Source organism: Ranitomeya imitator, chromosome 1 (assembly GCF_032444005.1).
Source record: "Ranitomeya imitator isolate aRanImi1 chromosome 1, aRanImi1.pri, whole genome shotgun sequence".
Lineage (NCBI taxonomy): Eukaryota > Metazoa > Chordata > Amphibia > Anura > Dendrobatidae > Ranitomeya > Ranitomeya imitator.
Window position 1 is genome coordinate 90,227,232 of NC_091282.1, and position 72,089 is coordinate 90,299,320.

At 44.6% G+C, this 72,089-nt stretch overlaps 1 long non-coding RNA gene across 1 annotated transcript; it reads right to left on the reverse strand.

Annotated features, from left to right (window-relative positions):
* Positions 1 to 27,036: 27,036 nt before the first annotated feature.
* Positions 27,037 to 50,708, reverse strand: LOC138662784 (uncharacterized). The gene is made up of 3 exons (XR_011318072.1): positions 50,638 to 50,708; positions 27,939 to 28,109; positions 27,037 to 27,524 (listed from the first exon to the last, which is right to left on the reverse strand). It is a non-coding gene; the product is annotated as an uncharacterized lncRNA (long non-coding RNA).
* Between the last annotated feature and the right edge of the window lie 21,381 nt (positions 50,709 to 72,089).

The following is a 72,089-nucleotide window of genomic DNA, read 5'->3' on the forward strand; positions in this document are numbered from 1 at the left end:
CGGTTCTGAAGATCCTGATTATATGGATTAGGCTCATTTTCATTTCTATATTATTTTGCGGCATCATATTATAACATCTCGTATTCTGCTCTACACCAGGTTTGTATTTGCCTCAATAATGAGACCTTCTCCATATCTCTGCCTTTTATTATTTATAACACACAATTAATAATTTACAGTCTGTAGATTTAAGTCATGCTTTTGCTTTTATACGTGCAATGAGTTAATTTTCTATCTATTTTCTTTGGTATCGCTGCCATAATCTATGTATAAAAATGAATAAACACAATAAAGTACAACACAGACTAATTTCCAGACACGTTTAGACACATTCTCTATTTGGTGCCCTTATATCTTTGTGTCACCATCACAATAAGTAAAATATGCAAGAATTTGGATAAATTAATGTTTGTGCTCGCATAGATTCTGATTCTATCTGTAGACTCATTTTTGTCTTCATTACATGGATTTGGACAATGTCCTCATACTTGTTGCTTTTCCCCAATTGTGCAATGAACATCTTGCAGGATACATAGGTTCTCAAGAGTTTTTCTATAGGATCTAGCAGTGATTTTTTTTTTCCTTACAATTCTAGATCTTCATCTCCTGTGTACAGCGCCGACTTTAAGTCAACCCACAGATTTCCATAGGGTTCAAGTCTGGGCTCTGACTCAGCCATTCCAAAACAGTGATCTTCTTTTGTTGAAGCCGTTCTTTTGTTGATTTGAAAAATGCTTAGGGTTGTTGTTGTGCTGTAAGGTGAAATTAATCTTCAGCTTTTTAGCAGAGGCCTGAAAGTTTTGTTTAAAAATTGGCTGATCTTTGGAACTGTTCATAATTCCTCCCCCCCCCCCCCCCCCCCATCCTTGACTAAAGCTCCTGTTACAACTGCAGAAAAACAGCCCAAAAGCATAATGTTGCCTCTAGGGTTGAGTGAAACAGATCGGCACTTTTCAAAAGTCGCCGACTTTTAGCAAAGTCGGGTTTCGGGTCGGCGGTCGGCGATCTCTAATTAAAAGTCGGGTTTCGTTATATATAATATATAATATATATATATATATATATATATATATACAGTGGGGCAAAAAAGTATTTAGTCAGTCAGCAATAGTGCAAGTTCCACCACTTAAAAAGATGAGAGGCGTCTGCAATTTACATCATAGGTAAACCTCAACTATGGGAGACAAACTGAGGAAAAAAAATCCAGAAAATCACATTGTCTGTTTTTTTATCATTTTTTTTGCATATTATGATGGAAAATAAGTATTTGGTCAGAAACAAACAATCAAGATTTCTGGCTCTCACAGACCTGTAACTTCTTCTTTAAGAGTCTCCTCTTTCCTCCACTCATTACCTGTAGTAATGGCACCTGTTTAAACTTGTTATCAGTATAAAAAGACACCTGTGCACACCCTCAAACAGTCTGACTCCAAACTCCACTATGGTGAAGACCAAAGAGCTGTCAAAGGACACCAGAAACAAAATTGTAGCCCTGCACCAGGCTGGGAAGACTGAATCTGCAATAGCCAACCAGCTTGGAGTGAAGAAATCAACAGTGGGAGCAATAATTAGAAAATGGAAGACATACAAGACCACTGATAATCTCCCTCGATCTGGGGCTCCACGCAAAATCCCACCCCGTGGGGTCAGAATGATCACAAGAACGGTGAGCAAAAATCCCAGCACCACGCGGGGGGACCTAGTGAATGAACTGCAGAGAGCTGGGACCAATGTAACAAGGCCTACCATAAGTAACACACTACGCCACCATGGACTCAGATCCTGCAGTGCCAGACGTGTCCCACTGCTTAAGCTAGTACATGTCCGGGCCCGTCTGAAGTTTGCTAGAGAGCATTTGGATGATCCAGAGGAGTTTTGGGAGAATGTCCTATGGTCTGATGAAACCAAACTGGAACTGTTTGGTAGAAACACAACTTGTCGTGTTTGGGGGAAAAAAAATACTGAGTTGCATCCATCAAACACCATACCTACTGTAAAGCATGGTGGTGGAAACATCTTGCTTTGGGGCTGTTTCTCTGCAAAGGGGCCAGGATGACTGATCCGGGTACATGAAAGAATGAATGGAGCCATGTATCGTGAGATTTTGAGTGCAAACCTCCTTCCATCAGCAAGGGCATTGAAGATGAAACGTGGCTGGGTCTTTCAACATGACAATGATCCAAAGCACACCGCCAGGGCAACGAAGGAGTGGCTTCATAAGAAGCATTTCAAGGTCCTGGAGTGGCCTAGCCAGTCTCCAGATCTCAACCCTATAGAAAACCTTTGGAGGGAGTTGAAAGTCCATGTTGCTAAGCACAGTGGCGTAGGAAGGGGGGTGCGGGGGGGGGCGGTCCGCCCCGGGCGGCACAATGCTGGGGGCGGCCGGCGCTGCAGGAGAAGAAGATAAAAAAAAAAAAAAAGACGCCCCTTTAAATCTTCGGGCGGCGCCGTCCGCCGCCACGACCAGGGCCAGCTCCCCCCACCCCCGGGTCCCGCCCCCCGCTCTAATACTCACCTCTCCTGGTTCCTGCGGCTTCAGCGTCCTCTGACTCTGCGACGTCTCAGAGCAGAGGGCGCGATGACGTCACTACTGTGCGCGCCGCTCTGCCTCTCTGTCCTGAGCGTCGCAGAGCCGGAGAGACGCTGACTGCACCGGACCTGCGCTGGGAACGGGAGAGGTGAGGATTTTACTTTTTTTTTTTTTTTTCTTTATGTCTGACTGTCTGGGGCTGGGGCAATGCTGGAGACCATGGGGCAGATTGCTGGACACACTGGGGCAGTACTGGAGACCATGGGGCAGAATGCTGGACACACTGGGGCAATACAGGAGACCATGGGGCAGATTGCTGGACACACTGGGGCAATACAGGAGACCATGGGGCAGATTGCTGGACACACTGGGGCAATACAGGAGACTATGGGGCAGATTGCTGGACACACTGGGGCAATACTGGAGACCATGGGGCAGAATGCTGGACACACTGGGGCAATACTGGAGACCATGGGGCAGAATGCTGGACACACTGGGGCAATACTGGAGACCATGGGGCAGAATGCTGGACACACTGGGGCAATACAGGAGACCATGGGGCAGATTGCTGGACACACTGGGGCAATACAGGAGACTATGGGGCAGATTGCTGGACACACTGGGGCAATACAGGAGACCATGGGGCAGATTGCTGGACACACTGGGGCAATACAGGAGACCATGGGGCAGATTGCTGGACACACTGGGGCAATACAGGAGACTATGGGGCAGATTGCTGGACACACTGGGGCAATACTGGAGACCATGGGGCAGAATGCTGGACACACTGGGGCAATACTGGAGACCATGGGGCAGAATGCTGGACACACTGGGGCAATACTGGAGACCATGGGGCAGAATGCTGGACACACTGGGGCAATACTGGAGACCATGGGGCAGAATGCTGGACATACTGGGGCAATACTGGAGACCATGGGGCAGATTGCTGGACACACCGGGGCAATACTGGAGACCATGGGGCAGAATGCTGGACACACTGGGGCAATACAGGAGACCATGGGGCAGATTGCTGGACACACTGGGGCAATACTGGAGACCATGGGGCAGAATGCTGGACACACTGGGGCAGTACAGGAGACTATGGGGCAGAATGCTGGACACACTGAATACTGGAGACCATGGGGCAGATTTCAGGACACATTGAGGCAATGCTGGAGACCCTGGGGCAGACTTCTGGACATACTGGGGCAATACTGGAGACCATGGGGCAGATTGCTGGACACACCGGGGCAATACTGGAGACCATGGGGCAGAATGCTGGACACACTGGGGCAATACAGGAGACCATGGGGTAGATTGCTGGACACACTGGGGCAATACTGGAGACCCTGGGGCAGATTGCTGGACACACTGGGGCAATACTGGAGACCCTGGGGCAGATTTCTGGACACATTGAGGCAATGCTGGAGACCCTGGGGCAGACTTCTGGACACACTGGGGCAATGCTGGACACTGGGGCAGATTGCTGGACACACTGGGGGTAATATACTGGACACACTGGGGCAATGCTGGACACTGGGGGTAATATGCTGGACACACTGGGGCAGACTGCTGGACACACTGGGGAAAGGCTGGACACTGGGGCAGATTGCTGGACACACTGAGGGCAGATTGCTGGACACACTGGGGGTAATATGCTGGACATACTGGGGCAGATTGCTGGACACACTGGGGGTAATATGCTGGACACACTGGGGCAGATTGCTGGACAACATGGGGGTAATATGCTGGACACACTGGGGCAGATTGCTGGACAACATGGGGGTAATATGCTGGACACACTGGGGGCAGGACTTGAGGCATGGGCAGAATGTAGATACGGGGCATGATTGGAGACACGGGGCAGGATTGGATCATGGGGCAGGACGGATACGATGGAGGCTGGTGGGGCAGGATGGGGAGATCATATGGGGTAGAATGGATACTCATGAGGGCAGGATACGACAACATATGGCTGGAGCCAGGAATGAGATAAACGGGGCCAGGGTGGGGAATATTATTACCATAGGGGATAATTAAGGGATATTGTTACTGCAGTGATGTATTTATTTTATTTTTTGAGTATACTGTTTTAAATGGGGGGGCGGTCCTGTTACTGTGCAGAGTGACACTATCACCTTTTTTTCTTCATGTGTAATGTAGAAGTTGTGAAAAATTAAGTAATGTGTTCTGCAAGCGGAGCTCGAGATAACTGTGTTATTTCCTGCAGAAACGAGTCCTGGCTGGAAGGAATGATGGCGGTCTGTGCTGGATGAAAGATGAAGGACTTCACCTAGAGACGTCACTGGTGAGTCAGTGTTACCTATACACTGACACTATACACTGTATACTATATAGAGGTCCTGTGTATAATGTCACCAGTGATCTCTGTATTACCTCTACACAGACACTGCATACTAAGTACAGATCTCCTGTGAATACTGGCACTTATGGTGATAGTATTGTGGGTTTTTTTTTATTACTGATCAGTATTGTAGTATTCAGTCACTATGTGGTGATAATATGTGGTCTGGAAATGGTGCGGTGGTATTTGTCCCTTGTATGTAGTATTATTCGGTCACTATGTGGCCTGGTCATGGTGTGGTGGTATTAAGTCACAGGTGTGGCATGTGGGGGTGACACCATTAGGCCCAGTTTAAGTTCTACAAAACAGGAAAACCATTTTTGGTAACCTTTGTGTGTATTGAGCTGGGGGGAAGGATGGGGGGGGGCCCAAACTCGGGATCAGCCCCGGGCGGCAAAAGCTCTAGCTACGCCTCTGGCTAAGCAAAAAGCCAAAAACATCACTGCTCTAGAGGAGATCTGCATGGAGGAATGGGCCAACATACCAACAACAGTGTGTGGCAACCTTGTGAAGACTTACAGAAAACGTTTGACCTCTGTCATTGCCAACAAAGGATATATTACAAAGTATTGAGATGAAATTTTGTTTCTGACCAAATACTTATTTTCCACCATAATATGCAAATAAAATGATAAAAAAACAGACTGTGATTTTCTGGATTTTTTTTTCTCAGTTTGTCTCCCATAGTTGAGGTCTATCTATGATGTAAATTACAGACGCCTCTCATCTTTTTAAGTGGTGGAACTTGCACTATTGCTGACTGACTAAATACTTTTTTGCCCCACTGTATATATATATATACAGTGTATATACATATATATGTATATGTCATTCAGACACATATATATATATATATATATATATATATATAATATTTACTTCAGCGCGATATAGCAGAAAAGCCGGTAATTCAATTACCGGCTTTTAATTTCTCCTGCCAAAACCCGACATGATTTGAGACATGATTTACATACAGTAAACCATGTCATAGCCCCCTTTTTTTTGCATCTTCCACACTACTAATGTTAGTAGTGTGTATGTGCAAAATTTCAGCGCTCTAGCACTTAAATTTAAGGGTTGAATCGCGGAAAAAATTGGCGTGGGCTCCCGTGCAATTTTCTCCGCCAGAGTAGTAAAGCCAGTGACTGAGGGCAGATATTAATAGCCTAGAGAGGGTCCACGGTTTTTGGCTCCCCCCCGGCTAAAAACACCTGCCCCCAGCCACCCCAGAAAAGGCACATCTGGAAGATGCGCCTATTCTGGCACTTGGCCACTCTCTTCCCATTCCCGTGTAGCGGTGGGATATGGGGTAATGAAGGGTTAATGTCACCTTACTATTGTAAGGTGACATTAAGCCAGATTAATAATGGAGAGGCGTCAATTCTGACACCTATCCATTATTTATCCATTTGCATTAAATGGTTAAAAAAACACACACACATTATTAAAAAGTATTTTAATTAAATAAAAACACAGGTTGTTTTAATATTTTATTGTACGCTCAATCCACTCGCTGAAGACCCTCGCTCTGTAACAAATAAAAAATAATAAACCAACAATATCCATACCTTCCATAGATCTGTAACGTCCCACGTTGTAAATCCATCTGAAGGGGTTAAAATATTTTACAGCCACAAGCTCTGCTAATGCAGCTGTGCTTGTGGCTGGAAACCCCAGCGAATGAAGGTAATGTAGGTCAATGACCTATAGTTACCTTCATTCGCAGTGATGCGCCCCCTGCTGGATGTCCTCATGTGACCTCGAGCCTGGGAACTTTTCCCACGCTCCAGGGACATCCAGCAGGGGGCGCATCACCGCGAATGAAGGTAACTACAGGTCATTGACCTACATTACCTTCATTCGCTGGGGTTTACAGCCACGAGCAGCGCTGCATTAGCAGAGCTCCTGGCTGTAAAATATTTTAACCCCTTCAGATGGATTTACAACGTGGGACGTTACAGATCTACGGAAGGTATGTATATTGTTGGTTTATTATTTTTTATTTGTTACAGAGCGAGGGTCTTCAGCGAGTGGATTGAGCGTACAATAAATTATTACAACAAATGGTGTGTTTATTTCATTAAAATACTTTTTAATATTGTGTGTGTGTTTATTTTTAACTCTTTCATACAATTGGATTAATAATGGATAGGTGTCATAATTGACGCCTTTCCATTATTAATCTGGCTTAATGTCACCTTACAATAGCAAGGTGGCATTAACCCTCCATTACCCCATATCCCACCGCTACACGGGAATGGGAAGAGAGTGGCCAAGTGCCAGAATAGGCGCATCTTACAGATGTGCCTTTTCTGGGGTGGCTGGGGGCAGATGTTTTTAGCAAGGGGGGGGGGGAGGCAAAAACCGTGGACCCTCTCCAGGCTATTAATATCTGCCCTCAGTCACTGGCTTTACTACTCTGGCGGAGAAAATTGCGCGGCAGCCCACGCCATTTTTTCCCGCGATTTAACCCTTAAATTTAAGCTAGAGCGCCGAAATTTTGCATATACACACTACTAACATTATTAGTGTGGAATATGCAAAAAAAGGGGGCTATGACATGGTTTACTGTATGTAAACCATGTTTCATATCATGTTGGGTTTTGGCAGGAGAAATGAAAAGCCGGTAATTGAATTACCGGCTTTTCTGCTATATCGCCCTGAAGGAAATGTTAAAAAAAAAAACCATAGACTTACATTGGGTTTCGAGTTTCGGCCAATCCCCGACCCCGACTTTTCAATAGGATCGGCCGATTTCACTCGACCCGACTTTTGAGAAAGTCGGGTTTCGTGAAACCCGACTCGACCCTGAAAAACTAAGTCGCTCAACCCTAGTTGCCTCCACTATGCTTCCCTGTGGGTATGGTGCTCTTTTGGTGATGCACAGTGTTGGCTTTGTACCAAGCATACCTTTTGGAATTATGGTCAAAAAGTTCAAACTTGGTCTCATCAGATCATAATATGTTTTCCCACATGTTTTTTGAAGACCTGATGTAGATTCTGACAAAACATAGCTGGGCTTGGATGTTTTTTTTTTTGTTTGTTTTTTAAAGAGGCTTCTGTCTTGCCACCCTGTCCCAAAATTCAGACATCTGACGAATGCAGGAAATTGTTGTCACATGCAGTAAACAACCAGTTCTTGCCATAAATTCCTGCACCTCCTTTAATGTTGCTGTGTGCCCACTGATAGCATTCTGGACCATTTTTCTTCTTGTTCTAGGTAATGTCACTGTTGTGCCAAAATTGTCACTTTTTTTTATGAACATCTTCACAGTTTTCCATTGTATATTTAATGGCTTGGAAATTTTTTGTTTCCTACTCCTGATTGATAACTTTAAACAGTGAGATACCTTTGCTGTGTTGTAAGCTGTTTATGGCTTTTGTTGTAAAATACAAGTAAGATATGTCCGGAAAATCCTCCTAGAACAGCTAAACTTTATATGGGGATTAATCAGAATGGCTGTAAATCATGGCAGCTGTGCACTGTAATACAATGTAATAGAATACCTTGACTTCAGGAAAGCTTTTGACAAAGTTTCTCACACCATCCTTATTGAAAAAATGACTAAGAATGGAATGGATAAGGCAACTGTTAGGTGGATTCATAACTTGCTTAGTGATCGGACCCAAAGAATGGTCGGAAATGGCTGCACATCCAGTTGGAAGAATGTCTCAAGTGGGGTACCCCAGGGCTCTGTCCTGGGCCCTGTATTGTTCAACATCTTTATGAATGATTTAGATAAAGGAATTGAGGGTAAACTGATTAAATTTGCTGATGACACAAAGCTAGGAGGGATAGCTAATACTAGAGAAGAGAGAGAGGATTCAAAAAGATATAAAGAAACTGGAGCAGTTTGCAGCAACTAACAGAATGGTTTTTAACAAGGAAAAATGCAAAGTACTACATCTGGGCAATAAAAATGAAAAAAGCATATACAGAATGGGAGGAATAGGGCTAAGCAACAGCACATGTGAAAAAGACTTGGGTATACAAATAGATCATAAATTGAACATGAGTCAACAGTGGGATGCAGCAGCAAAAGGAGCAAATACAATTCTGGGATGTATTAACAGAAGCATACAGTCTAGATCACGTGAAGTCATTATTTCCCTCTACTCCTCTTTGGTCAGACCTCATCTGGAATACTGTGTCCAGTTTTGGGCACCACATTTTAAAGAAGACATCAACAAACGAGCAAGTTCAGAGAAGAGCGACCAGAATGGTGACCGGTCTGCAAACCATGTACTATGAGAAGCGGTCACAGGATTTGGGAATGTTTAGCTTGCAAAAAAGAAGACTGAGAAAAGATTTAATAGCTGTCTACAAATATCTCAAGGGCTGTCACATTGTAGAAGGATCATCTTTATTCTCATTTGCACAAGGAAAGACTAGAGGCAATGGGATTATTATTATCATTTATTTATATAGCACCATTAATTCCATGGTGCTGTATATGAGACGGGGTTACATCAAAATACAAATATCACTTACAGTAAACTAACAATGGCAGACTGATACAGAGGGAAGAGGACCCTGCCCTTGCGGGCTTACATTCTACAGGATTATGTGGAAGGAGACAGTAGGTCAGGGGTTGCAGTAGCTCCGATGGTGTTGAGGTGGCCGTGTGGTCATTACAGGTTGTAAGCTTCTTTGAAGATAGGGGTTTTCAGGTTCTGTTTGAAGGATCCAAATGTGGATAACCAGATGTAATGGGGCACAGATTTCCAGAGGAAGGGGGATATTCGGGAGAAGTCTTGGAGACGATTGGGTGAGGAGCGAATAAGCATGGAGGAAAGGAGGAGGTCTTGGGAGGACCGGAGATTACGTGAGGGAAGATATTGAGAGATTAGTGTGGAAATATACGGAGGAGAAAGGTTATGGATGGCCTTGTTGGTCAGTATTGGTAGTTTAAACTGGATATGCTGGGAAATTGGGAGCCACGGAAGGGATTTTCAAGGAGGGGAAGCAGGAGTGTAGCGAGGAGAGAAATTAATTGGTCGGGCAGCAGAATTAAGGACGGACTGGAGGGGTGTGAGAGTGTTAGAAGGTAGGCCACAGAGGAGGATGTTGCAGTAGTCGAGGCGAGAGATGATTAGGGCATGCACAAGAATTTTGGTAGAGTGAGGGTTGAGGAAAGGACGGATTCTGGAAATATTTTTGAGCTGGAGGCGACAGGAGGTGGCGAGAGCTTGGATGTGCGGTTTAAAGGACAGAGCAGAGTCCAGGGTTACTCCGAGGCAGCGGATTACCTGGACGGGGGAAAGTGTGAATTCATTTATTGTAATAGATCAGGTAGGGAAGATGTGCAAGATGGAGGAAAGATAATTACCGTACATACTCGAGTATAAGCTGAGATTTCCAGCCCATTTTTTGGGCTGAAAGTGCCCCTCTCAGCTTATACTCAAGTCATTGTCCCAGGGGGTCGGCGGGGGAGGGGGAGTGGCAGCTGTCAAATCATACTTACCTGCTGCCAGCGCGTCTCTGCACGTTCCTGCTTTTTCGGCGCCCACAGCTTCTTCCTGTGTTCAGCGGTCACGTGGTACCGCTCATTAAAGTAATGAATATGGACGCATATTCATTACTTTAATGAGCGGTACGATGTGACCGCTGAACACAGGAAGAAGCTGCGGGCGCCGAAGATCACCTGTCAGTGAGAAGCTGCCAGGGACCACGCCGGGAGCAGGTGAGTATAACGGGGACTGGAGGGTGAGTATTGCACAATATTCACCTGTCCCACGTTCCACCGCTGGGCGCTGCTGTGTCTTCTGCGTCCTCTGCCTGTGACATTCAGGTCAGAGGGTGCGATGACGCGATTAGTGTGTGCGCCGCCCTCTGCCTGAACAGTCACTGCGGAGGATGCGGAAGACACAGCGGCACCCAGTGGTGGAACGCGGACAGGTGAATATTGCAAGTGTCGGGGGCCTGCTCAGGACAAGAGGTATGTGATTTATTTTTTTTTTTTTTATTTGCAGCAGCCGGCTATGGGGCAAATGTTTCTATGGAGCATCTTATGGGGCCATAATCAACCTATGCAGCATTGTATGGGGCATATTTTCTATGAAGCATCTTATGGAGCCCATCATAAACTTTATGGAGCATTTTATGGGGCATATTTTATTATGGAGGATCTTATGGGGCCACCATGAACCGTATGGAGCATTATATGAGGCTCCTGATTCAATATGGACATTCAAAAACACTTAACCTACTGATGTCTCAATTAATTTTACTTTTATTGGTATCTATTTTTACTTTTGAAATTTACCTGTAGCTGCTGCATTTCCCACCCTAGGCTTATACTCGAGTCATTAAGTTTTCCCAGTTTTTTGTGGCAAAATTAGGGGTGTCAGCTTATACTCGGGTCGGCTTATACTCGAGTACATACGGTAGAGTTCGGTTTTGTCCACATTGAGTGTGAGGAAGCGAGAGGAGAAGAAGGAGGATATGACTGATAGACACTCTTGGATTCTGGACAGCAGAGAGGTGACATCTGGGCCAGAGAAGTAGATCTGATTGTCATCGACATAGAGATGATACTGGAAGCCATAGGACTTTGAGTTGTCCCAGGCCAAGGGTATAGATTGAGAAGAGAAGAGGTTCTAGGACAGAGCCTTGAGGGACACCAACAGAGAGAGGGCGAGATGAAGAGGTTGTATGGGAGTGGGAAACACTAAATGTGCGGTTGGTAAGGTATGAGGAGATCCAGGATAGTGCGAGGTCTTTGACACCAAAGGAAGAGAGGATCTGTAGTAGGAGGCAGTGGTCAACTGTGTCGAAGCCAGTGGACAGGTCTAGAGGAAGCAGTATAGAGAATTGTCTGTTAGCTTTGGCTGTAAGTAAGTCGTTCATAAGTTTGGTCAGGGCAGGGGATGAAACTGAATGGTAGAAGATCCAGATTAGATATTAGAAAAACTTTTTGACAGGGTGATCAATGAGTGGAACAGGCTGCCACGAGAGGTGGTGAGTTCTCCTTTAATGGAAGTCTTCAAACAGAGGCTGGACAGACATCTGTCTGAGATGGGCTGGTTAATCCTGCTTTGAGCAGGTGGTTGGACACGATGACCCAGGAGGTCCCTTCCAACTCTATCATTCTATGATTCTAGTATAAATGTAATTGGCTAATTATGAACACAACTACATCTCTAATTAAAAGAGGCTGTTCGCACTTCTGCAAATACATTTTTTAGTTTTGTTATTTTTATTTTCTCTCTATAAAAGACTTCAGTTTTAGTCTTATTGCTTCTGTACAGAATCTGGGTGACTTTAAAGGTTGAAACCATTCTGAAATTATTCTTATTTGTATTATTTTCTTACATGGTAAAAACCAGACATTTTAACGGGTGTGTAGACTTCTTTATATCCACTGTACAAACAGTCATGTGACTGCTCACCCACAAGAGGAATACAGGGGAATTGTGACTTTCACGACTTTACACAAAGTGTAACTATGGCTTTAATTTTGTTTTTCATAAGTAAATAGAACATGTGAAAATAAGAAACTATGCAATATATTTTATTAGAGAAATATTCATCTTTCACCTCCTGAGCATAGTATAGGTATATATATACTAGATGCATGTAAAGAAGCTGCGGAGACACCATCACGTGTTTCTCGACGCAAGCAGTGAATAGCCAGGCCTTTCCCCGGGAAGGAACAACCACGGGAAGGGCAGCATCCTATGAAGGAAAGCCACCTATGCCAAGCATGGTATCCATCCACAGACAGCTGTTTCGGGGTTTTTGCCCCTCATCAGTGTGGAGTAGGAATCTGGCTATTAGGAGCAGTGCCTAGTAAAAAGGCTATAAAGGCACAGATGATTGGCCTCGGGGAGACCAAAACATCCAACACCGCGGAGACACCATCACGTGTTTCTCAACGCAGTGATTCCAGAACACTGCCCCCATCCCTTATGGGAAATATGCAGATGCATGTAAAGAAGCTGCGGAGACACCATCACGTGTTTCTCGACGCAAGCAGTGAATAGCCAGGCCTTTCCCCGGGAAGGAACAACAACGGGAAGGGCAGCATCCTATGAAGGAAAGCCACCTATGCCAAGCATGGTATCCATCCACAGACAGCTGTTTCGGGGTTTTTGCCCCTCATCAGTGTGGAGTAGGAATCTGGCTATTAGGAGCAGTGCCTAGTAAAAAGGCTATAAAGGCACAGATGATTGGCCTCGGGGAGACCAAAACATCCAACACCGCGGAGACACCATCACGTGTTTCTCAACGCAGTGATTCCAGAACACTGCCCCCATCCCTTATGGGAAATAATTGTGCCAATCATCTGTGCCTTTATAGCCTTTTTACTAGGCACTGCTCCTAATAGCCAGATTCCTACTCCACACTGATGAGGGGCAAAAACCCCGAAACAGCTGTCTGTGGATGGATACCATGCTTGGCATAGGTGGCTTTCCTTCATAGGATGCTGCCCTTCCCGTGGTTGTTCCTTCCCGGGGAAAGGCCTGGCTATTCACTGCTTGCGTCGAGAAACACGTGATGGTGTCTCCGCAGCTTCTTTACATGCATCTGCATATTTCCCATAAGGGATGGGGGCAGTGTTCTGGAATCACTGCGTTGAGAAACACGTGATGGTGTCTCCGCGGTGTTGGATGTTTTGGTCTCCCCGAGGCCAATCATCTGTGTCTTTATAGCCTTTTTACTAGGCACTGCTCCTAATAGCCAGATTCCTACTCCACACTGATGAGGGGCAAAAACCCCGAAACAGCTGTCTGTGGATGGATACCATGTTTGGCATAGGTGGCTTTCCTTCATAGGATGCTGCCCTTCCCGTGGTTGTTCCTTCCCGGGGAAAGGCCTGGCTATTCACTGCTTGCGTCGAGAAACACGTGATGGTGTCTCCGCAGCTTCTTTACATGCATCTGCATATTTCCCATAAGGGATTGGGGCAGTGTTCTGGAATCACTGCGTTGAGAAACACGTGATGGTGTCTCCGCAGTGTTGGATGTTTTGGTCTCCCCGAGGCCAATCATCCTGTGCCTTTATAGCCTTTTTACTAGGCACTGCTCCTAATAGCCAGATTCCTACTCCACACTGATGAGGGGCAAAAACCCCGAAACAGCTGTCTGTGGATGGATACCATGCTTGGCATAGGTGGCTTTCCTTCATAGGATGCTGCCCTTCCCGTGGTTGTTCCTTCCCGGGGAAAGGCCTGGCTATTCACTGCTTGCGTCGAGAAACACGTGATGGTGTCTCCGCAGCTTCTTTACATGCATCTGCATATTTCCCATAAGGGATGGGGGCAGTGTTCTGGAATCACTGCGTTGAGAAACACGTGATGGTGTCTCCGCGGTGTTGGATGTTTTGGTCTCCCCGAGGCCAATCATCTGTGCCTTTATATATACTAGATGGTGGCCCGATTCTAACGCATCGGGTATTCTAGAATATGCATGTCCACGTAGTATATTGCCCAGCCACGTAGTATATTGCCCAGCCATGTAGTATATTGCCCAGCCACGTAGTATATTGCCCAGCCACGTAGTATATTGCCCAGTGATGTACTATATTGCCCAGTGACGTAGTATATTGCCCAGCCACGTATGTCACAGGTTAAAAAATAAAAAATAAACATATACTCTCCTTCCGAGGGCCCCTTGTAGTTCGGTTACATGACCGTGACGTCATGGCAGGTCCTTCTCACGCAGGCGCGCAGGACCTGTGATGACGTCGTGGTCACATGACCGTGATGTCATGGCAGGTCCTTCTCCCATACCATCCTTGGCACCGGAACCTGCCGCTTGCGTAGAGCGGTCACCGGAGCATCGTGAAAGATGAGTATATAATTATTTTTATTTTTTTAAATTATTTTTAACATTAGATGTTTTTACTATTGACACTGCATAGGCAGCATTAATAGTGAACACGTGGTCACACAGGGTTAATAGCGGCGGTAACGGAGTGAGTTACCCGCAGCATAACGCGGTCCATTACCGCTGGCATTAACCCTGTGTGAGCCGTGACTGCAGGGAGTATGGAGCGGGTGCCGGGCGCTGACTGCAGGGGAGGGACTAATCGGACTGTGGCCGTCGCTGATTGGTCGCGGCAGTCATGACAGGCAGCTGGCGAGACCAATCAGCGACTTGGACTCCATGACAGACAGAGGCCGCGACCAATGAATATCCGTGACAGAAGGACAGACAGATGGAAGTGACCCTTATACAATTATATAGTAGATATAACTCGTGTGTGTATATATATATATATATTTGAGGATCTGTTTATACCAAGGAAGGTGACGGGCACAAGGGGGCATTCTTTGCGTCTGGAGGAGAGAAGGTTTTTCCACCAACATAGAAGAGGATTCTTTACTGTTAGGGCAGTGAAAATCTGGAATTGCTTGCCTGAGGAGGTGGTGATGGCGAACTCAGTCGAGGGGTTCAAGAGAGGCCTGGATGTCTTCCTGGAGCAGAACAATATTGTATCATACAATTAGGTTCTGTAGAAGGACGCAGATCTGGGGATTTATTATGATGGAATATAGGCTGAACTGGATGGACAAATGTCTTTTTTCGGCCGTACTAACTATGTTACTATGTTACTATGTATTTAGACTGTATATATGTTTTTACTAATATTTGAGGCCATGGATCCATTCTATGTCCGTTTTGCAAGCCGGTGAGAAAATCTCGCCGTACGGATGTCACACGGAGGACACACGGATAATTTGATGCGAGGAAATCGCATCCTCGCACTGCACACGGATCACTGTTTTGTAAACATTTGTGCGATTCTCGTCCATGTAAAACGGACCGTATTGTTATACGTTGTGTGTGTCCCCAGCCTTAACCTGCAGGTTAACCCGATATCTGCAGGTTAATGGTTTTTTTTCTTCTGGTAACAAGGTTCCCTTTAAGAGATACAGGATAGTGCAATCTATCCCCAGCAGAGGGCAATGTAACTTTTTTTTTTCATTTGTATAGAAGTTTAGTGATTCTTTTTTAGTTATCCAAGGTGGATAATAATGGTTACATAATCCTGAATACCTGATCATTTCCCTCCATTTTGGGGTGAATATGACAAGTTATTAATCAACTTTTATTCACCATTTCAGAAGAGAGCTAAATCCACCAATGATTTTTGCTCCTGAAGTTTTGCAGTGTTCATTGTGTGCTATATTCAGCAGATTACCATTATTCTACCGGTGTGATTGCAGCAATCCCACATGTGTATAATTATTTATCTTTTACTACTTTTACAAGAAATAATTTGCATTTATGTCACCACAGTACAAGAGCCATAACTTTTTTTTCTGATGATTTGTACCCAGAAAAGGGCTTTTATGGGGGAACAAATTATATTTTTGGATGGAACATTTTTGGGATATACACCATGTTCCAAATTATTCTGAAAATAAGATTTTCCTAAATGGTCGGTGCAAATGACAGTGAGTCTAATAAAAGTCATCACCCGTTAGAGTATAAATCGAATTTTATTGAAGAAACCTCCCAATGATAACAGTATAATCTCCAAAATGAATGAAAACTCAGAATGCACTGTTCCAAATTATTAGGCACAGTAGAATTTTTAAACATTTGATATAAAGAACTGAAAATGCTCATTTGTGGAATTTGCAGCATTAGGAGGTCACATTCACTGAACAGAAAAGCTATTTAACTCCAAAACATCCTAACAGGCCAAGTTACATGTTAACATAGGACCCTTCTTTGATATCACTTTCACAATTCTTGCATCCATTGAACTTGTGAGTTTTTGGAGAGTTTCTGCTTGTATTTCTTTGCATGAAGTCAGAATAGCCTCCCAGAGCCGCTGTTTTGATGTGAACTGCCTCCCACCCTGTAGCGTAGCCAACGGGGGGGAGGCAAGGGGGGCCATCGCTCCAGCCCCGTGCTCTGAGGGGGCCCATCGGGAGCTACGCTATTGTAACTGCATCGGCGCGCACAATTGCATGATTCTGCGGCAGAGCAGGGAGAATCGATCGAGAACCGGTGCCAGCAGTGGGCCCCCGCCTGTCATCCCATGGTGAGCTGTATCGGCATCTAGACGATACAACCCACCGCAGTGATGAGGGAAGGAGCGCTGCGCTCCTCCCATCATCCCCCACACCGTCTGACAACGGGCGCGATGACGTCACCGCCCAGCGCCCGCTGTCAGATGAGCGGGAGCAGGAAGCACCGCTGGAACAAGGAGGAAGAGAGGTATTTATTTGCTGTGTTTTTATGGAGGCTGCCTTATTCTACAGTATCTGCCTATAATAATAATCTTTATTTTTATATAGCGCTAACATATTCCGCAGCGCTTTACAGGTTGCACACATTATCATAAAGGGGAGGGAGTGCTGCCTTATATACAGGATCTGCTTATGGGGGGGGAGTGCTGCCTTATATACAGGATCTGCCTATAGGGGAGTGCTGCCTTATTCTAGAGGATCTGCCTATAGGAAAGGGAATGCTGCCTTATATACAGGATCTACCTATAGGAAAGGGAATGCTGCCTTATATACAGGATCTGCCTATAGGAGAGGGAGTGCTGCCTTATATACAGGATCTGCCTATGGGGGGGAGTGCTGCCTTATATACAGGATCTGCCTATGGGGGGAGTGTGTTGTGAATTCTGTGGCCAAGCTCCCTCCTGTGGTCGAGAGTGGTACTGCGGCTTCTGAGTTTCCTTCCTCAGGTGATGAGGTTAAGTCGTTAGGTGCTGCTCTATTTAACTCCACCTGGTGCTTTGATCCTGGCCTCCAGTCAATGTTCTAGTATTGGTCTTGCTTCCTCCTGGATCGTTCCTGTGGCCTGTCTATCCTGCATAAGCTAAGTTTTGCTTGTGTTATTTTTTGTTTGCTATTTTTTCTGTCCAGCTTGCTATATTGGTTTTTCTTGCTTGCTGGAAGCTCTGAGACACAGAGGGAGCACCTCCGTACCGTTAGTCGGTGCGGAGGGTCTTTTTGCCCCTCTGCGTGGTTGTTTGTAGGTTTTTGTGTTGACCACAAAGCTATCTTTCCTATCCTCGGTCTATTCAGTAAGTCGGGCCTCACTTTGCTAAATCTATTTCATCTCTGTGTTTGTATTTTCATCTTACTCAGAGTCATTATATGTGGGGGGTTGCCTTTTCCTTTGGGGAATTTCTCTGAGGCAAGGTAGGCTTATTTTTCTATCTTCAGGGCTAGTTAGTTTCTCAGGCTGTGCCGAGTTGCATAGGGAGCGTTAGGCGCAATCCACGGCTACCTCTAGTGTGGTGTGTTAGGATTAGGGATTGCGGTCAGCAGAGTTCCCACGTCTCAGAGCTCGTCATTTGTTTTTGGTAATTGTCAGGTCACTTTGTGTGCTCTGTACTTCTATGTCCATTGTGGTTCTGAATTACCTGTTCATAACAGTACTGGAGGCCCAAAGTACTAATGCTTCTCAATAGAGGGAAAAGAGAAGTTCAGAGACCATTTTTTTTTCTTTGCACTGTGTTCTGTCTTTCTTTTCCCCTTTACATCAGGGTGGTCCAGAACACAGGTGTGGACATGGACATTCAAGGTCTGTTCTCTTTGATGGATAATCTCGCTATAAATGTACAGAATATTCAAGATTTAGTGGTTCAGAATCCTATGTTAGAACTTAAGATTCCTATTCCTGAGTTGTTTTCTGGCGATAGAGCAAAGTTTTTGAATTTTAAAAATAATTGTAAACTATTTCTGGCTCTGAAACCCCACTCCTCTGGTGACCCAGTTCAACAAGTTAAGATCATTATTTCTTTATTACGTGGCGACCCTCAAGACTGGGCATTTTCCCTTGCGCCAGGAGATCCTGCATTATGTAATATTGATGCGTTTTTTCTGGCGCTCGGATTGCTGTACGACGAACCCAATTCAGTGGATCAGGCAGAGAAAAATTTGCTGGCTCTGTGTCAGGGTCAGGATGAGATAGAGATTTATTGTCAGAAGTTTAGAAAGTGGTCCGTGCTCACTCAATGGAATGAATGTGCACTGGCAGCTATTTTCAGAAAGGGTCTCTCTGAAGCCCTTAAGGATGTCATGGTGGGATTTCCTATGCCTGCTGGTCTGAATGAGTCTATGTCTTTGGCCATTCAGATCGGTCGACGCTTGCGCGAGCGTAAATCTGTGCACCATTTGGCGGTATTATCTGAGCATGAACCTGAGCCTATGCAGTGCGATAGGACTTTGACCAGAGCTGAAAGGCAAGAACACAGACGTCAGAATGGGCTGTGTTTCTACTGTGGTGATTCCACTCATGCTATCTCCGATTGTCCTAAGCGCACTAAGCGGTTCGCTAGGTCTGCCACCATTGGTACGGTACAGTCGAAATTTCTTTTGTCCGTTACTTTGATCTGCTCTTTGTCTTCCTATTCTGTCATGGCATTTGTGGATTCAGGCGCTGCCCTGAATTTGATGGACTTGGAGTATGCTAGGCGCTGTGGGTTTGTCTTGGAGCCCTTGCAGTGTCCTATTCCATTGAGAGGAATTGATGCTACGCCTTTGCCCAAGAATAAGCCTCAGTATTGGACCCAGCTGACCATGTGCATGGCTCCTGCGCACCAGGAGGATATTCGCTTTCTGGTGTTGCATAATCTGCATGATGTGGTCGTGTTGGGGTTGCCATGGCTACAAGTCCATAACCCAGTATTAGATTGGAAATCAATGTCTGTGTCCAGCTGGGGTTGTCAGGGGGTACATGGTGATGTTCCATTTCTGTCTATCTCATCATCCACCCCTTCTGAGGTCCCAGAGTTCTTGTCTGATTACCGGGATGTATTCGATGAGCCCAAGTCCAATGCCCTACCTCCACATAGGGATTGTGATTGTGCTATCGATTTGATTCCTGGTAGTAAGTTTCCTAAGGGTCGACTGTTTAATTTATCTGTACCTGAGCACGCCGCTATGCGGAGTTACGTGAAGGAGTCTTTGGAGAAGGGTCATATTCGCCCGTCATCGTCGCCATTGGGAGCGGGGTTCTTTTTAGTGGCCAAGAAGGATGGTTCGCTGAGACCTTGTATTGATTACCGCCTTCTAAATAAAATTACGGTCAAATTTCAGTACCCCTTGCCGCTGCTGTCTGATTTGTTTGCTCGGATTAAGGGGGCTAGTTGGTTCACCAAGATAGATCTTCATGGTGCGTATAATCTTGTGCGTATTAAACGGGGCGATGAATGGAAAACAGCATTTAATACGCCCGAAGGCCATTTTGAGTACCTGGTTATGCCATTCGGACTTTCTAATGCTCCATCAGTGTTTCAGTCCTTTATGCATGACATCTTCCGAGAGTACCTGGATAAATTCCTGATTGTATACTTGGATGATATTTTGGTCTTCTCGGATGATTGGGAGTCTCATGTGAAGCAGGTCAGAATGGTGTTCCAGGTCCTGCGTGCTAATTCTTTGTTTGTGAAGGGGTCAAAGTGTCTCTTTGGTATTCAGAAGATTTCATTTTTGGGGTTCATTTTTTCTCCTTCTACTATCGAGATGGACCCTGTTAAAGTTCAGGCCATTTATGATTGGACTCAGCCAACATCTCTGAAGAGTCTGCAGAAGTTCCTGGGCTTTGCTAATTTTTATCGTCGCTTCATCGCTAATTTTTCTAGCATTGCTAAACCGTTGACTGATTTAACCAAGAAGGGTGCTGATGTGGCCAATTGGTCTTCTGCTGCTGTGGAAGCTTTTCAGGAGTAGAAGCGTCGTTTTTCTTCTGCCCCTGTGTTGTGCCAACCAGATGTTTCGCTTCCGTTCCAGGTCGAGGTTGATGCTTCCGAAATTGGAGCAGGGGCTGTTTTGTCGCAGAGAAGTTCTGATTGCTCGGTGATGAAACCATGCGCCTTCTTTTCCAGGAAATTTTCGCCTGCTGAGCGAAATTATGATGTTGGCAATCGAGAGTTGCTAGCCATGAAGTGGGCATTCGAGGAGTGGCGTCATTGGCTTGAAGGAGCTAAGCATCGCGTGGTGGTCTTGACTGATCACAAAAACTTGACTTCTCGAGTCTGCCAAACGGTTGAATCCTAGACAGGCTCGTTGGTCGCTGTTTTTCTCCCGTTTTGACTTTGTGGTTTCGTACCTTCCGGGCTCTAAAAATGTGAAGGCGGATGCCCTGTCTAGGAGTTTTGTGCCCGATTCTCCGGGTTTGCCTGAGCCGGCGGGTATTCTCAAAGAGGGGGTAATTTTGTCTGCTATCTCCCCTGATTTGCGGCGGGTGCTGCAAAAGTTTCAGGCTAATAAACCTGACCGTTGCCCAGCGGAGAAACTGTTTGTCCCTGATAGGTGGACGAATAAAGTTATCTCTGAGATTCATTGTTCGGTGTTGGCTGGTCATCCTGGAATCTTTGGTACCAGAGATTTGGTGGCTAGATCCTTTTGGTGGCCATCTCTGTCGCGGGATGTGCGTTCTTTTGTGCAGTCCTGTGGGATTGGTGCTCGGGCTAAGCCCTGCTGTTCTCGTGCCAGTGGGTTGCTTTTGCCCTTGCCGGTCCCGAAGAGGCCTTGGACACATATCTCTATGGATTTTATTTCGGATCTCCCCGTCTCTCAAAGAATGTCGGTCATTTGGGTGGTTTGTGATCGCTTCTCTAAGATGGTCCATTTGGTGCCCTTGTCTAAATTGCCTTCCTCCTCTGATTTGGTGCCGTTGTTTTTCCAGCATGTGGTTCGTTTACATGGCATTCCAGAGAACATCGTTTCTGACAGAGGTTCCCAGTTTGTTTCGAGGTTTTGGCGAGCCTTTTGTGCTAGGATGGGCATTGATTTGTCTTTTTCCTCGGCTTTCCATCCTCAGACAAATGGCCAGACTGAACGAACCAATCAGACCTTGGAAACATATCTGAGATGTTTTGTTTCTGCTGATCAGGATGATTGGGTGTCCTTTTTGCCTTTGGCTGAGTTCGCCCTTAATAATCGGGCCAACTCGGCTACTTTGGTTTCGCCGTTTTTCTGCAATTCTGGGTTCCACCCTCGTTTCTCTTCAGGGCAGGTTGAGTCTTCGGACTGTCCTGGTGTGGAAACTGTGGTGGATAGGTTTCAGCAGATTTGGACTCATGTAGTGGACAATCTGACTTTGTCCCAGGAGAAGGCTCAACGTTTTGCTAACCGCAGGCGCTGTGTGGGTCCCCGACTTCGTGTTGGGGATTTGGTTTGGTTGTCATCTCGTTATAGTCCTATGAAGGTTTCCTCTCCTAAATTTAAGCCTCGTTTCATTGGTCCATATAGGATTTCTGAGGTTCTTAATCCTGTGTCTTTTCGTTTGACTCTTCCAGCTTCTTTTTCCATCCATAACGTGTTCCATAGGTCATTGTTGCGGAGATATGTGGCACCTGTGGTTCCATCTATTGATCCTCCTGCTCCGGTTTTGGTTGAAGGGGAATTGGAGTATATAGTGGAGAAGATTTTGGATTCTCGTGTTTCGAGACGGAAACTCCAGTATCTGGTTAAGTGGAAGGGTTATGGTCAGGAGGATAATTCCTGGGTCTTTGCCTCTGATGTCCATGCTGCCAATCTGGTTCGTGCCTTTCATGTGGCTCATCCTGGTCGGCCTGGGGGCTCTGGTGAGGGTTCGGTGACCCCTCCTCAAGGGGGGGGGGGTACTGTTGTGAATTCTGTGGCCAAGCTCCCTCCTGTGGTCGAGAGTGGTACTGCGGCTTCTGAGTTTCCTTCCTCAGGTGATGAGGTTAAGTCGTTAGGTGCTGCTCTATTTAACTCCACCTGGTGCTTTGATCCTGGCCTCCAGTCAATGTTCTAGTATTGGTCTTGCTTCCTCCTGGATCGTTCCTGTGGCCTGTCTATCCTGCATAAGCTAAGTTTTGCTTGTGTTATTTTTTGTTTGCTATTTTTTCTGTCCAGCTTGCTATATTGGTTTTTCTTGCTTGCTGGAAGCTCTGAGACACAGAGGGAGCACCTCCGTACCGTTAGTCGGTGCGGAGGGTCTTTTTGCCCCTCTGCGTGGTTGTTTGTAGGTTTTTGTGTTGACCACAAAGCTATCTTTCCTATCCTCGGTCTATTCAGTAAGTCGGGCCTCACTTTGCTAAATCTATTTCATCTCTGTGTTTGTATTTTCATCTTACTCAGAGTCATTATATGTGGGGGGTTGCCTTTTCCTTTGGGGAATTTCTCTGAGGCAAGGTAGGCTTATTTTTCTATCTTCAGGGCTAGTTAGTTTCTCAGGCTGTGCCGAGTTGCATAGGGAGCGTTAGGCGCAATCCACGGCTACCTCTAGTGTGGTGTGTTAGGATTAGGGATTGCGGTCAGCAGAGTTCCCACGTCTCAGAGCTCGTCCTTTGTTTTTGGTAATTGTCAGGTCACTTTGTGTGCTCTGTACTTCTATGTCCATTGTGGTTCTGAATTACCTGTTCATAACAGGAGTGCTACCTTATTCTACAGGATCTGCCTATGGGTGGAGTGCTGCCTTATTCTACAGTATCTGCCTATAGGGAAGGGAGTGCTGCCTTATATACAGGATCTGCCTATAGGAGAGGGAGTGCTGCCTTATATACAGGATCTGCCTATGGGGGGGAGTGCTGCCTTATATACAGGATCTGCCTATGGGGGGAGTGCTGCCTTATTCTACAGGATCTGCCTATAGGGGAGTGCTGCCTTATTCTACAGTATCTGCCTATAGGGGAGGGAGTGCTGCCTTATATACAGGATCTGCCTATGGGGGGGAGTGCTGCCTTATATACAGGATCTGCCTATGGGGGGAGTGCTGCCTTATTCTACAGGATCTGCCTATAGGGGAGTGCTGCCTTATTCTACAGTATCTGCCTATAGGGGAGGGAGTGCTGCCTTATATACAGGATCTGCCTATAGGAGAGGGAGTGCTGTCTTATATACAGGATCTGCCTATAGGGGGGAGTGCTGCCTTATATACAGGATCTGCCTATGGGGGGAGTGCTGCCTTATTCTACAGGATCTGCCTATGGGGGGAGTGCTGCCTTATTCTACAGTATCTGCCTATAGGGGAGGGAGTGCTGCCTTATATACAGGATCTGCCTATAGGGGAGGGAGTGCTGCCTCATATACAGGATCTGCCTATAAGAGAGGGAGTGCTGCCTTATTCTACAGGATCTGCCTATAGGGGAGGGAGTTCTGCCTTATATACAGGATCTGGATATGGGGGGAGTGCTGCCTTATATACAGGATCTGCCTATAGGGGGGAGTGCTGCCTTATATACAGGATCTGCCAATGGGGGGGAGTGCTGCCTTATATACATGATCTGCCTATAGGGGGGAGTGCTGCCTTATATAGAGGATCTGCCTATAGGGGGGAGTGCTGCCTTATATACAGGATCTGCCTATAGGAGAGGGAGTGCTGCCTTATATACAGGATCTGCCTATCGGGGGGATTGCTGCCTTATATACAGGATCTGCCTATGGGGGGAGTGCTGCCTTATTCTACAGGATCTGCCTATGTGGGAGTGCTGCCTTATTCTACAGGATCTGCCAATGGGGGGGAGTGCTGCCTTATATACAGGATCTGCCTATAGGGGGGAGTGCTGCCTTATTCTACAGGATCTGCTTATGGGGGGGGAGTGCTGCCTTATTCTACAGGATCTGCCTATGGGGGGGTGCTGCCTTATACTACAGGGTCTGCCTATGGGGGGTTCTTTAAACTTCAGGGTCTGCCTATAGGGGTGCTGCCTTGTGCTATATTGAGGACTATCTGGCACAATATACTATATGGTGGTTATCTATGGGGCCATCATACAGTGTGGGAATTACAGTGTTGGAGCCATCAAACAGTTTGAAGGCTTATAAGGGGTCAGTATACTGTGTGGGTGGTATTATACAGTTAGGGGGCATTATACTGTGTATAGGGGAGCTGTACGGGGGGGAGACTCAGGACATTATTAAATTTAAAGTGGGCACTTATTGTAATAGGGGAACTCAGGTTACTGTGACTATCAAAGGGGCACACAGAGGGCATTATTTCTTTCTAGGGCGCAAAATGTGGGCTCTGTTTTCTAGGGCACTTGCACCCGGCATTACTATATTATAGAGGGGTGCTTTAGAATTTAGAGGGTACAGAGAACCACAGAGTAGGTGCAGTAATAGGGACACATACGGCAGCAGAGGCTCAGTATTGGGGTATCAGGTGCAGTAATAGGGTCAGATACGGCAGCAGTGGCTCAGTATTGGGGTATCAGGGGCAGTAATAGGGACACATACGGCAGCGGCTCAGTATTGGGGTATCGGGTGCAGTAATAGGGACATACGGCAGCAGCGGCTCAGTATTGGGATATCAGGTGCAGTAATAGGGACACATACGGCAGCGGCTCAGTATTGGGGTATCAGGTGGAGTAATAGGGACACATACGGCAGCAGCGGCTCAGCATTGGGATATCAGGTGCAGTAATAGGGACACATACGGCAGCAGTGTCCCTAAACCCTAGCTACGCCTCTGCTCCCACCCTCATAGATCTTTTGCTTGATAATACTCCAAAGGTTCTCTATAGGGTTGAGGTCAGGGGAAGATGGTGGCCACACCATGAGTTTATCTCCTTTTAAACCCATAGCAGCCAATGACTCAGAGATATTCTTTGCAGCATGACATGGTGCATTGTCATGCATGAAGATGATTTTGCTCCTGAAGGCACGTTTCTGCTTTTCATACCATGGAAGAAAGTTGTCAGTCAGAAACTCTATATACTTTGCAGAGGTCATTTTCACACCTTCAGGAACCTTAAAAGGCCCTACCAACATCACTCCTCCACCTCCTTGCTAATGTCGCAGCCTTGTTGGGACATGGTGACCATCCACCAACCATACACTACTCCATTCATCTGGACCATCCAGGGTTGCTCGACACTCCTCAGTAAACAAGACTGTTTGAAAATAAAGGTACCGTCACACATAACGATATCGTTAACGATATCGTTGCTTTTTGTGACGTAGTAACGATATCGTTAAGGAAATCGTTATGTGTGACAGCGACCAACGATCAGGCCCCTGCTGGGAGATCGTTGGTCGCTGAGGAAAGTCCAGAACTTTATTTCGTCGCTGGACCTCCCGCAGACATCGCTGGATCGGCGTGTGTGACACTGATCCAGCGATGTCTTCACTGGTAACCAGGGTAAACATCGGGTTACTAAGCTCAGGGCCGCGCTTAGTAACCCGATGTTTACCCTGGTTACCAGCGTAAACGTTAAAAAAACAAACACTACATACTTACCTTCAGCTGTCTGTCCCCGGTGCTCTGCTTCTCTGCACTCCTCCTGCATCCTGTGTCAGCACCGGCCAGCCAGAAAGCACAGCGGTAACGTCACCGCTCTGCTTTCCGGCTGACCGGCGCTGACAGTGCAGAGGAAAGCAGAGCGCCGGAGGACAGACAGCTGAAGGTAAGTATGTAGTGTTTGTTTTTTTAACGTTTACGCTGGTAACCAGGGTAAACATCGGGTTACTAAGCGCGGCCCTGCGCATAGTAACCCGATGTTTACCCTGGTTACCGGGGACCTCGGGATCGTTGGTCGCTGGAGAGCTGTCGGTGTGACAGCTCTCCAGCGACCAAACAACGACGCTGCAGCGATCGCCATCGTTGTCGGTATCGCTGCAGCGTCACTTAGTGTGACGGTACCTTTAGTCTTCATGTATGTCTGGGCCCACTTCAACCGTTTCTGCTTGTGGACACTTTAGGGGTGGCCGAATAGTAGGTTTATGCACCACAGCAAGCCTTTCAAGGATCCTACACCTTGAGGTTCTAGGGAATCCAGAGGCACCAGCAGCTTCAAATAACTGTTTGCTGGTTTGTAATGGTATTTTATCAGCTGCTCTCTTAATCCAATAAACTTGCGGCAGAAACCATCCTTATTCTGCCTTTATCAGCACGAACACGTCTGAGCTCAGAATCAGCCTCAAATCTCTTCACAGTACGATGATCATGCTTAAGTTTTCGGGAAATATCTATTGTTTTCATCCCTTGACCAAGGCATTGCACTATTTGATGCTTTTCAGCAGCAGAGAGATCCTTTTTCTTTCCCATGTTACTTGAAACCTGTGGCCTGCTTAATAATGTGGAACATCAGTTTAGTTTTCCTTTAATTAGAATCACCTGGAAAATTAATTATCACATGTGTTTAAGATTGATCTCAGTGATCCATTGAGCCCTGAGACACAATACCATCCATGAGTTTATTTGAAAAACAAAACAATTAAATCTTTATGACACTTAAATCCAATTTGCACAATAATTTGGAACACGGTGTACAGCTCTGGCAAAAATGAAGACACAACTGCAAAATGTTAAGTTTGTCTGAAAAAAAGAAAAGTGGTAAAAAAAACCCTCAGTGCTTTCAGACCTGAAAAAATGCAAAGAAAACAAGTTCATAATCATTTAGAAACAACAATACTAATGTCTTAACTCAGGAAGAGTTCAGAAATCAATATTTTGTGGAATAATCATGATTTTTAATCACAGCTTTCATGCGTCTTGGCATGCTTTCCACCAGTCTTTCACACTACTTTTGGGTGACTTTATGCCACTTCTGGTGCAAAATTGAAGCAGTTCTTCTTTGTTTGATGGCTTGTGACTATCCATCTTCCTCTTGATTACATTCCAGAGATTTTCAATGGAGTTCAGGTCTGGAGATTGGGCTGGCCATGACAGGGATTTGATGTGGTGGTCCTTCATCCACACCTAGATTGACCAAGCTGTGTGGCATGGCGCATTGTCCTGCTGGAAAAACCAGCCCTCAGAGTTGGGAAACATTGCCTGAGCAGAAGGAATCAACTGTTTTTCCAGGATAACCTTGTATGTGGCTGGATTCATATGTCCTTCGCAAAGATTAACCTGCCCAATTCCAGCCTTGCTGAAGAATCCCCAGATCAACACCTGGTCGTCTAATGGTTAGATGGAGACTTGGAGAGGTGTACAAGCCACAGTGTCTTGCACCGACTGTGAAATTTTGTGGAGGAACGGTGATGATCTGGGGATGCTTTAGAAAGGCTGGAATTGGGCAGGTTGTTCTTTGCGAAGGACGTATGAATCAAGCCGCATACAAGATTATCAGACTGGAGACCATCGAGTTGGGAAGAGAATTTTGAGAGTTACACCACCAGGATGTAAAGTTGACTCTATTGTAGATATTACCTTTTCCAAGAAGCCCTGAGATCTTAGATCTTCACGCTGAGTCCCCAGACTGTTCAGTGTACCTTGACCAGGTTCAGATGGAGAAATTTGCCTTGAGACAGGAGGTTTTGGTGCAGACGGAGCTTCCATAATCTTCCTGTAGACAGTGTTATCATGAGCCAAAACCAGGCCCTGCAAGACCAAAATGGTGAACTCATTATGGTTTCTGCCTCCTTGTTCTTCATCTTGTTGACTACTCTCCAAACTAAAGGGGGGAACCAGACATACTAATATGCTCTTTTATCTTATGGAGCGCCTGTCTACCACCCAAGGATGGCTGATCTCCTGCAGTTAGCAAAATTTGGGAAATTTCTTATTACTTCTGGAGTACATAACTTTCACATCTGGCATGCCCATTTTGAGCCTGATGAGGTTGAAACATTTTGATTCAGTGTCCATTCCCCTAATTAAATGACATTGCCACTGAGCCAGACTTCTCCTAGGTTCAAAGTCCTATGTGTCTCCCAGTGTTTGCATGGGTACTACAGTTTCCACACACAAAGACATATGGCACTAAATAAAAAAGCATAATAAAGTACAGAAGTAAGTATGGCTTGTGTTTGTCCCCTGTTCTACAGATGTAGAGAGACAGAGGTAACTATTTTATGTTCCCTTCCCAAGAATTTATCACGTGGCCGACCCCAAAAGTTCACATTCCCCAAAATGGCGCCAATAGGCAATAAGTACCAATTTTCCTCCAAAAAAGTAAAAGCCCTCTTATCAATAAATTAAGTGATCTGTAATGACATAAGAATAGGAAAAAGTGTCCTTGAGATGATAATAAAGTATTAGATAACAGCTAGATTAAAGGGAACTTGTCCAAAAGAAAAAGAATGGACTAAACAAGGCCTGCACAACCGTATAATATGCAAAATATATAACATCATTTTATTAAACACCACAAGAAAAAGACATAAAAACACTTAAAATACAACAGTGTGTAGAACACCCCTATATATCCAAAAATACATGCAGCAGATAATATAGAAAAAACACACCTATAGGCTACTATGGGTGTATATATATACCACACCTACTAACAAATATATATATATGCCCCTGAAAAATACGTGCTATATACAAAAGGTAGAGACTCTAAGAATGTAAATACAGTTCCAAGATCACCTAATGGTGAGTCAATATGTCTAGATGGCACAAGAAGCATATATGCTGCAAAAACTATTGACACCTCAGTGTCTGAATGAAACTGAGGGTACCGTCACACTATACGATTTACCTACAATCACGACCAGCGATATGACCTGGCCGTGATCGTAGGTAAATCGTAGTGTGGTCGCTGGGGAGCTGTCACACAGACAGCTCTCCAGCGACCAACGATGCCGAGGTACCCGGGTAACCAGGGTAAACATCGGGTTACTAAGCGCAGGACCGCGCTTAGTAACCCGATGTTTACCCTGGTTACCAGCGTAAAAAACAAACAAACAGCACATACTTACATTCTGGTGTCCGTCAGGTCCCTTGCCGTCTGCTTCCCGCACTCACTGACTGCCGGCCGTAAAGTGAAAGTGAAAGCACGTCACCGCTGTGCTCTGCCTTCACTTTACGGCCGGCAGTCACTGAGTGCGGGAAGCAGACAGCAAGGGACCTGACGGACACCAGAATGTAAGTATGTACTTTTTTTTTTTTTTTTTAGTTTTACGCTTGTAACCAGGGTAAACATCGGGTTACTAAGCGCGGTCCTGCGCTTAGTAACCCGATGTTTACCCTGGTTACAAGCGAACGCATCGCTAGATCGCATCGCTAGATCGCTAGATCGGTGTCACACACACCGATCTAGCGATGCCAGCGGGAGATCCAGCGACAAAAGAAAGTTCTAAACGATCTGCTACGACGTACGATTCTCAGCAGGATCCCTGATCGCTGCTGCGTGTCAGACACAGCGATATCGTAACGATATCGCTGGAACATCACGAATCGTACCGTCGTAGCGATCGAAATGGCAGTGTGTGACGGTACCCTGACACAATACAGCAAGTGTAGAATATAGCCTAAAGGAAAAAAGGAATCAAAGCCCCCCTACTGGTATGAAAAGTGGCATCACGTCAACCAAATACTCAGCTGAATCTGGAGTGGAGTGGAGGGAGGGGGGGGCCCAAGGGCCAAAGAGCCAAAGAGCCAAGATAATGCTGCAGATAAAAGCGTCCTAGGTGACTGGCATATACCAAGGAGGGGGTGTGAGGAGAAGAGCCCCACGCGTATCGCCGCCGCAGCGGCTTCGTCAGGGGAAGTAAGATATGTGGTGAATCGCAAACACATAAATAGAGGCTATAATCAATATAATACCATACCGGTGTGCCGCTACCAGCTGGGAATAGGAGGGCGGAGATGGTGCGCAACCGCACATGGAGATGCAAGGAGAAAGTGAAAATGAAAGTAACGGAGGCCTACGTAGGACAAGAAATAACACAACGTAAAAGCAAAAAATTCCAGAGGGATAAAGCTGATTTTGAACAGGGGCTGGCATATAAATGGAGACACACGGGCAATGCCCGTCGGCCTAAATCTTTCAGGGGTAACCCTCCTCCAACAGCCTCAAAGTCTTCATTTAGAGATGAGAGCTCCAGCAATTTTTTTATCTTCTGCCGGGAGCGAGGTCGATCACGGACCAGACGGGGTGGAAAGCATAAGAAACGCAACAAAACGGTTCTCGCGACACAGGGGTCAAACAACTCCCCCCATTCGACACAAGTACCCTACCAGGCGGAAATAGAGGTTACGCCGATTTGCCATCAAGCTACATCTGTACCTGCATCTGGTCCAGCAACACTACAGGTTATAAATCTTTCAAAACATGTCCTCACACCTGTTGAATTATCTGTACTTCAGAGGGGTCTATCCTTTGTTCCTACGCATGGTGTGGACAAGTTTACTCTTATAAAAGATTTATATTTGTTTTGCAGAAAATTAACCTTCCAGGTCATGTACAGAAGACCCGACATCTTACAGACTATCCCTATGGACGAACGACAGACCTTCCAGCTTATTGGAGCTATTGGAGGAGAACGAATTAGGCTCCAACAGAAGAAAGTTCCCATATCGAAATAAATCTCTGAAGACTCCATCTTTCTCTTTGGTACCGGCTATTAAGATATTTTTCGAGTTGGTAAAACGGGACATCTTGGCCATGCCTGTCCGGGTAGGTGGTCCATCTAATCTGAGTTTAGAGGAAAAATGTGCCCTCACTGCACTAAAAAATAATAAGGACTTTACCATCAAAGAGGCGGATAAAGGGGGCAACGTGGTTTTATGGTCTATTCAACTTTATGAAGCCGAGGCGAAACGCCAGTTGAATAATATGCAATATTATCAAAAGCTTCCCTCTGACCCTACCTCTGTTTTTCTCTCCAAATATGAAAAACTACTCTGCAGAGCGCTACAGCTTGCCATCATCTCCCTGCAAGAGAAACAGTATCTGTGGGTGGCCAATCCGGTTACGGCGACATTCTACATGCTGCCGAAAATTCATAAAGACAGCTCTAGGCCCCCCGGGAGACCTATCGTGTCCAGCGTCGGCAGCATGTGTGAGAGGGCAGGTGAGTATTTGGACTATTTCTTACAGCCTATCGCCTCGTCACTCCCCTTGTTTGTCCGTGATTCTTCACACTTTATTGAAATTTGTGGTCAGGTTGTACTCCCCACTAATTTTCTATTGGTTACTTGTGATGTAGAATCACTCTACTCTAACATTGGCCACCAGGACGGTTTAGATGCGATTGCCTATTTTCTTGATAAAAAGACCTCCACAGACAGGGGCCACGACTCGTTTCTTCTGGACCTTATGTCTTTCGTTCTCCACCACAACTTCTTTCTTTTTGACAGGACTTATTATTTACAGCGATCAGGCGTGGCGATGGGCGCGAAGTGTGCACCAGCCTATGCTAACACCTTTTTAGGCTGGTGGGAGGATAAATTTGTCTATTCCTCCCCACTATTCGCTGCCCACGTCCACGCCTGGTTTCGTTTCATAGATGATGTCTTCATGATCTGGAAAGGTACTAAGGAGGAATGTATTATATTTTTTGATACCTTGAATTCTAACCCTTACAACATCTTCCTTACATATTCCATCTCTGCTAGCGATATCACCTTTCTGGACCTCAGGATCTTTCCACATGAACAGCACCTGGCAACGAATCTCTACAGAAAGCCCACGGCAACAAATGCGGTTCTGGAGTTCTCCAGTTTCCATCCATGGCATACAAAGGTGGGTGTGCCTACAGGACAATTTTTGCGCGTTAGGCGCAACTGCACTCTTGATTGCGACTTTTCGACCCAGGCTCGCAAGCTTTCGGATCGATTTCGGCATAGGGGTTACCCCAGACGTGTTATCTCGACAGCCTACCAAAGAGCGAGGGGACAGGATCAGAAGTCTCTATTATCTTCCAAAAGACGGAGTCAGGAGTCACAGACCAGATTCATTACCGATTTTAACAGTAATTGGAAACAGGTCAGTGCCATTCTGTCCAAACATTGGCAGATTCTCCGGACGGACACACAAACTGCAGAGATTACGACCAATAGACCTCTGCTAACAGCAAGACGAGCACCCAACCTTAGGAACCTTCTTAGTAGGAGTCACTTTCAAAGACCCACGGTGAAATTGAATAGGGGCATCACCCTAAGGGGTTCCTTCCCATGTGGGGATTGCAACATTTGCCCCCACATGGTTTTGACCCGTGACACTTTTGTACATCCTGTCCTTCTTAGTAGGCACCCTATTAGGTCATACATCAATTGCAGATCTAGAAATGTAGTTTACGCTCTTATTTGTCCTTGCAGGATGGTATACGTCGGCTAGACCACCCAAGAATTAAGAAAGCGGGTTCAGAAACATGTCTCCACCATACATCTAGCGACATCAGATCGGGGTAAGGGCAGGGTACTCACCCCGGTGGCCGAACATTTCTTGACTAAGCATGGGGGCTCTTCGACCAATTTAAAGGTGGTGGGCTTACAACAAATTGCCCCCAATGAGAGAGGGGGGGGGACAAACGGAAACATCTCCTGCAAATTGAGTCCAGATGGATTTTTCAATTGCAATCGGTAGCCCCCTCGGGTCTAAACGAAGAACTCCTTTTTACCAGGTTCCTGGGATAGCGTTGCTACCCTAGAGACTCTCTCTTTTCCTTCTCCCTCTTGCAATTGATCTTATGATATTTAAGACTTTCCTTGCCTCCTTCCTTCTTTTTTGCCTCTAGTTACCCACTGAGTTTGGATTTGCCCTCCGGCATCCTATCGCCTGGAATTAAGAAGAGTATCTCTCTATCTGGTTCTTTCCTGGTTTGCATGCCTGGACATCTGAGGCCTACACCCACCATGTGCTGAAATCGATGTACTAGTGGACTCTTCCATCAATGTGGATGTGGCAATGGTTATGTGTTTCGCAGGGGAGGATGGGCCGACTGAAACTGGACAACTTTTTCATACAACATCAAATGGGCCGTTGGCTCTCTTCTGTACATGACCTGAACTTTTCCTTCGTGGCATCAGGGATGGACTTTATTTGGACTGCCCATACTTCCTATAAGATCTTTTATATGTGTTGCAATTGTTCATCGCATCTTGAAATTGATTGCCCTCGGTCAGGATATGCACCTTTCATGGGAAATTGATCCGATTACATCTACCTCAAACAGGAATGATAGGATTCCCGTGCCTTACATTTGTTGTTTGTTACTATGTACTCAACATGTTTTTACTCCTCTCCATGTAGGTCCTTTATTGATTACTTGTCTTTCATCCACACTTTCCCTTTTGCTTACCGGGTCCTGATATACACAGTGCAGCTCTCTGCTTTTTATGCATGGGCTGTATTGGCCCAGTATGTGCGCTACACGGCTCCCTTATTTCTATTACACGGGCTGTGTATGCCCGGCGCTTGCGCAGTGCGGCTCAATCTTTGAGGCGCGTCTGCGCACGCGCCGACTCTTGTCCTACAGAGGCCTCCGTACTTTCATTTTTCACTTTCTCCCTGCATCTCCATGTGCGGTTGCGCACCATCTCCGCCGTCCTATTCCCAGCTGGTAGCGGCACACCGGTATGGTATTATATTGATTATAGCCTCTATTTATGTGTTTGCGATTCACCACATATCTTACTTCCCCTGACGAAGCCGCTGCGGCGGCGATACGCGTGGGGCTCTTCTCCTCACACCCCCTCCTTGGTATATGCCAGTCACCTAGGACGCTTTTATCTGCAGCATTATCTTGGCTCTTTGGCTCTTGGGCCCCCCCCCCTCCCTCCACTCCACTCCAGATTCAGCTGAGTATTTGGTTGGCGTGATGCCACTTTTCATACCAGTAGGGGGGCTTTGATTCCTTTTTTCCTTTAGGCTATATTCTACACTTGCTGTATTGTGTCAGTTTCATTCAGACACTGAGGTGTCAATAGTTTTTGCAGCATATATGCTTCTTGTGCCATCTAGACATATTGACTCACCATTAGGTGATCTTGGAACTGTATTTACATTCTTAGAGTCTCTACCTTTTGTATATAGCACGTATTTTTCAGGGGCATATATATATTTGTTAGTAGGTGGTATATATATATACACCCATAGTAGCCTATAGGTGTGTTTTTTCTATATTATCTGCTGCATGTATTTTTGGATATATAGGGGTGTTCTACACACTGTTGTATTTTAAGTGTTTTTATGTCTTTTTCTTGTGGTGTTTAATAAAATGATTTTATATATTTTGCATATTATACGGTTGTGCAGGCCTTGTTTAGTCCATTCTTTTTCTTTTTCTTCTGGATATATATATTAGTGGACTGGGCATTGCACCCGCTGCATATTTACAAGACAGCTAGAGTGCACCCTTAACCCATACATTTAAAGGGAACTTGTCAACATGTTTTTACATGTGGAAGTATTGGTAAAATAAAAAAAATCCATTTGAAAATGGAGCCTGCCGTGCCTGTGCAGTACAGCTATCGGCAAACTGATAGCTGCTACTGCGCGGGTGGCGCCATCTTGCAGGAGGACATTTTTTTCTCTAGCAAGATGGTGCTGCCTGTGCTATAGCAGCTATCAGATTGCCAATAGCTGCTACTGCGCAAGCACGGCAGGCGCCGTTTTCAAACAGATTTTTTTTTACGAATATCAGGAGAACAGCAGAGAAATGATAAACACAGTGCATATGCTATTATGCTGCAGCGTTTGTGCCACCGCTGGCCCCTGCCTTCAGAAGGTTTTATTTTTTTTCACAGTCAGTGAGGGATCAGTGATCTGTCAGCAGTCTGCATTATGAATAGCTAATCAGAGCACCACATGAAGACCCCCACAGGCCGCCCCGGAGCACGGCCATATCATTAATTGAAAACTGAAAATAAAGATTAAAGAACAACCACAAGACTAATTTAATCAACCACAGTTTCATTGTAATCAGAATAACGGCGCCGACCTGACACTGTCTGTAGGTTACTGTGCACAATCCTGCCGACAGGTTCCCTTTAAAGCAGGGGTCCCCAACCTGTAGCTCGGGAGCCACATGTGGCTCGCGGTCCCAAGAATTGTGGCTCGCGACTGTCTGCCGGCTTGGTGCATTAGCTCCAGGTCTAGCAAACAGGTATGAAGATCACATTTCAAAATTGTGAATTTTTGAATAGCCCAGCACAGAAGATCAGATCTCGATGCATATATACTGATCTTAGGGGTTTAGAGATGTTTTAGGTATGGTACGCTGGAGGATGATACTACCTATTAGAGGAGGTTCTTGAAGCTGGATGCAACAGTGTGTTGGGAGTCCTTGATGGGATAATACTGAATTGGGGCATTGTGGGAACCCCTGGATTTCAGTGTACTGCTTTGGAGTGATTTCTGTGGAAAAGCTTCGGTTATCATTATACCCGTAATGGTGGCTTTGGTTGACACGACTTTGTGGGGGACAGAAGCAGAATGTTGCTCGTGACCCCCTCTCAGAGATAAATGTGGTTCGCGACCCTCTCTCAGTGCTGAATGTGGCGCTCAAGGTCAAAAAGGTTGGGGACCGCTGCTTTAAAGAATGATGCTGGTAGGTTACTTCTGTTATAAGAATTCTTTGAATTCTGTTTTTCCCTATTTATAACAAGAGTCTAAGCTGGCGGTATGTTAACAAATGGATCTCTGGTGAGAGCTATGTAGGTGGAAATACCCTCCTGACATTGGGAATTCGGCATATCGCTTCCCAGCCCAACGGTTAAAAAAGGAAAAAGGTTAGTTATTCATGGTTTGATTAAAATGGTTACTAAATGGTGTGACAAAGTTCCATCCAGCAAAAGGTTATTTATGCCAGTGCTTTATTTGTAAAGTGGATTGGGAGGATGGATGGTTGGAGGTCTCCTGCCAGCTCATCAGTCTTGTTAGATGTGGAGGATTGATGGGGGAAGTATTCCAAGCGCACTGACTCTGATAGATTTCTCTTGATTGGCATATGGGATCTTATTGGGAAAAACACATACATAAAAACATGCTGGCAGACTCCATTAATTCATTTAAGTACAGTAATAGTTGTTTTTTGCTAAATCTTACACTGAATTTGACTTCTAACTTTGCATCAGCTATAGAATTCACTTCTGTTCAGTGCTTGTTGTCACTCCCGGCTTAGTTATGCACCTTATACCACCTGCCAAGAAGAGTAGGATGAGATAAATGACAACTGCTCTGAGCACATTTCTGGTAATGGAAAAAAAAAGGTCAGCTTTCCTTCACTTGGAGCAAAATCTCAGTTTGATGCCTCTACTATACAACCTAAAAAACATTGCTGAAAAATTTGGTGTGTCTTTTGACTATCTAATCCAGGGGTGGAAAACCTTTTTTCTGCCAAGGGCTAGTTGAATATTTATACCATCCTTCAGGGGCCATAGAAGATTATCAACTTGAAAATGACCCTGCTATATTTGGTCAAACATTTAATTAAGTCACCCCTAAAGTGATGGCTGGAGCGGCTTCTCTTTGGTACGACTGTGATGTTAGGTGGTAGAGATGCCGTTTCTACTTGCAACTTCTTTTTCAGGTTTATGCCAGTCAGTCTGGAGTGCAGGCGACTCTTTGCGATGATAAGTTGAAAATAAATAAATAAAGAACTTGCAACCGTAAGTTGTTCCAAGAACAGACGTATGTTAAACTGCATGTTTCCTCACAGACATTCATCACTGCTCACATTCAAAAAACTCAAGCAGTGGGAGATCTGCATTATATACATCACATAGGAGACATCGAGACTGCAGTATACATCACATAGGACACATCGAGATGCGTGAATATACAGTGGGGAAAATAAGTATTTGATATGGTGTGCCCTGGGCATCCAATAAAATTGAAATGAAGGGGGGGAATAAAGTTTATAGGGGATTAGTTTGTGACGCTACCCATGGTATTTGGCAGCAAGAAGATGGCCGATCCAGGTCCACTGGGGTAGTTAGTGACGCAGCAGAGATGTTACAGCTCTCCACGGGTAGAGCTAGGCCCCAGGGCAGTTAAAGAGTTAAAGTCAATGGTGGTGACTGTTTTAGTGCAGGGTAGGTGACGCAGTAAATAATTCTGAAGACATAGCAGGGTGCAGTTTCACACTTTACTCACAGTTCTTGGGTACAGTCCCCAGCCGGGTGCTGTGTCCTCCGGGTCTGTGGTCCAGCCAGCTCTCAGGTAATTTGGCGTTCACTTCGCTGAGATCCCCTTTCTTATGTTCCTTCCCTGGCCGTCTCTCTGGACTGGCTTTGCCCTCCTGCCCTGCGCCTCACACACAGTGTCCCAAGCCAGCAGCCTCCGATCCTGTCGGGCAACATCCTCCTGGTCCCCTGGATTCTATGTGGCTGCCTTTTCAGGGAGCGTGTGTGGATGTGGCTGTGGCACATACAGATATCACAGCCTCCGGCTTGCTAGCTGGGTCTTGTAGTTCCTCCACTAGTCTGGGGGCTGGTCCCCCCACTACGACCTGGTCCGATCACCCGACTATGCTTAGCATGGATTCGGCGCCCAGGGTGGATTCCTCTCTTCTTTGGCCCCTAGGACAACTTCCTTCCTTTTCTCAGGAGCTTCTCTCTCCATTTCCACTCCTCCTTACAAGTCCTCACTAACTCCTCTTCTAACTGTCACTCCCTCCACCCACACCTTCTGCCTAGTTCCCCTTCCAGCCTGAGATGGGGCCCTCCCTCAATAGGGTCCGCCCAGATCCCCTGGCCTGGAGTGGTGTTGGATGCTAGTGTGGGTCTCGGGTAGTGCCCCCTCCTTACCCGAGAGCAGAGTACCACACCTCTGCTGAGGTGCAGTACCTCTGTGGCAACTGGACCCTCAGGGGCGCCACAGATACACTGACAATTTTGCAAGTTTTTACACCTACAAAGAATAGAGAGGTCTGTAATTTTTATTGCAGGTATACTTCAACTGTGAAAGACAGAATCTTAAAAACATACAGAAAATAACATTGTATGATTTTTAAATAATTTGCATTTTATTGCATGAAATAAGAAGTTGATACAATAGAAAAACACAACTTAATATTTGGAACAGAGACCTTTGTTTGCAATTACAGAGGTCAGACGTTTCCTGTAATTCTTGACCTAGTTTGCACACATTTCAGTAGGGATTTTGGCCTAATCCTCCATACAGATCTTCTCCAGATCTAGAAAGCAACACTGAGTTTCAGCTCCCTCCAAAGATTTTCTATTGGGTTCAGGTCTGAAGATTGGATAGGCCACTCCAGGACCTTGAAATTCTTCTTACAGAGCCGCTCCTTGTTTGCCCTGGCCGTGTGTTTCAGGTCATTGCCATGTTGAAAGACCCAGCCACAAACTATCTTTAATGCTCTTACTAAGGGAAGGAGATTGTTGACCAAAATCTTATGATACATGACCCTATCCATCATCCCTTCAATACGGTACAGTAGTCGTGTCAACTTTGCAGAAAAGCACCCCCAAAGTAAGATGTTTCCCCCACCATGCATCACAGTTGGGACGATGTTCTTGGGGTTGTACTCATCCTTCTGCCTCCAAACACGGTGAATGCAGTTGATCTCAAAAAGTTATATTCTGGTCTCATCTGACCACATAGCCTTCTCCCATGCCTCCTCTGGATCATCCAGATGGTCATTGGGGGACTGAAATGGGGTAGGACAGGTGCTGGCGCGACCAGGGGGACCTTGCGTGCCCTGCAGGATTTTAATCCATGACGGTTTAGTGTGTTACTAACGGTAATGTTTGAGACTGTGGTCCCAGCCAGTGGCGTAGGAAGGGGGGTGCGGGGGGGGCGGTCCGCCCCGGGCGGCACAATGCTGGGGGCGGCCGGCGCTGCAGGAGAAGAAGATAAAAAAAAAAAAAAAAAAAAAGATGCCCCTTTAAATCTTCGGGCGGCGCCGTCCGCCGCCACGACCAGGGTCAGCTCCCCCCACCCCCGGGTCCCGCCCCCACCCCCGCCCCCGCCCCCCGCTCTAATACTCACCTCTCCTGGTTCCTGCGGCTTCAGCGTCCTCTGACTCTGCGACGTCTCAGAGCAGAGGGCGCGATGACGTCACTACTGTGCGCGCCGCTCTGCTTCTCTGTCCTGAGCGTCGCAGAGCCGGAGAGACGCTGACTGCACCGGACCTGCGCTGGGAACGGGAGAGGTGAGGATTTTACTTTTTTTTTTTTTTTCTTTATGTCTGACTGTCTGGGGCTGGGGCAATGCTGGAGACCATGGGGCAGATTGCTGGACACACTGGGGCAGTACTGGAGACCATGGGGCAGAATGCTGGACACACTGGGGCAGTACTGGAGACCATGGGGCAGATTGCTGGACACACTGGGGCAATACAGGAGACTATGGGGCAGATTGCTGGACACACTGGGGCAATACTGGAGACCATGGGGCAGAATGCTGGACACACTGGGGCAATACTGGAGACCATGGGGCAGAATGCTGGACACACTGGGGCAATACTGGAGACCATGGGGCAGAATGCTGGACATACTGGGGCAATACTGGAGACCATGGGGCAGATTGCTGGACACACCGGGCCAATACTGGAGACCATGGGGCAGAATGCTGGACACACTGGGGCAATACAGGAGACCATGGGGCAGATTGCTGGACACACCGGGGCAATACAGGAGACCATGGGGCAGATTGCTGGACACACTGGGGCAATACTGGAGACCCTGGGGCAGATTGCTGGACACACTGGGGCAATACTGGAGACCCTGGGGCAGATTTCTGGACACATTGAGGCAATGCTGGAGACCCTGGGGCAGACTTCTGGACACACTGGGGCAATGCTGGACACTGGGGCAGATTGCTGGACACACTGGGGGTAATATACTGGACACACTGGGGCAATGCTGGACACTGGGGGTAATATGCTGGACACACTGGGGCAGACTGCTGGACACACTGGGGAAAGGCTGGACACTGGGGCAGATTGCTGGACACACTGAGGGCAGATTGCTGGACACACTGGGGGTAATATGCTGGACATACTGGGGCAGATTGCTGGACAACATGGGGGTAATATGCTGGACACACTGGGGGCAGGACTTGAGGCATGGGCAGAATGTAGATACGGGGCATGATTGGAGACACGGGGCAGGATTGGATCATGGGGCAGGACGGATACGATGGAGGCTGGTGGGGCAGGATGGGGAGATCATATGGGGTAGAATGGATACTCATGAGGGCAGGATACGACAACATATGGCTGGAGCCAGGAATGAGATAAACGGGGCCAGGGTGGGGAATATTATTACCATAGGGGATAATTAAGGGATATTGTTACTGCAGTGATGTATTTATTTTATTTTTTGAGTATACTGTTTTAAATGGGGGGGCGGTCCTGTTACTGTGCAGAGTGACACTATATCACCTTTTTTTCTTCATGTGGTGTAATGTAGAAGTTGTGAAAAATTAAGTAATGTGTTCTGCAAGCGGAGCTCGAGATAACTGTGTTATTTCCTGCAGAAACGAGTCCTGGCTGGAAGGAATGATGGCGGTCTGTGCTGGATGAAAGATGAAGGACTTCACCTAGAGACGTCACTGGTGAGTCAGTGTTACCTATACACTGACACTATACACTGTATACTATATAGAGGTCCTGTGTATAATGTCACCAGTGATCTCTGTATTACCTCTACACAGACACTGCATACTAAGTACAGATCTCCTGTGAATACTGGCACTTATGGTGATAGTATTGTGGTTTTTTTTTTATTACTGATCAGTATTGTAGTATTCAGTCACTATGTGGTGGTAATATGTGGTCTGGAAATGGTGCGGTGGTATTTGTCCCTTGTATGTAGTATTATTCGGTCACTATGTGGCCTGGTCATGGTGTGGTGGTATTAAGTCACAGGTGTGGCATGTGGGGGTGACACCATTAGGCCCAGTTTAAGTTCTACAAAACAGGAAAACCATTTTTGGTAACCTTTGTGTGTATTGAGCTGGGGGGGAGGGGGGAGGGGGATGGGGGGGGGGGGGGGCGCCAAACTCGGGATCAGCCCCGGGCGGCAAAAGCTCTAGCTACGCCTCTGGTCCCAGCTCTCTTCAGGTTATTGACAAGGTCCTCCTCTGTAGTTCTTGGCTGATTCCTAACCTTTCTCAGAATCATCCTTACCTCACATGGCGAGATCTTGCATGGAGCCCCAGGCAAAGGAAAATTGACAGTCATCTTGTGTTTCTTCCATTTTCTCATAATTGTGCCTATTGTCCTGTTGCCCATCCCAGCCTTATGCAGGCCTACAATTTTGTCCCTGGTGTCCTTAGGCAGCTCTTTGGTCTTGGCCATGGTGGAGAGGTTGGAGTGTGATTTATTGAGTGTGTGGACAGGTGTCTTTTATACTGGTAATGAGTTAAAACAGGTGCAATTAATACAGGTAATGAGTGCAGAGTAGGAGGCTTCTTAAAGAAAAACTAACAGGTCTGTGAGAGCCACTTGCTGGTTGGTAGGTGATCAAATACTTATTTCATGCAATACAATGCAATTATTTAAAAATCAAACAATGTGACTTTTTTGCTTTTTTATTTTTAGATTCTATGTCTGAGTTGAAGTGTAAATACATTAAAAATTACAGATCTCTCCATTCTTTGTAGGTGGGAAAACTTGCAAAATTGTCGGTGTATCTGCTTATTTTCCCCACTGTATATCACATCGGAGACACCAAGACTGTTGTATACACATTCCATACGAGACTCCAAGACTGCTGTATATACATCACATAGGAGACTCTGATACTTCTGTATAGAAATCACATACGAGACAAGGGACAGGGACAGCAGGACATGGTGTCAATAACCACTTGGTGGCCAGAGGGCAAGCAGGCTCCTGGTTACCATTTCCTACCAGATCATGGCATAACTACAATGGCTTTTTTTCCTCAAGCCTGCACCACTGGCTACACACTGTACCTCCTTAGTCTCCATGTTATAGTAACAATATTGTGAATAATATCACTCTAATATCTCTCTTGCTGGGGTATGGAGGAGAACTTGGAGGGAGACTTGGTGATGCCATCTATATCTGCCTCGGTGGTACACACTGTTCACCACATGTCTCGTTAGCTCCAGACCGGGACGTAGACTATCGCCAATCTGTTATGTGACCTAGTCTTTTGGACGTACGTCGTGTATCACATATACTCTCAACTCAGACAATTCCCTGAAATCACCAGAGTAAAGATCTGGCCAATTCAACGTTAGCGAACATGGCCACAGTATAACATTTACAAGACACGAACCGGGTCCAAAATACACAAAACATCAATAGCGGATCAGCCACACATATTACACCACAACTTGGTATTAATAGCATTGAAAATTGGCAATTTTTCCACCTAAATGAAAAGCTGTGTAATTCTAGAACCCGATGCGATCAGATCAGCATTTACAGGAATGTGTCGCAGCTAAAATCCAGGTGTGGCTGCACCTCAGGAAGCTGAGACCATAATGAACACACTGGGAGGGACATACCTGCATCTATATAACGCTGGAGGGAAACGTGCAACCTTGCTCTAATTCTATAGACTGAACATGACAACTCTGTGGCTGGCGGCTGTGCTCCTGTGTACGCTGTACGTGTCTGACGGTAAGATACCCTGGATGATGAGCAAAGCGTGAGCAACCTATAGTCTGCCTGTAGCAAATACATGGATGACGTGAGGACTTCAGAGAAGAAGCCTCAGAAGCCTCTCGGCCGAGTCTTGTGCCAGTGATTTCACTGCAAATTTGATGTAGATATAGTATAGAAAGCTCTCTGCCTCCCGGCTGTCTCTTCCCTCTCTCAACCTCTTATCACTTCTCTTCTCTATCTTTTCTGTTTCTTCTCTCTCTTCTATTTCACCTTTTCTCTATCTAGTTCCCTCTTCTATCTCTTTTTCTCTCTCTCATCTATCTTTTCTATTATCGCTCTCCCCTCCAATCTCTTTATCTTTCTATTTCTTCTCCCTCTTCTACACCTGCTCTCCTCTATTTCTTTTTGCTCTTCTATCTCCTCTCTCTTCACCTCAAACATTAGTTTATTTCTCTTATCTTTTTTTGTCTCTCCCCTTTTACTTATAATTGTAATAATATTATGATAGTAGCTATAGTATCATCATAATATATATATATATATATATATATATATATATATATATATATGTATTTTTTCTACTTTTGGAGGCCTCTTCACTGGTTTCTTACGGAAGTATTACAACCACATTAGGACTGTGTGTATGTGTATATATACATTTAATAATAGACAAGTATCTCAGTGGTTTGATAGTATATTTACTACTGTAATGTTATCACCATTATAAGTATTAGGTTACATTCGGATGACAATAATAGATTTAGAGGTATTTATATGTTTAATGTAAAGTTGTTTTAGACTTCTATGGGCCACTCATATGCAAAAATGGATCTTTGACACATACTTAGTAGGTTTATGTTTGGATACCATTTCTTTTTTTACAGTACTTTTGTGGCTTTCTTACCTATTGGTTATTTTTTTTTTTTTTTTTTTTAACAATGGAAGCCAAATGGCAAAATATTCAACTTTATGCTGCATTGCACAAACATGACTTTGCGGGGTGGACATGTAAATGCCAGAGGCGCCCAGGTTGCCGGCACTGGAGCTCTGGCCGAAGAAGTTCACAGGATTCTGGTCCTGTTGGCAAAGATTCCCAACGTCAACGTTGGATCAGGATCCTGTGAATCTTATTGCTCAACTGTAAAAGCGATTGTATGAGTAAAGTAGAGAGTTGGCAACATATATTAGGTGCATCTTGATATAGTTGAATCCACTTTTGCCTTTAACGTATTTTATGGTGCCACTGATAAATCTCCTTGTATATGTTCATACTGACATTGTGTCAGTGAATCAGATTTTTTTTTTATCTCGTTTTCACTTTTTATTAACAGGATAATAAAAGGAAATGTACAAAAAAATTAAAAATGTGCAAATATTTCCTTTTCCTTAAATTCCATACACCACCCCTCACGTAGTGCAAACAAATCAGAACTGCATAAATGATAAAAATGTAATTTGATAGTGCTGACGGGGTACAGCACTATCACTGCCAGTCACATAAACTAAAAATGGAAGGGAACGGCGCATGCACAACATTCTCAGGTCGGCCAGAACCTCCAGTGATCACACTCCTATCACCGCTCTCAGAGTAAGGAGCAGACATGAGATATTTGTTGGCAGACCTGGGCAATGTTGGTGGGCGTCTAGAGCCCACCATTCAGATTTAGTTTTCTACACTTTGCCTTGATTAGTTAGTACTTAATTTAGACTAGGGCTCCATGTTGGGTTTTGGTAAAGTTGTGGGATTGTTGTGCCTTCAATGTTTCCCCAATGGTTGAAAAAAAAGATGCAAATGATTGTTCATAAAAAATCATTTCAAGTCAGATAAAGAAGAACTTGAGCATTTGGGAAAACTGTTTGTGAACCAAATTTCTGTCAAATTGATCTAATAAAAACCTAACTAAAATTAGGCAACAATAAGTCAGTTATTGAAATCAGTGCTTGAGCCTTGTGTTTTGGATGGACAATACCTTCTAACAAATGGACATTGAAGGGTGTAGAGGCGCATGGAATGGGCATAGGGGGGCACAGAAAATGTTTATTCCACAGCCAGTGACCCCCAGATGCCCATCTCTAGAAGTTGTCAAGTATTGGTAGCTGGCATGTTCTCACTATTTTTAATGCATTTTCCCTCATTTAAGTTGGTTTCCACTTTCAGCAGCATTTTCCATTTCAAGCACATCATGTTGCACCCAACTGGGAGAAAAAATTTCGAGAAAACATTTGGAGAAAGTGAAGCGTTATGAAATTCAGAAACAGGATGGTAATTGTCACCTTCAGGCTATAGTGTAAGTATCCGGTGTGATGGATGAATGATATTCAACTTCGATCTTGTTAAAACTCAGCCTTAAAAATGGATAATTTAGAAGCATGAACGACGATCACTATGGATGTGCCCCAAAGGGATTGTTCTCCCAGAGACAACCCATTCAGCTTAGAGCCACTATGGCTTCCAGCCAGTACCTCTGGCAAAGAGCTGACTTTGCTGGGTATCCATGGTCAACTGGACAAATCTATCACATTCAGAAGAATGGTAACCCTTGTAATTCAGCGGCAAGTTTGCTAGAGATGGAAACACTATTAGGCCGGTGTCACATTTGCGAGTGCAATGCGAGAGACTCACGCTAGTCTCTCGCCTCAATACTCGGCACTGCCTCCGGCACTCGGGAACGGAGCGTGCGGCTCCATGTACTTCTATGCAGCTGAATGCTCCGGTCCAGAGTGCCGGCGGCAGTGCAGGGCATTTAGGCGAGAGACTCGGACGAGTCTCTAGCATTGCACTCGCAAGTGTGACCCCTGCCTTAGGGAGTGGCTCTTAGTTTTGACTCATTGAGATGAGTCTGATCGGAGCCCCCATATGACATTTGCGTAAATCTTGTTTCTTTCGCCATTTTCATTTGTCCCATTCAGTTTCGTAAAAACTGGCAGAATCTGCATGTTCACCTCTCTACCCAAAAACTAGGACATTAAACCCCCATCCAGTTATCCTTTAGGCCTCTTTCACATATCAGTTTTTTGCCATCAGTCACAATCCATCAAATTTTTAAAAAAACGGATCTATGCAGATTGTGAAAAACTGATGCGACGGATCCATTTTTTCACCGGATACGACTAGCTGATCTGGCTAATTGGATCCTAAAAAATCAGAGTATGCTCAGTTAAAAAAAAGCGGATCCGGCGCCATAGGCTTCCATTCTAGCAAACGACGGATTGTGACGGATCCTCCACTGTCCATTTTTTCGACGGACACAAAAGTGTTACTATGTCCATTGTCTCAGGACGCCGGAAAAACAATTTTCGACGGATCCGGCGAAGGACAGATGAAACATGAGGCCATCCGTTGCAATCCGTTGCTAATACAAGTCTATGAGAAAAAAAAAACGGATCCGGTGACATCAGTGGCAAAAAAAAATGATTTCTGAAAGGGGCCTTATCTGACTTTTCTTTCTTTTTTTTTTTTTAATGGATACAAGATTTGGATTTCTTGTAATAGTTTATTGTATTTTACAGCTTGTACACGAATGATCAGACCCTATGTATTAATCCTAAGAACTTGCGGGTACAGCAGTGGATCCAAAGGAAAAATAAGAAAAATTCTGCTGATGAAGTACCGAAAAAAAATAAGCCAGGAAGAAAAAAGAAAAATAGAAAGAACAAGAAGAAAAAGATAAAAAAAATAAAGAAACAGCTGAGATAACTGCTACTAGTACCCTCACTCCAGATTGATATAATAATACCTGTACCCAAGGAAGTTATGCCCTGTCCTGCATTGGTACTGCAAACTTTATTTGCCAGATGTAACATTTTATCTGGAAAATGCACAAATTAATTCATATCTTATTTTTGCATAATGAAAAATTTTGGATAATGATGACGACGTGGGGCCGTTGCGCTCTACTCCATTGGGACTTCAGCTCTTATTGTACAGAGGACATAAATCAGTCAATCAATCAGTGAACCTTTATGATAATTAGCAAAAATATATTATATTACTTTATAGAGTTTATTTGCTATTATCTTCTACATAAAAGTAACCTTTTAATATTACTGCAAATTATTACTAATCCCGCATTACGGCTCGTATGCACTAATAAGCAGCATTCACAATTCTATAGGCCTCTGGTCTGACATTTCCTGGCACTTTCCTCACACTTGTTAGGCCGGCATCACACTCAGCGTATAAAAATACGGTCCGTAATTTAGTGTTTGTTTTTTTTTACATTTACACTGGTAACCAGGGTAAACATCGGGTTACTAAGCGCGGCCCTGCGCTTAGTAACCCGATGTTTACCCTGGTTACCCGGGGACTTCGGCATTGTTGGTGGCTGGAGAGCTATCTGTGTGACAGCTCTCCAGCGACCACACAGCGACGCTGCAGCGATCGGCATCATTGTCTAGATTGCTGCAGCGTCGCTAAATGTGACGGTACCTTTACAGAAATCTGTAATTTTCACCTGTCAATCCCTTTAATAACAATGTGTCTTCTATGTGATCTTCTAAGCTCATTAGTGCCCGGCCAGCTCTACTACCCCACTTCATTCTATATTATACGTCTGGTATAGCGACTGTATACGTTGCAGAACTGTGAATGCAGCACTGGAGAGAATATAATGGTAACTGAGAATCAGTAATGAAATGTGTTTAACAAAGTTACTCGACTATGTCATAGTAACATAGTAACATAGTAACATAGTTAGTAAGGCCGAAAAAAGACATTTGTCCATCCAGTTCAGCCTATATTCCATCATAATAAATACCCAGATCTACGTCCTTCTACAGAACCTAATAATTGTATGATACAATATTGTTCTGCTCCAGGAAGACATCCAGGCCTCTCTTGAACCCCTCGACTGAGTTCGCCATCACCACCTCCTCAGGCAAGCAATTCCAGATTCTCACTGCCCTAACAGTAAAGAATCCTCTTCTATGTTGGTGGAAAAACCTTCTCTCCTCCAGACGCAAAGAATGCCCCCTTGTGCCCGTCACCTTCCTTGGTATAAACAGATCCTCAGCGAGATATTTGTATTGTCCCCTTATATACTTATACATGGTTATTAGATCGCCCCTCAGTCATCTTTTTTCTAGACTAAATAATCCTAATTTCGCTAATCTATCTGGGTATTGTAGTTCTCCCATCCCCTTTATTAATTTTGTTGCCCTCCTTTGTACTCTCTCTAGTTCCATTATATCCTTCCTGAGCACCGGTGCCCAAAACTGGACACAGTACTCCATGTGCGGTCTAACTAGGGATTTGTACAGAGGCAGTATAATGCTCTCATCATGTGTATCCAGACCTCTTTTAATGCACCCCATGATCCTGTTTGCCTTGGCAGCTGCTGCCTGGCACTGGCTGCTCCAGGTAAGTTTATCATTAACTAGGATCCCCAAGTCCTTCTCCCTGTCAGATTTACCCAGTGGTTTCCCGTTCAGTGTGTAATGGTGATATTGATTCCCTCTTCCCATGTGTATAACCTTACATTTATCATTGTTAAACCTCATCTGCCACCTTTCAGCCCAAGTTTCCAACTTATCCAGATCCATCTGTAGCAGAATACTATCTTCTCTTGTATTAACTGCTTTACATAGTTTTGTATCATCTGCAAATATCGATATTTTACTGTGTAAACCTTTTACCAGATCATTAGTGAATATGTTGAAGAGAACAGGTCCCAATACTGACCCCTGCGGTACCCCACTGGTCACAGCGACCCAGTTAGAGACTATACCATTTATAGCCACCCTCTGCTTTCTATCACTAAGCCAGTTACTAACCCATTTACACACATGTTCCCCCAGACCAAGCATTCTCATTTTGTGTACCAACCTCTTGTGCGGCACGGTATCAAACGCTTTGGAAAAATCGAGATATACCACGTCCAATGACTCACCGTGGTCCAGCCTATAGCTTACCTCTTCATAAAAACTGATTAGATTGGTTTGACAGGAGCGATTTCTCATAAACCCATGCTGATATGGAGTTAAACAGTTATTCTCATTGAGATAATCCAGAATAACATCCCTCAGAAACCCTTCAAATATTTTACCAACAATAGAGGTTAGACTTACTGGCCTATAATTTCCAGGTTCACTTTTAGAGCCCTTTTTGAATATTGGCACCACATTTGCTATGCGCCAGTCCTGCGGAACAGACCCTGTCGCTATAGAGTCACTAAAAATAAGAAATAATGGTTTATCTATTACATTACTTAGTTCTTTTAGTACTCGTGGGTGTATGCCATCCGGACCCGGAGATTTATCTATTTTAATCTTATTTAGCCGGTTTCGCACCTCTTCTTGGGTTAGATTGGTGACCCTTAATATAGGGTTTTCATTGTTTCTTGGGATTTCACCTAGCATTTCATTTTCCACCGTGAATACCGTGGAGAAGAAGGTGTTTAATATGTTAGCTTTTTCCTCGTCATCTACAACCATTCTTTCCTCACTATTTTTTAAGGGGCCTACATTTTCAGTTTTTATTCTTTTACTATTGATATAGTTGAAGAACAGTTTGGGATTAGTTTTACTCTCCTTAGCAATGTGCTTCTCTGTTTCCTTTTTGGCAGCTTTAATTAGTTTTTTAGATAAAGTATTTTTCTCCCTATAGTTTTTTAGAGCTTCAATGGTGCCATCCTGCTTTAGTAGTGCAAATGCTTTCTTTTTACTGTTAATTGCCTGTCTTACTTCTTTGTTTAGCCACATTGGGTTTTTCCTATTTCTAGTCCTTTTATTCCCACAAGGTATAAACCGCTTACAGTGCCTATTTAGGATGTTCTTAAACATTTCCCATTTATTATCTGTATTCTTATTTCTGAGGATATTGTCCCAGTCTACCAGATTAAGGGCATCTCTAAGCTGGTCAAACTTTGCCTTCCTAAAGTTCAATGTTTTTGTGACTCCCTGACAAGTCCCCCTAGTGAAAGACAGGTGAAACTGCACAATATTGTGGTCGCTATTTCCTAAATGCCCGACCACCTGCAGATTTGTTATTCTGTCAGGTCTATTAGATAGTATTAGGTCTAAAAGTGCTGCTCCTCTGGTTGGATTCTGCACCAATTGTGAAAGATAATTTTTCTTGGTTATTAGCAGAAACCTGTTGCCTTTATGGGTTTCACAGGTTTCTGTTTCCCAGTTAATATCCGGGTAGTTAAAGTCCCCCATAACCAGGACCTCATTATGGGTTGCAGCTTCATCTATCTGCTTTAGAAGTAGACTTTCCATGCTTTCTGTTATATTTGGGGGTTTGTAACAGACCCCAATGAGAATTTTGTTACCATTTTTCCCTCCATGAATTTCAACCCATATGGACTCGACATCCTCATTCCCTTCGCTAATATCCTCTCTTAAAGTGGACTTTAGACAAGACTTTACATAGAGACAAACCCCTCCTCCTCTCCGATTTTTACGATCCTTTCTAAACAGACTGTAACCCTGTAAGTTGACTGCCCAGTCATAGCTTTCATCTAACCATGTCTCGGTTATTCCCACTATGTCAAAGTTACCTGTAGATATTTCTGCTTCTAGTTCTTCCATCTTGTTTGTCAGGCTTCTGGCGTTTGCGAGCATGCAGTTTAGAGGATTTTGTTTTGTTCCAATCTCCTCACTGTGGATTGTTTTAGAAATGTTCTTACCTCCCTTCAGAGTATGTTTTCCTGGGTCGTCTTTGTTCGAGTCTAATGTTTTTCTTCCCGTCCCCTCTTCTTCTAGTTTAACGCCCTCCTGATGAGTGTAGCGAGAATGTCAATTCTATCTTTCTATAACATGTGAATCTTTATCTATACATCTATATATATAAAAGTAAAACGGTATTTAAAGGTGAATATTAACCTAAGGGTGCATATATACAGGCTGAAAGGAGGAACGATCGTTTCTTGAAAATCATGCCATTTAAACAGTCTATCAATCACCAGATATACGGGCAAAACTCTCGTTAGTCAGGTGAAACGATTTCTAAGCTATTTATAATGATTATAAATCATCGCTCTCGGCAGCACATCCTCCTGAGTAAGCAAGACGTGCTGCCCAGAACAGTGACAGTCTACGCGCACACAACAATCTAATAACTATCGTTCTATGCAATTGGGATGTTCAGTCGGCCTGTCTCAACAGACTATTAAACAATTGTCATTCATCTTCTATGTAGCCAATCAGCCGTTGTTTAACACGCCTGACAGGTAGTCTAAATACACCCTAAGCTTAAAGGGAACTTCTCACCTGATTGATGCTGCCCAAACCACGGACACCATGAATCAGACTGGCTGCAGCCAGGTATATTGTTCAGAAAAAAATATTATTTAACCCCTTCGCAACCTGTGATTTATAGGTACATCATAGGTCGTGTATCTCACGCAGCGCCGGAAATTCCTGGCACGTGACAGCTGATTTGATCAGCTATCACATGTCCGTAACGGCCGCAAGTGGAATCACAATCCACCCACGGTTGTTAACATGTTAAATTCTGCTGTCAATCTTTGACAGCGGCATTTAACTCGCACAAACCGGATGCGCGTCACATACCCCACACATCGGACCCCTGTCACATGATCGCGAGGCACCAATAGGTTGGCATGACAACCGGGGGTCTGCAGCTTCAAGTCTCCTAAGGAGATTATTGAAGGAAGTAAAAAGTAGAAAAAAAAATGTTTTAAAAAATATAAAGGTTCAAATCACCCCCTTTTTCCCCATTCAAAATAAATAATAATAATTGTGTTCTGCATTCAGAAACTCCGGATCTATCATAACATAAAAACAATTAATCAGATCAGTAAGGCTGTGTGCACATGTTCAAGATTTTTAGCGTTTTTTTAGCGTTTGTTCGGCAATTTCCGCTGAAAAAACGCTAAAAAAGCTTACATAAGTATCCCATCATTTTTAATGCATTCCGCATTTTTTGTGCACATGCTGTGTTTTTTCCCACAGCGGAATCACATTATGGAAAAAAAGCAGCATGTTCATTCTTTGTGTGGAATCGTGGGGATTCCGCACACATAGGAATTAATTGATCTGCTACTTCCTGCATTTGGCTATGCCCACCATGCGGGAAGTAAGTGGATCATGTGCGGTTGGTACCCAGGGTGGAGGAGAGGAGACTCTCCTCCAGGCCATGGGAACCATATAATTGTTAAAAAAAATAATTAAAATAAAAAATCTTGATATTCATTTCTCACCTTCCGGCGTCCCTTGCAGCCTTCCTGCTCCTCGAGATGCTCTCGTTCCCAGTGATGCCTTGCGAAAATGGCCTGTGATGACGTACGGTCTTGTGAGATGCTACATCATCTGTGGTCATTGCCACGAGGCATTATTGGGAACGGGAGCTGCCGGGAGCATTGCGAACAGCGGGAAGGCTGCCGGGGTCACCGGAAGGTGAGAATATCACAATTTTTTTTAAATTATTTTTAACATTATATCTTTTTACTATTGCTTCATAGCAATCAATAGTAAAAGGTTGGTCACACTTGTCAAACACTATGTTCCAGATTGCTTGCAAAATGCTAGTGTTTAGCAGGAAAACGCATGCTAATTCCACATGCGATATACCCGCGGCAGGAGTTGCGGAATTGCCACGGAAATTTCTGTGGCAATTCTGCAACGTGTGCGCTTAGCCTAAATGTCATAATAAGAATAAACATCAAAGCTCCTGAATTACGCTTTTTTGGTCGCCGCAACATTGCAATAAAATGCAATAACGGCAGATCAAAACATTTTATTTACCCCAAAATGATATCAATAAAAATATTAGCTCTGCGAGCAAAAAATAAGACCTCACCCTGCCCAAGAGCCCAAAAAATGAAGACACTACAGGTCTCGGAACATGGCTCCATTTTTTTTTTCACCACTTAAATATAAAAGAAACTATACATGTTTGATATCTGCAAACTCGTAATGATCTGGAGAATCATAACGGCAGGTCAGTTTTAGAATTTAGTGAACCTGGTAAATGAAAAAACCTAAAAAGCAATTGTGGAATTGCACTTTTTTTTTGCAATTTCACCGCATATGGAATTTTGTTTTCCTATGTTCCAGTACACTATATGGTGTAGTTCAAAAGTTCCTATGTTCCAGTACAGTGGTGTCATTCAAAAGTACAACACGTCCTACAAAAAACAAGTGCATATACGGCCATATTGATGGAAAAGTAAAAAAGTTATGGCTCTGAGAAGTGGAGCAAAAAAAGGAAAAAACGTAACTATGGAAAATTGCAAGGTTGTGAAGGGGTTAAAGATCTAGCCAGGGACCATAGCTGGAGACTAGACTAGTTCAGTGCCACACTTGGCCGACTTTTGCCAGAGCTGCTCTAGATTATTGACAGGTCTCTCATTATGGTGGAAATTAGTGATGAGTAAATATGCTTTGATAAGGTGTTATCTGACCATGCTTGGGTGCTGAGAGTCTTTGGCGTGCTAGAAAAATATGTTCAAGTCCCCGCGGCTGCATGTCTCATGGCTGTTCATCATCCGCAACAAACAGGCAATCCCTACAAGTGTTGTGGCTGTCGAACAGTTGCGAGACATGCAGCCGCGGGGACTCGAATGTATTTTTCAAGCACGGCGAAGTCACGAGCATGCTTACATAACACCTTATCCGAACACGTTGGCTCATCACCTGCCAATCACCTGGTACGGCTATGGTCCCCAGCCCAATACATTTTAGGCCTGTTTCACACGTCCGTGGCTCCGGTACGTGTGGTGACAGTTTCCTCACGTACCGGAGACACTGACTCACGTAGACACATCAAAATAAATGTGTCTCTGCACATGTCAGCGTATTTTCACGGATCGTGTGTCCGTGTGCAAAACACGGAGACATGTCCACGTTTCTCCAGCAGCACGGTCTGCAAAGCGTCCTCCATGTGCATTACCTAACTGCATTAACCTAACGATCCCTGTGTGGCCTATTTAAAAAAAAAAAAATCAGGTTCCTCGCATTATGTTTTCATTCACTTTATGCAGTTAATAGCCCTCTGTGTCTGTACTGATACATACTTAGGCAGTTAACTAGTTCATGCAGCTTTACATGAACACCCGAGCCTTACACTATGGCCGGTCCGAATAACTAAAGCAATTGTTACCATCCACCTCTCGTGTCTCCCCTTTTCCTCATAGTTTGTAAGCTTGCGAGCAGGGCCCTCATTCCTCCTGGTATCTGTTTTGAACTGTATTTCTGTTATGCTGTAATGTCTATTGTCTGTACAAGTCCCCTCTATAATTTGTAAAGCGCTGCGGAATATGTTGGCGCTATATAAATAAAAATTATTATTATTATGTGCACGTACCGCCGCAGGAGAAACAGCGCTACAGTTAACCTCTGTCCCCTGCTTTTGGTGCTGAAGCCGGCATTCATTCCTTCTCCCCAGCAGCGTTCACTGGAGAGAAGGAATGAAAAATCAAGTTTTTTTTATTTTTATTTTGTTAAATTAAAATGGGAGGTGGAGCCGCATATTCATTACAGTAATGAGCGGTACCACGTGACCGCTCACACAGGACAAGCTGCCGGCGCTGAGAGGAGGCATCACGGGAGCTGGGTGAGTATTTCTCTGCTAGGGGGCGGGTGCACGGGGGGTGGGAGGCGGGAGGTGACCCCAAACTTTATTTTTAACAAAAAAAAACTTGATTCTCTCCTGCAAGCGCTGCTTTCAGCCCAGCAGGACAGAAGGGATGAATGCTGGCTTCAGCACCACACGCAGGGGACAGCGCTGTCTTTCCTGCACGGTCTGTGTGGTCCTCAGGCGGCACACGGGCGGCACACGGCTGCCGCACAGGTGCCACACTGATGTGCCATGTGAGCACACGGATACACGGACACGGATAACTCCGGTACCGATTTCTCCGGTACCGGAATTATCTGGACGTATGAGACTGGCCTTATGTATACTTGATTATATATGTTCTGCAGCCCCCCATTATGATTTCCTTCCTTCATTAAACTACTTTGTTTTTTAAATCTTTTTTTTCTGAGTATTTTTATATATTAATAAAGTTTGTAACTTTAAGATATGTTGTAGCACATTTTTCTTTGGAATGTTTCATGATGTGCAAGTGCATCCCTGCCACTTTGCCTTCTCCATGGGCTTTAGGACGTTAATAGGTGTTATTTATTGACAACTGACCTGGACTAGTCAGGTAGGGAGATGGTGGCCACTGTCGCGAAATTCCTGGACAGTCCGTAAAAATAAGGCACTTTTTTGCCTGGTCCGTAAAAAAAAATGTAATTTTTTTTTTTAAAGCTGAAGATTATTTTGACTGTAATTCTCATCATTTTACAGTGACTGCAGCTGATATCTTCATATCAGAATTATGAGCTGTAGACATGGATCCCTCATAATCACAAATATTTATTATGATTTTCCAATGTGTCCGTAAAAAATAAAGTTTCTTTTCTTTTTGTCATCCTGCAACTTCTTTTTATTTTAGTTTCTTCGTATCATAAACAAATGCAAAACATAATGCAAATTATTCTCAGGAGGAGCAGAAACACAACCTCGGTAAACAAGTCCTGGGTGCGAGCTTTATTTCCTAATCATCATAAACACGTGAATTTATCCAGCAGTATAGATGTTTCCTCCATTCCTTCCAGGTTGTATAAATCTCCGGTAATGATCGTGTCAGTTGTGAGGCTCTATAAGATAATGATGTGCTTGGGAGAACGGCTCCAGGCCTCTGGATAATCGCTCGCTCGTAGACGTGTATTTACGACGTTCATTGCCATTAATGTCTGTATCCAGATCGTCTGAACTCAAAGTTAGCAAATATTTCTTCGCAGATTTTATTTGGCTTTTCACTCATTTTCTCTACAATTGCAATTGACAACCTGTTAACATCATTTGGTGCATAACGTTTTTGGGCCACGCACAGTTATTTCTGCCCATTAATGACTAACCATTGTAACTTTATGTGGCAATAACTCTGGAACACTTCAACATACCTCAGTGATTTCGATATGTTTTGTGTTTATTTACGTAAAATATCAGAAATTTGACAAATGTTAAAAAATTATCAATTTTCAAACTTTGAATGATTATCCCTTTAACCCCTTTAATCCAATCAGTCATAACATAGCAAAACATTAATAAATAACGTTTCCCACATGTCGGCTTTACATCAGCGCCATTTGTAAAATGTTCTTTTATTTTGTTAGCATTTAAGGAGGTTTAAAAATGTAGCAGCAATTTTTCATTTATTCAAGGAAATTTACCCCAAAAATGTTTTAGGGACCTATCCATGTTTGAAATGACTTTGGGGGTCCTATATATTGGGAAACCCCCAAAAATGATAACATTTTAAAAGCAGCACCCCCCGACATCCTGAAAACTGCTGTCAGGTAGTTTATTAACCCTTCAGGTGATTTTCAGGAATTAAGGCAAAGTTACATGACAGAAGTAGAAGTATATTTTTTACCACCTAAATGTCACTAACATCTGAACAGGTCGCTGTAGCCGTCAGGCCGCTATTTGGTCATGATTTGCCATGGCAAACATCAGGACCACACGATCAAGATCTCACTATGCTAAAGGGGAAAAAGAGGAAGCCCCCACACTCTGTTAACTATTTATGTGATGTAGTCATTATTGACAGCAGCATCTAAGGAGTTAAACAGATATGGACAGTGACAACACTGATCGTGGCTGATGCAGCAAGTTGTCAGCTATAGGGTACAGCCGACAGCTGCTGGATTGTCACCTTTATGGAGATGTTATTCTCTTATATCTCAGGTCAGTAAAAAAGACGTATTGGCGGCCATTAAGGGGCAACTACACCCTCGGTTCCTGGTCCTATGTGAGATCAAAGTGATTATTTATGTAGCAGCTGCCTCTCATCATCTCATCAGTAAACTTCTCCTTTGTTCCTTCTCCTAATTTGGGTAATTAGGGCCCTTTATTTATAAGTATGAGAACTTAGTTGGGATTCACACTTAAAGGGAATCTGTCACCTCAAATTGGCTGGCTATGTAAATGCCCTGTGACCGGTCAGATGGGCGGTGTTTCATCTTCTTTCCTCCACCCCATCCTTCCCCGCTGTCCGCAATATTTTCGGGAATTTGAGTAGGTGTCCTCCATAGTTTGCGCGTGCGCAATACAATCTTGCCTCGCGCATGCGCAGTATACTTTGCCCAGCTGCGGGCAAAGCATTACTGCGCATGCACAGGCGCACTATGTCCAGGAAGTATTTCGTGGTGCTCCGGGACATAGTGCGCTGGGCCTCTCTGAAGCACGGCGCATGCTCGAGAACTGATTGCAGAGCGCAGGCATCAGTGACGTCACGAGAAAGAGAGGAGGTGGCGCCCGGAGGCCAGACGGGGATGATGGATGGCTGTGCGCCGATTGAGTCAGGGGGAGAAAACATACCCCCCTGACTCAATAGAGGTATGGCGGGAAATTTATAAAACTCATTATTTCAGTGTTCCTAGGGATAATAAACAAAAGAGCCACCTTCACAGAATGCAGCCCTAGTGCTGCTGAAGGTGTGTCTTTTAATTTAATTGGCCCTGGGGGGTGACAGGCTTCCCCAGACTGGTGTCCATAGGTCAGGACCCGATCCTTTTGTCTGCCCTTATTCACACACTGAGGTGAACTCTGACACATGGTAAGGTTCTTAATATTAGACAGCATAGAAGTGTCCCAATCAGGGTCACCATGTCGCAGTGGGATGGCTTTTATGCTATTTTTTTTTATCAAAAACAGTATTATTAAGAACCCTGTGTTATTTAAATGCACTTTTGCTTTCTACTTATTTAGTTACAGCAGGGTTTTTGCTCATTTTGTTTCTTGTAGGTTTTATATGCTTTATGGCCAATGTGAACATGCGTTTATGTGCTGCATGTATGCCAACTTAAACCAAGTTCAATTTTTCTGTTTTTACACAGTATAATGCAGCCCCCGCACACACACAGTATAATGCAGCCCCCCACAAACATAGCATACTGCAGATCCCACACACGCACCCAGTATAATTCAGCCCCACACTCACACAGTATAATGCCTGCACTGCTGAAAGATCCAGGATGTCGGCTTAATTCTTTAAAATTGTTTATTCTTAAAGGGAATCTGTCACCTAATTTTTCATATATAAGCTTCGGCCACCCCCATCAGGGGCTTATCTACAGCATTCTGTAATGCTGTAGATAAGCCCCTGATGTAACCTGAAAGATAAGAAAAACAAGTTATATTATATTCACCTGGGGGGGAGGTCCGGACCAATGGGCGTCGCAGGTCCGGGTCCGGCACCTCCCTTCTTAATGCGATGACGTCCTCCTCCTTGCTTCCTGTCATGGCTCCTGCGCAGGCGTACTTTATCTGCCCTTAACAGAGCAGCGCAAAGTACTGCAGTGGGCAGGCGCTGGGCTTCTCGGACCTTTCTCCGCGCCTGCGCACTGCAGTACTTTGCTCTGCCCTCAACAGGGCAAATCAGTATGCCTGCGCAGAAGCCGCGACAGGAAGCAAGCAAGAGGATGTCATCATATGAAGATGGGAGGCGCTGGACCTGGACTGCAACGCCCATCGGACCCGGACCGCACCAGACCGCCCCTGGGTGAGTATAATCTAACTTGTTTTTCTTAGCTTTCAGGTTACATCGGGGGCTTATCTACAGCATTATAGAATTCTTGAAGACACAAAAGAGTACAGTGAGACCAAAAATACTCTGTTGTAAAAAAAAAATCACAGTAATAAGCAAGTGCTAGTCAAAAGATGGAAAAAACAGGGTATTTAGTTGATACGCTTTTTTGCAAAAAAGTATACTGCTGTGTGATTCCTATAAGTGTGTCCTAGAAGTGTGAAGATTAATTTAGAATTAAAACCAGAAGAATGTATACAGACTGTACCCTGCCACCTGCCCCCCTCACACTCTAACCAGCATGTCTATTCTTCCTACAGGTATGTTCATGCACCCAGCTCTCCAGCCTGCTCCCTGCCTTGTCTGTCTATGAAGTGCACATAGTACATGACCCAACTTTCCACACAGACTTTCCTCTGCTCCTAGCTTTCACATGGTATGTTCATGCACCCAGCTCTCCAGCCTGCTCTCTTGCCTTGTCTGTCTATGAAGTGCACATAGTACATCACCCAACTTTCCACACAGACTTCCATCTGCGCCTAGCTTTCACATGGTATGCCTTTCAGCTAACCCCAGCTTACCCAGTGTTTTTTATGACCTTGTTTACTCAATGCTTGATTGTATGCATCTGGTCCACCCTTAATTCTCTGACCAAGATAAGCAGAGACCACTCCTCTCTGCTTCACACCTGAATGCACTTAGTTGTACATATATTGCATAGTACAAGTCTGCAATGACTTTAGTCTGCTGTGTGATTCCTATAAGTGTGTCCTAGAAGTGTGAAGATTAATTTAGAATTAAAACCAGAATTGAACCAGAAGGGAACTGAAGGTAACTGGACACAGTCACTGTAAACAATGTTTCTGTTTGTTTTCACTTTCACCCCTATAATTCTTCACTTTCTGCAAACTCCCCTAATCCCTACTCCTAGTAAGGAACTGTTCATCTCCTCTTCAATCCTCCCCATCCATCTCACCTCCTCCTCAGAACTGTTCATTAACATACAATTATCTGTCTCCAAGCACAGACAGCCACCTCATGCCCTCTCCTGCTCCCACCTACTAACCCTTTCTCTGCTCCTTCTCGCTGCTGGTGATATCTCTCCAAATCCTGGTCCTCCTCACCGCATCCCCACAGTCAGTTCTACCTCCCATACACGCTCTATCACAAATTTCCGTAACCTCTCTAACCTTATAACCATTCGCACAGCCCCCACTTCCCCAGTCCCACTAACAGGAGCTCTGTGGAATGCTCGCTCTGTCTGCAACAAGCTTTCCTACATCCACAATCTTTTTGTTACTACCTAACTTTCCTTCCTCGCCATCACCGAAACCTGGCTCACCCCTTCTGACACAGCCTCTCCTGCTGCACTTTCGTGTGGTGGCTTCCACCTTTCTCACACACCCCACACCAGCAGCAAGCATGGCGGAGGAGTTGGTTTTCTCCTGTGAGATAACTGCTCCTTCACTCCAACCCCACTGCCACCCTCTGTTACCCTCCCTTCCTTTGAGGTGCACTCTGTGTGCATCTATGCCCCCACCAACCTCCAACTGGCTGTCATTTACCACCCCCCCAGGGCCAGCCACCACCTTCTTTGACCACTTCACCACCTGGCTACTTCATTTCCTTTCTGCGGACAACACCACTATCATCATGGGTGACTTCAACATCCCCATTGACACTTCCCTCTCAGCTGCCACTAAACTTCTATCTCTCACTTCATCCTTCGTCCTCACTCAATGATCTTCTGCAGCCACTCACAAAGATGGTCACACATTGGACCTCATCTTCACCCGCCTCTGCTCTCGATCTAACCTCTCTAACTCACCTCTTCCTCTTTCAGACCACAATCTACTCACATTCTTTTCCCTCTCCACTCCTTGTCTACAATCCCCACCTAACAAACTTGCACACCCTCACGGAAATCTTAAACACCTTGATCTACATTCACTCTCTGAATCCCTCCTGTTGTGAATTCTGTAATCAAGCTCCCTCCTGTGGTCACAAGTGGTACTGCGGCTTCTGAGTTTCCTTCCTCAGGTGACGAGGTTAAGTCGTTAGGTGCTGCTCTATTTAACTCCACCTAGTGCTTTGATCCTGGCCTCCAGTCAATGTTCTAGTATTGGTCTTGCTTCCTCCTGGATCGTTCCTGTGGCCTGTCTGCTCAGCATAAGCTAAGTTCTGCTTGTGTTACTTTTGTTGCTATATTTTCTGTCCAGCTTGCTTTAATTTGTTTTTCTTGCTTGCTGGAAGCTCTGAGACGCAGAGGGAGCACCTCCGTACCGTTAGTCGGTGCGGAGGGTCTTTTTGCCCCTCTGCGTGGTTGTTTGTAGGTTTTTGTGTTGACCGCAAAGCTATCTTTCCTATCATCGGTCTTTCAGTAAGTCGGGCCTCGCTTTGCTAAATCTATTTCATCTCTGTGTTTGTACGTTCTTCTTAAGTCACAGTCATTATATGTGGGGGGCTGCATTTTCCTTTGGGGAATTTCTCTGAGACAAGGTAGGCTTATTTTTCTATCTTCAGGCCTAGCTAGTTTCTCAGGCTGTGCCGAGTTGCATAGGGAGCGTTAGGCGCAATCCACGGCTACCTCTAGTGTGGTGTGATAGGATTAGGGATTGCGGTCAGCAGAGTTCCTACGTCTCAGAGCTCGTCCTATGTTTTTTGCTTATTGTCAGGTCACTTTGTGTGCTCTGAACTTCAAGGTCCATTGTGGTTCTGAATTACCTATTCATAACACCCTCCTCCCTCTCATAGATATAAGTTCCCTACACAATGCGGATGACGCTGCCGCTCTATATAACACCACAATAGCTGCAGCTTTGGAATCTCCTGCCCCTCTCCACATACCAAAGCTCTTAAAATCAACAGACAGCCCTGGCACACCAGCCTGACCAAAGAACTGAGGCGAGCTTCCAGGGCTGCAGTGCGGAGATGGAAAAGATCCCATTCCAACGAGCACTTCATCGCATTTAAACAGTCCCTCACTACTTTCAAGACCACACTCGCCACAGCTAAACAAACCTACTTCTCATCTCTCATATCCTTCATCTCACAACCCTAAACAGTTATTCAACACCTTCAACTCTCTCCTCCGTCCCCCAGCACCTCCTCCCTCCCCACTCATCTCAGCTGAAGACTTTGCCTCATTTTTCAAGCAGAAGATTGAGAACATCAGAGACAGTTTGTCGACAACCCCCAGAGCCCTTCCTCCCAACTACCCAGCCCTCCACCTCCACTATTACAGAAGATCGACTCTCCAGTCTACTCTCCACCTATGCACTTGACCCGATCCCTTCCCACTTCATCCCAAACCTCGCCACAGTCTTCATCCCAACTCTAACTTATCTCTTCAACCTATCACTAACAACTGGTGTTTTCCCCTCAAGCTTTAAACATGCCTCAATCACACCTATCCTCAAAAAGCCTTCTCTTGACCCATCCTCTGTATCTAGCTATTGCCCTATATCACTTCTACCCTGTGCCTCAAAACTACTGGAACAACACGTCCATCTTCATCTGTCCTCCCATCTATCTTCCTGCTCCCTTTTCGACAGCTTATAATCAGGCTTCCAGTCACACCACTCCACTGAAACTGCCCTAACTAAGGTCACCAATGACCTATTAACCGCCAAGAGCAAGCGACACTACTCTATCCTCCTCCTCCTGGGCCTGTCCTCTGCCTTTGACACAGTGGACCATTCCTTATTACTACAGACCCTCTCATCCCTTGGTATCACAGACTTGGCCCTATCCTGGATCTCGTCATACCTAACTGACCGAACATTCAGCATCTCCCATTCACACACCACCTCCTCACCTCGCCCCCTATCTTTCGGAGTCCTGCAAGGTTCAGTTCTAGGGCCCCTGCTCTTTTCCATTTACACTTTTGGCCTGGGACAGCTCATAGAATCTCTTGGTTTTCAGTATCTCAATGCTGATGACACACAGATCTACATCTCTGGACCAGATACCACCACCCTACTAACCAGAATCCCTCAATGTCTATTGTGGTGAAATATGTGTGTATCTATCTATCTATATGTGGTAGGGACATATGTCTAGGGTTATATGTGTGACCAGTAATAATGTAACATCTGTCCTGAAGGCAAGTCGCACGTAGGTGTTAATAGGTACTTCATTGGGACTAGTAGAAATTCTGTCTCCAGATCTCACCAGGAGGTCTAGCTAGAGCCAAGAAGAAGGTAACATTTGGCACCTCTGAGGTCTTGGAGGGGAGATGCTAAATTGCGGCCTGAGGTGATCTATTCCTGAGAACCTTTTCACAAGAGAAAATTCATTAGTAGAGCGGCCGTGCCCAATCAAACAGACCGCAATTATGATATTAACCTGAGAGGCTGGTCTAGAAACCTGAACTCAGACCAAAGTTATAAATTTAGGCTGCAGACAGAGAATTGTGTTCACATGATGGGGGCAGCCTGAGAAGCTGATGTGATCCAATCTACATTCTTCATTCCCTCAGGGAGCAGAAAGCAACTACCAGTTAGATAATTTCTGTAAGTTTTCTCCTGTTTATTTTGACACTGTTTTGCATAAGTTGTATGTCTTTTATTATCATATTTTTATACCATTTTCTTATTGTAAGAATTGAACCTTTTGTTATTAAAGTATAAAACTTTAACAAGTTGAACCTTGAATGTTCTAAAAGAATCCATAGCCTAAAGGTGTGTGAGCCTTATGAGTGATAGACATATTTTTATTAGTATTATTATTAGTCCGGGACTCATCGCCCGTGTATTCGATGAGTGGTGGCAGCGCGTATGAGCGGGTGTGTGGCCTGGGTCGGTGTGTGATTTATGCTCCCATTACAGCATAGGACAGAGATTGAATGCTGGACTGAAGAGTGGGGAGATAGATTAACCCTTGCAGGCACAACCCCAAGTCACGTGTGAGAGCAGACACGTGACGAATAAGCGACGCCACGGAGAAGGGATCCGTGACATCTATCTGCTATTTCATCCTTCTTCTCCGCTAGATTTCTAAAACTTAACATGGACAAAACAGAATTCATTGTCTTTCCCCCATCTAATGCGACCCCCCCAACGAACCTATTCATTACAGTAAACGGCTGCCCACTCTCCCCAGTCCCACAAGCTCGCTGTCTCGGGGTAATCCTTGACACTGATCTCTCCTTCAAACCACATATCCAAGCCCTTTCCACTTCCTACTGCCTTCAACTCAAAAATATTTCACGAATCCGTACATTCCTAAACCAAGAATCTGCAAAAACCCTTGTCCATGCCCTCATCATCTCCCGCCTCGACTACTGTAACCTCCTGCTCTGTGGCCTCCCCTCTAACACTCTTGCACCCCTCCAATCTATTCTAAACTCAGCTGCCCGACTAATCCACCTGTCCCCCTGCTATTCCCTGGCCTCTCCCCTCTGTCAATCCCTTCACTGGCTCCCCATTACTCCAGTACAAAAGCCTAACCATGACATACAAAGCCATCCACAACCTGTCTCATCCATAAATCTGTGACCTCGTCTCCCGGTACTTTCCTGCACACAACCTCCGATCCTCACAAGGTCTCCTTCTCTACTCCCTTCTTATCTCCTCTTCCCACAATCGCATACAAGATTTGTCTCGTGTATCACCCCTACTCTGGAACTCTCTACCACAACATATCAGACTCTCTCCTACCATCGAAACCTTTAAAAAACCTGAAGACCTACTTCTTCCGGCAAGCCTACAACCTGCAGTAATCACCGATCAACCAAACCACTGCACGACCAGCTCTATCCTTACCTACTCTATCCTCACCCATCCCTTCTAGATTGTGAGCCCTCGCTGGCAGGGTCCTCTCTCCTCCTGTACCAGTTGTGACTTGTATTGTTCAAGATTATTGTACCTGTTTTTATTATGTATACCCCTCCTCACATGTAAAGTGCCATGGAATAAATGGCGCTGTAATAATAAGTAATAATAATAATAATACTAAGCTGCTCCACCAATCGCCAAAGTATACCCATATAGAGCAGTCCTAGTACTATACAGATGATTAGGTTTTTAAATACATCAGATAGGGATTATATACATCAGTTAGGACTGCTCTATATGGGTATACCTTGATCATTGGTGGAGCAGCTTAGTATACATTTTTTTGCAAAAAAAGTATCAACTAAATACCCTGTTTTTTTCCATCTTTTGGGTAGCACTTGCTTATTACTGTGATTTTTTTTACAACAGATTATTTTTGGTCTCACTGTGCTCTTTTGTGTCTTCAAGTTTCTTGGTGGTGTGTGAACAGGTTCCTACAGACTTGTTCAATGTGCAAGTAGCCCATGTGTTTCTGGTTCCAGCATTATAGAATTCTGTAGATAAGCCCCTGATGGCGGTGGCTGAAGCTTATATGCGTAAAAGGTGACAGATTCCCTTTAACAGGGTTAGCAGGTTTTGTCCTGAAGAAGGGGTCCCGTGTGGCCTTGAAACGCATTGACTGCTAAACCTGTTCAGAATAAATGATTTTCAAGAATTAAGCCAACATCCTGGATCTTTCAGCAACACAGGTTTGACTCATATTTTCCTCCACTTATAGTTCACACTTCACATATCACAATACATGTACACAAACGCATGACGCTTTTCATTGTATGCGATTGTTGTCTTTAAAAGCAGGAACAGGACAGTCTCCGTCACACCCTAACACATACACATTAGATGACTGTCAGTTGATGAAATGTTTCGGCCAATTGTTCAGCCTGTAACCATCTTAGCCAACTCTCCCGTATACAGGAGTACTCATTCGGCAAAATGCTCCTGTATTCTTCCTGAGAAAGCCACCAACTGATACAATGGCGATGGCTTATCTCCAGGAGAAAAGTGTGATCGGCAGTCTGAAATCAAAGTCCATACACATTAAACCGTCAACCGAACCCGTCGATATTGGTCAACATTAGTCAGATGTACTGTATGTATAAGACTTTAGGGGTGAACACTTCTATGGAATAAAATTGGCTCCATATTCTACACTTAGTTCATCAAGACAGACATGAGACAAGCAGACGCAAGTATCAAATATGAATGAAGTATGAAATTCCCTTAAGAGGATCTTCAAAAAAATATGAACATACCTTCTAGAAAAAATCTGAAAATGCTGCATTTGTCCATGGCAAGAACTCTCAACCCATCCCCAAATTTAGAGATGCAAATGTATGGGTGGCCTCTTCACCTTGACTTCATATTCATGTCCCAAGTAGTACTGATCATGAACTGACCAGGAACCCTTTCGAAAAATAACTTGACCGGAGAAGCATAAAATAGCCTCAATCCAAACACGAAAGGAAATTACCTGATAGTTTGGTCCCCTGGATGTTTAGCTTTACACAATGAAGGAAATATTTCAGCCTCCTTTGTCTCTGACATTGTAGCCACGACACTATTGAAGATTTTCCAGACATGTTTGCCTTGGGGGTACGTATATGTCATTAGGCTCTCAAAGGTGTTTTTTTTTCTGTCAGCAATTCTGGACTATACCTGACAAACCTGTTGTAGGAGTCTGTGGGATTTTTGCTCCTCTGCTAAGTCACATGTCATATTTACCGTAGTTGGTTGTGTTCACACTGACAAGAAAAAAAACAAGACGATAGGATATGTGGTAACAAACCGGGTCTGTGGTAAACAAAGGTAGGAAAAGGATAATGGATTTAGAAGAGCTTGCTTGAAGAAGGGGGAGTTTATTCCCGAACTGTCACTCAGATGTGAGGCATCTCATTCTCTTTGCAGTGTCTCTATGGAAGGTAGCAGTATGCCCTGACAGAGAATTACTTTTAGTATGTATTCTTTCTGGCCTGTATTTTTTGTACAATATGAGATTAAAATATTTCTATTGAAAAAAATGCTTGTCTGGTGTTTCAATTTATACAGTGCCTTGAAAATGGTATTCATAATTTTCTACTTTTTTTTTCACATTATAGCCACAAACTTAACCCCTTTCTGACATGGGACGTACTATCCCGTCGAGGTGGGGTGGGCCCCTATGACCATGGACGGAATAGTACGTCCAGCGCGATCGGCGGCGCTCACGGAGGGAGCGCCGCCGATCGCGGCCGGGTGTCAGCTGTTTATCGCAGCTGACATCCGGCACTATGTGCCAGGAGCGGTCACGGACCGCCCCCGGCACACCGCGATTAAAGATGATCGCGATGTGCCGGCGGTGCAGGGAAGCATCGCGCAGGGAGGGGGCTCCCTGCGGGCTTCCCTGAGCCCCCCGCAGCAACGCGATGTGATCGCGTTGCTGCGAGGGTCTCCTCACCTCCCTCCCTGCTCGAGCCCCGGATCCAAGATGGCCGCGGATCCGGGTCCTGCAGGGAGGGATGTGGCTTCACAGAGCCTGCTCAGAGCAGGCACTGTGAAGGCTGCAGCGCTGCATGTCAGATCAGTGATCTGACAGAGTGCTGTGCAAACTGTCAGATCACTGATCTGTGATGTCCCCCCCTGGGACAAAGTAAAAAAGTAAAAAAAAAAATTTTCAAATGTGTAAAAAAAATAAAAAAAAATATTCCAAAATAATGAAAAAAAAAAAAAATATTATTCCCATAAATACATTTCTTTATCTAAATAAAAAAAACCAAACAATAAAAGTACATATATTTAGTATCACCGCGTCCGTAACGGCCCGACCTATAAAACTGGCCCACTAGTTAACCACTTCAGTAAACACCGTAAGAAAAAAAAAAAAAACGAGGCAAAAAACAACGCTTTATTATTATACCGCCGAACAAAAAGTGGAATAACACGCGATCAAAAAGACAGATATAAATAACCATGGTACCTCTGAAAGCATCATCTTGTCCCGCAAAAAACGAGCCACCATACAGCATCATCAGCAAAAAAATAAAAAAGTTATAGTCCTGAGAATAAAGCGATGCAAAAATAATTATTTTTTCTATAAAATAGTTTTTATCGTATAAAAGCGCCAAAACATAAAAAAATGATATAAATGAGGTGTCGCTGTAATCGTACTGACCCGAAGAATAAAACTGCTTTATCAATTTTACCAAACGCGGAACGGTATAAACGCCTCCCCCAAAAGAAATTCATGAATGGCTGGTTTTTGGTCATTCTGCCTCACAAAAATCGAAATAAAAAGCGATCAAAAAATGTCACGTGCCCGAAAATGTTACCAATAAAAACGTCAACTCGTCCCGCAAAAAACAAGACCTCACATGACTCTGTGGACCAAAATATGGAAAAATTATAGCTCTCAAAATGTGGTAACGCAAAAATATTTTTTGCAATAAAAAGCGTCTTTCAGTGTGTGACGGCTGCCAATCATAAAAATCCGCTAAAAAACCCGCTATAAAAGTAAATCAAACCCCCCTTCATCACCCCCTTAGTTAGGGAAAAATAAAAAAAATGTATTTATTTCCATTTTCCCATTAGGGCTAGGGTTGGGGTTAGGGTTAGGGCTAGGGTTAGGGCTAGGGTTAGGGCTAGGGCTAGGGTTAGGGTTAGGGCTAGGGTTAGGGCTTGGGTTAGGGCTAGGGTTAGGGCTAGGGTTAGGGCTACAGTTTGGGTTGGGGCTAAAGTTACAGTTAGGGTTTAGATTACATTTACAGTTGGGAATAGGGTTGGGATTAGGGTTAGGGGTGTGTCAGGGTTAGAGGTGTGGTTAGGGTTACTGTAGGGATTAAGGTTAGGGGTGTGTTTGGATTAGGGTTTCAGTTATAATTGTGGGGTTTCCACTGTTTAGGCACATCAGGGGCTCTCCAAACGCGACATGGCGTCCGATCTCAATTCCAGCCAATTCTGCGTTGAAAAAGTAAAACAGTGCTTATTCCCTTCCGAGCTCTCCCGTGTGCCCAAACAGGAGTTTACCCCAACATATGGGGTATCAGCGTACTCAGGACAAATAGGACAACAACTTTTGGGGTCCAATTTCTCCTGTTACCCTTGGGAAAATACAAAACTGGGGGCTAAAAAATAATTTTTGTGGGAAAAAAAAAGATTTTTTTATTTTCACGGCTCTGCGTTATAAACTGTAGTGAAACACTTGGGGGTTCAAAGTTCTCACAACACATCTAGATTAGTTTCCTGGGGGGTCTAGTTTCCAATATGGGGTCACTTGTGGGGGGTTTCTACTGTTTAGGTACATTAGGGGTTCTGCAAACGCAATGTGACGCCTGCAGACCATTCCATCTAAGTCTGCATTCCAAATGGCGCTCCTTCCCTTCCGAGCTCTGCCATGCGCTCAAACGGTGATTCCCCCCAACATACGGGGTATCAGCGTACTCAGGACAAATTGGACAACAACTTTTGGGGTCGAATTTCTCCATTTACCCACGGGAAAATACAAAACTGGGGGCTAAAAAATAATTTTGGGGGGAAAGATTTTTTTTTTTAATTTTCACGGCTCTGCGTTACAAACTGTAGTGAAACACTTGGAGGTTCAAAGCTATCACAACACATCTAGATGAGTTCCTTAGGGTGTCTAGTTTCCAAAATGGTGTCACTTGTGGGAGGTTTCTACTGTTTAGGTACATTAGGGGCTCTGCAAATGCAATGTGACACCTGCAGACCATTCCATCTAAGTCCTCATTCCAAATGGAGCTCCTTCCCTTCCGAGCCCTCCCATGCGCCCAAACAGTGGTTCCCCCCCACATATGGGGTATCAGCGCACTCAGGACAAATTGGACAACAAATTGAGGGGTCCAATTTCTCCTGTTACCCTCGGGAAAATACAAAACTGGGGGCTAAAAATAATTTTTGTGGGAAAAAATTTTTGTTTTATTTTTACGGCTCTCCATTATAAACTTCTGTGAAGCCCTCGGTGGGTCAAAGCGCTCAGCACACATCTAGATAAGCTCCTATGGGGGTCTACTTTCCAAAATGGTCACTTGTGGGGGGTTTCTACTGTTTAGGTACATTAGGGGCTCTGCAAACGCAATGTGACACCTGCAGACCATTCTATCTAAGTCTGCATTCAAATGGCACTCCTTCCCTTCCGAGCCCTCCCATGTGCCCAAACAGTGGTTCCCCCCACATATGGTGTATCATCGCACTCAGGACAAATTGGGCAACAAATTTTGGGGTCCAATTTCTCCTGTTACCCTCGGGAAAATACAAAACTGGGGGCTAAAAAAATAATTTTTGTGGGAAAAAAAATTTTGTTTTATTTTTATGGCTCTGCATTATAAACTTCTGTGAAGCACTTGGTGGGTCAAAGTGCTCACCACACCTCTAGATAAGTTCCTTAGGGGGTCTACTTTCCAAAATGGTGTCACTTCTGGGGGGTTTCAATGTTTAGGCACATCAGTGGCTCTTCAAACGCAACATGGCGTCCCATCTCAATTCCTGTCAATTTTGCATTGAAAAGTCAATCGGCACTTCTTCCCTTCCGAGCTCTCCCATCCGCCCAAACAGTGGTTTACCCCCACATATGGGCTATCAGCGTACTCAGGACAAATTGTACAACAACTTTTGGGGTCCAATTTCTTCTCTTACCCTTGGGAAAATAAAAAATTGGTGGCGAAAAGATAATTTTTGTGAAAAAATATGATTTTTTATTTTTACGGTTCTACATTATAAACTTCTGTGAAGCACTTGGTGGGTCAAAGTGCTCACCACACCTCTAGATAAGTTCCTTAGGGGGTCTACTTTCCAAAATGGTGTCACTTGTGGGGGGTTTCAATGTTTAGGCACATTAGGGGCTCTCCAAACGAAACATGGCGTCCCATCTCAATTCCAGTCAATTTTGCATTGAAAAGTCAAATGGCGCTCCTTCGCTTCCGAGCTCTGCCATGCGCCCAAACAGTGGTTTACCCCCACATGTGGGTTATTGGCGTACTCAGGACAAATTGTACAACAATGTTTGGGGTCCATTTTCTCCTGTTACCCTTGGTAAAATAAAACAAATTGGAGCTGAATTAAATTTTTTGTGAAAAAAAGTTAAATGTTCATTTTTATTTAAACATTCAAAAAATTCCTGTGAAGCACCAGAAGGGTTAATAAACTTCTTGAATATGGTTTTGAGCACCTTGAGGGGTGTAGTTTTTAGAATGGTGTCACACTTGGGTATTTTCTATCATATAGACCCCTCAAAATGACTTCAAATGAGATGTGGTCCCTAAAAAAAAATGGTGTTGTAGAAATGAGAAATTGCTGGTCAACTTTTAACCCTTATAACTCCCTAACAAAAAAAATTTTGGTTCCAAAATTGTGCTGATGTAAAGTAGACATGTGGGAAATGTTACTTATTAAGTATTTTGTGTGACATATCTCTGTGATTTAATTGCATAAAAATTCAAAGTTGGAAAATTGCGAAATTTTCATAATTTTCGCCAAATTTCCGTTTTTTTTCACAAATAAACGCAGGTACTATCAAAGAATTTTTACCATTGTCATGAAGTACAATATGTCACGAGAAAACAATGTCAGAATCACTGGAATCCGTTGAAGCGTTCCAGAGTTATAACCTCATAAAGGGACAGTGGTCAGAATTGTAAAAATTGGCCTGGTCATTGACGTGCAAACCACCCTTGGGGGTAAAGGGGTTAAATGTATTTTATTGGGATTTTATGTGATATACTAACACAAGTATTAGTGAAGTGTAAAGGAAATGATACACGGTTTTCTAAATATTTTAAAAATATAAATCTGAAAATAGTGAGGTGTATTCAGCCCCCGAGTCAATACTTTGTAGGACCACCTTTCGCTGAAATTACTGCTGCAAGTCTTTTGGGGTATGTCTCTACTAGCTTTGCTTATCTAGAGGCTGAAGCTTTTGCACCTCCTTCTTTGCACACTTGCTTTCGCTCAGTGAGATTGGATGGAGGCATCTGTGAACAGTAATTTTCAAGTCTTGTCACAGATTCTCAATGGGATTTAGGTCTGGACTGTGACTGGGTTATTCACACACATGAATATGCTTTGATCTAAACCATTCTATCATACCTCTGACAGTACTTTTAGGGTCATTGTTCTGCTGGAAGGTGAACTTACACCTCAGTCTCAAGTCTTTTGCAGCCTGTAACAGGTTTTCCTCCAGGATTACCGTGTATTTAGCTCCATCCATCAACTCTTACCAGCTTCCCTGTCCCTGCCAAAGAACAACATCCTACCAATATGTTGCTGCCACCACCATGTATGTCGGTTGGGATGGTGTTTTTGGGTGATGTGCCGTTATAGTTTTCAGCCACACATAGCATTTTTTTTTTATAACCTAACCCTGCTTTACTCTTGTCCACAACTTTATTCCTGACCTGTCTGGTATGTTCCTTGATTTTCATGATGTTTGGTCCCTAATGTTCTGAAACAAACCTCTGAGGCCTTCATAGAACAGCTGTATTCATACTGAGAAGGAAATACACAAAGGTGGACTAAATTTACTACTTATGTGACTTATTTTATAATTAGAAAACCATGTATCATTTCCTTTACACTTCAAAAATACTTGCCATTTAGTGTTGGTATATTACATAAAATCTCAATACTATACAATTAAGTTTGTGGGTGTAATGTGAAAAATGTGGAAAAGTTCACATGGTATGAATTCTTTTTCAAGGCACTGTATGTGAA